The sequence below is a fragment of the Lonchura striata genome, chromosome 10 (assembly GCF_050655825.1).
Source record: "Lonchura striata isolate lonStrDom1 chromosome 10, ASM5065582v1, whole genome shotgun sequence".
NCBI classification, from domain to species: Eukaryota; Metazoa; Chordata; class Aves; order Passeriformes; family Estrildidae; genus Lonchura; species Lonchura striata.
In genome coordinates, this window is record NC_140712.1 from 6,266,337 (window position 1) to 6,330,719 (window position 64,383).

At 54.1% G+C, this 64,383-nt stretch overlaps 4 protein-coding genes across 9 annotated transcripts; 2 read left to right on the forward strand and 2 right to left on the reverse strand.

Annotated features, from left to right (window-relative positions):
• Positions 1 to 769: 769 nt before the first annotated feature.
• Positions 770 to 5,647, reverse strand: LOC110479741 (cytochrome P450 1A5). Of its 2 annotated transcripts, XM_021547238.3 has the most exons (7): positions 5,285 to 5,645; positions 3,267 to 4,142; positions 2,553 to 2,679; positions 1,955 to 2,044; positions 1,755 to 1,878; positions 1,483 to 1,569; positions 770 to 1,268 (listed from the first exon to the last, which is right to left on the reverse strand). In XM_021547238.3, the coding sequence occupies exons 2-7, from the start codon at positions 4,119 to 4,121 to the stop codon at positions 962 to 964; spliced, it is 1,590 nt and encodes a 529-aa protein (XP_021402913.3). In that variant the 5' UTR covers positions 4,122 to 4,142; positions 5,285 to 5,645; the 3' UTR covers positions 770 to 961. The 2 variants fall into 2 exon arrangements, with proteins under 2 accessions (XP_021402913.3, XP_085444631.1); XM_085588505.1 differs by lacking the exon at positions 1,955 to 2,044 and having other exon boundaries at positions 5,285 to 5,647.
• Positions 5,648 to 11,081: 5,434 nt separating this feature from the next.
• On the forward strand, positions 11,082 to 16,845 carry LOC110479740 (cytochrome P450 1A4). The gene is made up of 6 exons (XM_021547237.3): positions 11,082 to 11,952; positions 13,047 to 13,173; positions 13,423 to 13,512; positions 13,589 to 13,712; positions 14,132 to 14,218; positions 15,714 to 16,845. Exons 1-6 carry the CDS (start codon positions 11,098 to 11,100, stop codon positions 16,018 to 16,020), a joined length of 1,590 nt encoding a protein of 529 aa, XP_021402912.2. The 5' UTR covers positions 11,082 to 11,097; the 3' UTR covers positions 16,021 to 16,845.
• Positions 16,846 to 20,313: 3,468 nt separating this feature from the next.
• Positions 20,314 to 48,182, forward strand: EDC3 (enhancer of mRNA decapping 3). 4 transcript variants are annotated; one of them, XM_085588513.1, is made up of 8 exons: positions 20,314 to 20,377; positions 22,603 to 22,698; positions 24,837 to 25,018; positions 27,830 to 28,143; positions 32,935 to 33,270; positions 41,274 to 41,427; positions 42,822 to 43,039; positions 45,055 to 48,182. In XM_085588513.1, exons 3-8 carry the CDS (start codon positions 24,855 to 24,857, stop codon positions 45,387 to 45,389), a joined length of 1,521 nt encoding a protein of 506 aa, XP_085444639.1. In that variant the 5' UTR covers positions 20,314 to 20,377; positions 22,603 to 22,698; positions 24,837 to 24,854; the 3' UTR covers positions 45,390 to 48,182. The 4 variants fall into 4 exon arrangements, with proteins under 4 accessions (XP_085444639.1, XP_085444641.1, XP_077641967.1 ...); XM_085588515.1 differs by lacking the exon at positions 22,603 to 22,698 and having other exon boundaries at positions 42,773 to 43,039; XM_077785841.2 differs by lacking the exon at positions 22,603 to 22,698.
• A 161-nt stretch (positions 48,183 to 48,343) lies between these two features.
• On the reverse strand, positions 48,344 to 60,496 carry CLK3 (CDC like kinase 3). 2 transcript variants are annotated; one of them, XM_085588511.1, is made up of 12 exons: positions 60,273 to 60,496; positions 56,768 to 57,107; positions 54,921 to 55,014; positions 54,648 to 54,714; positions 52,853 to 52,969; positions 51,847 to 52,013; positions 51,652 to 51,746; positions 50,799 to 50,928; positions 50,552 to 50,634; positions 50,140 to 50,219; positions 49,963 to 50,053; positions 48,344 to 49,003 (listed from the first exon to the last, which is right to left on the reverse strand). In XM_085588511.1, the coding sequence occupies exons 1-12, from the start codon at positions 60,419 to 60,421 to the stop codon at positions 48,818 to 48,820; spliced, it is 1,599 nt and encodes a 532-aa protein (XP_085444637.1). In that variant the 5' UTR covers positions 60,422 to 60,496; the 3' UTR covers positions 48,344 to 48,817. The 2 variants fall into 2 exon arrangements, with proteins under 2 accessions (XP_085444637.1, XP_085444638.1); XM_085588512.1 differs by having other exon boundaries at positions 56,837 to 57,107; positions 60,273 to 60,491.
• Between the last annotated feature and the right edge of the window lie 3,887 nt (positions 60,497 to 64,383).

Below are 64,383 nucleotides of genomic sequence, written 5' to 3' on the forward strand. Positions count from 1 at the left end.
GCTGACTGGCAGCCAATGTAAACTCTTGGGTTTGAGTTGGAGCAATTCTTGGGTTTCATTCTCTTCCTGCTGTGAAAACACCTTTGTTCCAGCCCGGAACAGCAGCAGTTTGGCTTTCTGAGCAGCCAGGGCTGAGGGTGTCCTGCCTTGTATCCTTCCTTTTGTCCTGCCTTGTGTCCTTCCTTGTGTCCTGCCTTGTGTCCTTCCTTGTATCCTTCCTTTTGTCCTTCCTTGTGTCCTTCCTTTTGTCCTTCCTTGTGTCCTTCCTTGTGTCCTGCCTTGTGTCCTTCCTTGTGTCCTTCCTTGTGTCCTTCCTTGTGTCCTGCCTTTTGTCCTTCCTTTTGTCCTGCCTTGTGTCCTTCCTTGTGTCCTTCCTTGTGTCCTGCCTTGTGTCCTTCCCTGTGTCCTTTTTTGTGTCCTGCCTCGTATCCTTCCCTGTGTCCTTCCTTGTGTCCTGCCTTGTGTCCTCCCTTGTGTCCTCCAGGGCCACCACCAGCCGTGGTGGAGGAGGCAGATGAAGGCTCAAGTTGCACCTGGGGAGGTTTAGATATTGGGAGAATTTCTTCACCATAAAGGTGGTCAGTGGTGGAGTCTGGGGGTCTTAAAACCTGTGGCATGTGGGGCACGGGTTAGTGGTGGCCTTGACCTAAACAATTCCATAATTCTGTGATTCTGAAACACCGATGGGGGCTGTGGGGTTATGATGTGGGTTGGCTGTCCTGCATCCATCAGAGAGCAACTCCCAAAGGATACAGTCCAAGACTGGGTGTGGTGGAATAGCCAACTTTTAATGGACAATCCAACACTAGAAACACCAGGAAACAAAACAGGCAACAATTGCTACAAAACGAAGCAGATAAAGCAGAAGTCCCGACGGTTTCAGTTTATCCCATCACCCCACAAAGTCATTCCAGACCCAGCTCTGCTGCAAGGACACCCTGGAGATGTCTGCCCCCGCCGCTCAGCTCCTGCCCCTCACGGGGAAGCGCTGCCTGACCTGGAAGTGCTCACACCTCTTGTGCTTCAGGGACAGTCCGTAGAGCGGGGTCATGTCCACCCTGCCGCCCTCGCAGACGCTGAACTCCAGCTGCTGGAGCAGCGTGACCAGGAAGAGGAACACCTGGCCCCTGGCAATGTTCTCCCCGATGCACCTCCTCCTCCCCAGGCCGAACACCAGCACCTTCTCCCCGTCCTCTTTGTTCACTCTGGTCCCGTCAGCGCTGAGGAAACGCTCGGGGTTGAAGGATTCGGGGTCCTTCCAAAGCTTCCTGGAAGGGAGAACATCAAGAGTTGAGATGCTTTCTCCTGGTCATGGGTGTCGGGGGGACACTGGAAGGTGAGAACCATTGGGAAGAACATCCCTGATGGTTTTTCCACCACAGGAGGGGTCCTGTTTGTCACTGCAGGAGGGGACGTGTTTGCCAGCACAGGAAAGGACCTGCTTGTCACCACAGGAGGCTTTGTGCCTCACAAGGTACTCACTCGTCGTGGTTCACCTGCCACTGGTTGACGAACACACAGCGATCCTTTGGGATGAAGTAGCCGTTCAACGTCGTGTCCTTCGTGGTGCTGGGGAGAGAAAAGATGGAGAGCTGGGCAAGGCCAAAGGTTCTTCTGCGTCCCCGGGGGACTGTCAGGCTGCCCCTGAAGGGTGCGACCAACAGGGCGGTTTTGTGGGGACAGCTGTGTCCTCCACAAGCCGTAACTCGGTGCCTCGAGGCCGCCTCGTGCCCCTCTGCCAGCCCAGCCCGTACCTGTGTGGGATGGTGAAGGGCAGGAAGGAGGAATGCCGGAACATCTCCAGGATAAAGGCTTCCGTGTAGGGCAGCGTGCCCCGGTCCGACAGCCGCGGCCGCCTCTCCCGCCCGATGGTCCGGTCTGGGGGAGGTGGATCAGGGTCAGCATCAGGGCCGAGCAGAGAGATTTTGGCCCCTCATGTGGTTCATGGACTCACCCAGCTCTTCATGGATCTTCTTCTGGACGTCGGGGTTTGTCACAAGGTACATGAGGCTCCAGGACAGGGCTGTGGTTATGGTGTCGAAGCCTGGGCAAAGGGGATGGGGTGTGGGTGAGTTCAGCACAGCACCCACCCTGCTCTGAGGGCTGACCATCACACGGGGCAGTCTGGGCTGCCTCAGGAGGCTGCAGGGACATCCTGGACACCCAGCAAGGCTTGGGGCTTTATTCTGCCGTAACAAACTTTGCTAAAATATCCTGCTCTCTCAACCTGTCCCGCTCCTGACTTGTGTCAGGTTTGTACAGCTTCTCCAGAATGGAGGGAATTTCCACAGAAAGATGAATCAGCCCACAGATATCTCCCTCAGCCAGGAAAAACCACTCTGGATTGTGAGGTTTCAGCTGAGCTGTTTAGCACATGCCCTTCACTTTTCCAGAGCTGAGGACCCAGACTGGTCTCTAGAGGTGTTCCTGGCAGGTCCAGTGAGCAGGAGAGCGAGTGCTTAGACCCAAACCACCTGCCTGCTGGTGGACAAGGAAAAAATCTGAGAAAATCTGAGAGCATCTTCCACAGCTGAGGAAAGGTGGGAGGATACCTGCTCCAAAGAGGTCATTCACGAGGTTGACGATCTTCTCCTTGGGGATCTGCACGGCCGTGTTTGTTCCCAGTTTTTTGTCCAGGCACTGCTCAATGAGGGAGTCCGTGATGTCCCGGATGTAGTTCTGAGAGGAAGAGGAGACAAGGCCATGGAGCAGGACTGCAGCGGGGTGGGTGCTCCTGGGCAGCCCCAGCCGGTGCTGGGGGAGCCCAGGGTGCATCATCCCTCAGCTCCTGTGTCCCTGTGGAAACAAGGAGAGGGTTCTCTGAGGAACACGAGCACAGAGCAGGTGTTCAAGCACCAGACTGGCCACACCACACAGGGAATGGAGGAGACGCTGAGAGGCTCATGAAGCTGAGGCTGGGGAGGTTCAGGTGGGACAACAGGAAAAGGTTTCTCCCCCAGAGGGTGGTGGGGCTCTGCCCAGGCTCCCCAGAGAACCAGCACGGCCCCAAGGCTGCCAGAGCTCCAGGAGAGTTTGGACAATGCTCTCAGGGATGCACAGGGTGGGATTGTTGGGGTGTGTGTGCAGGACCAGGAGCTGGATCGGATGATCCACATGTGAGCCAACTCAGGACATTCCATGATTCCACTGATTCTGTGAGAAGGAGGACTGGGGAGAGACAATGGCCATTGCTGCTGTGGCCAGAACACAAACAACCCGCTGGTAGAGAGGGAAGGAGAGCGGGTGAGGATCCTGTGAGCTCCTACCTCGTCGTAGGTCTCGTAGTGCTCCTTGACCCTCCTCTGCAGGAAGCTGAGGAAGTACCTGTTGAAATCGATGAACAGCTTCATGCTGCGGCTGGGGAGGTAGCGCAGCAGGGGGATGAAGTCGGCGGGGTTGCCAGCAGCAGCCACGTCAGTGAACTCCTCCGTTGAGTTCACCAGCCTGAGCAGCTCCTGGTCCTCGTGCTCGTAGCGCTTGCCAAAGCACATGGCACAGATGACGTTGGCCACCGACACCACCAGGTACCGGTAGGGCTCGAAACTCTTTCCCTCCTCCATCAGCCGCAGGAACTTGGTGACCAGGTACTCGGCCTCCTTGGAGACGTGCTCCTCCAGCAGGCAGCTGCAGGACGAGGTGGGGCTGGGGGCGATGGAGAAGCTCTTCAGGGCGCTCTGGGCCAGCTTCCTGCGCGCTTTCCACACCTCGCCGGAGTCGGGGCTGAACGCCAGGCTCTGCCCGTCCGCGACGAAGCGGAAGCTGTAGAGGTCGGGGCGCCCCATGAAGTCGTCTCCTTGCCTGACCAGCGCCTGGCGGATGGTGTCCAGCCCGCTGAGCACCAGCACGGGCCGGCTGCCGATGCGCACCTCCATCACGTCCCCGTAGCGCCGGCCGAGCCGCGTCAGCGCCAGGTGCGTGTCCCCGCGCAGCTCCAGCGCGTTCCCCAGCACGGGGAAGCCCCGCGGGCCCGGCGGCCGCCGCAGCCCCTCGGGCACGGCCCCGGGCGGCCGCAGCCGCCGCAGCGCCAGCAGCAGCAGGCAGAAGGCGGCGGCCGCCAGCAGCGCCTCGCCGGCCGACACCGCGCCGGGGCTCCCCGCCGGCCACGCGGCAGCGCTCGGCATCGCCGCCGGCACCGGGCAGCCCTGAAGGAGGGGAGAGCAGTGACGGCGAGAGCCGGGAGCGGCCGGCGGCTGAGCGCTGCCCCTGCTCCTCACGGCGACGGCAGCGGCAGCCCGTGAGCAGCGCGGGGATGCAGCTGCCCCTGCAGCGCCGGGGGTTCCAGCGGCTCGGCTGGAGACCTGTCAATGTCCCAACACACCCACCCATCCTCAACTGTCCATGGTCCAAACGCACCCACCCATACTTTAAGGGGGACCTCAACCCCTCAGAGACGTTGTGGCAGCCCTTTTCCCACAGCAGATCCTTAGACTGGCATGCAGGACCCTCAGGAATGAACGAAAAATGCATTAGGAGCTGGGGCTGGTCTCTATTCTGTGACACCTGGAGGTGTTCCTGACAGAGACAGGAGCGACAGCCCTTCAGCAGCTCGGGGGATGGAGCTGCCCCTGCAGCGCTGGGGTTTCCAGCGGCTCAGGCTGGAGACCTGTCAATGTCCAAACGCACCCACCCATACTTTAAGGGGGACCTCAACCCCTCAGAGACTTTGTGGCACCCCTTTTCCCACAGCAGATCTTAGACTGGCATGCAGGACCCTCAGGAATTAAACAAAGATGGGTTAGGAGCTGGGGCTGTCTCTAGGCTGAGACACCTGGAGATGTTCCTGACAGAGACAGGACAGGAGCAGCAGCCCTTGAGCAGCTCGGGGGATGGAGCTGCCCCTGCAGCGCTGGGGGTTTCCAGCGGCTCAGGCTGGAGAGCTTTGAAGGCTCCAAACACACCCAACCCATCCTCAACTGCCTGAGCCTTCAGTGACACCCCGTCCCCACACAAAACCCAACCCCCACTGGCACAGCCGTGGCTCCCGCCCAGGGAAGACAGTGTTGTAAAACAAGGCATGGAAAACTGCAGCTCAGCAAATCCCAGGGAAGCAGGAGGAGAGGAACAGCAGCTCCTCTGTGAACGTGGTTCCAGGACCTCCAAACCCAGCAGGAATTACAGCCAGGAGGATGGACCCGCTGGCCACAATACTGGGGGACTTGGGGATGCCACAGGGCTGCTCTGTGAGAACACACAGCTCACTGAGTGAGCAGGGGCACTCAAATATGACCTTCCCGATCTTACATCCATGTTCACCCTCCCCTCAAACACTCAGGCTCTCTCCTACCTGGTTGGTTTTATTGCCCAAGGCTCCCAGCAGGGATTGGCACCAGGAGCAGGGGACAATCCTCCTCTGTCTCAACCTTCTTCTCCTGTCACCTCGTTCTCCTCTGCCTGGTCCTTCTTCTGCCACCTGCAAGTCTAAGCTCTCCCTTCACTGCACCGATGGGTTTTTATCTGCAAAAGCCCTTGGGAATAGCTACCTATTAACAAACGGGGCCGACCCTGGCTGGAGCCTGCCCAAGGAGGCAGGGAAGAGCCTTTCTCCCCTCCAACAGGCTCTGAGAGCATGAATGGTGACTTCTCCTCCTAGGCCAGGGCCCTGGAGCCTGCTGTGGGGAGCAGAAGGGGGTCCCCAGGACAGGGAAGCAGAAGGGGGTCCCCAGGACAGGGAGGATCAAGGGGGACCCAAACCCTGCCTTGGGGAGGATGTAGGACACGTTGTCAGCATCGCTTGCTTATGGAATGTAGGTGCCAGCATTTCCCCAAAAAAGCTTTTCTGGGCTGGCCAGGCTGCTCCCAGCAGCCAGAGAGGGCTGTCACCGCCGTGGAGGCGCTGGGAGCTGCAGGCTGCGAGCGAGGGGACGCCTTTGTGGCCAGGCATGCCCAGCCCTCCCCATGCATCCCCGGGGAATCAGCGGCAGGTCCCCTGTCCCGGAGCCGTGGCGGCGGGATCACCCGGGCCCGGGGCAGAGCCGGGCTCAGGTTAACGATTGGCCAGGTTTGCGTGAGAAGGCGGCTGGCTCGCTTCCCCCGGCTCCTCCGGGGCAAACAGGCAGCGAGGAGGAGGAGGAGTGGCGGGCAGAGGGGAGGAGGTGAGCCCGGCAGATAGGAGAGGTGAAGGGGCAGCACGGGGCAAGGCTGGGGCAGTCCATCCCTCCAAAACATTGGCTGACACCAGACAGGGAAGTGCTCGAGCCAACGGGGCTGCTCCTCCGGGCAGGGCAAAATTCAGAGGAGTTTGGGAAGTGCAGCTGGGATAAGCCAGAGCTTGGGGGTTTGCCCCGAAGTTTCCTTCAATCTTCGAAAATTCCAAGGGGAATTTGGCCCAGGTAAAAGCTGAGCTAATATTTAATAAAGGCTTTCAACAGCTGGTCTAATCGGGCTCGTTAATAGCAATGACGCCGTTCATTAAAGTTTGGCAAGAATAGTTAAAAAGCTCTGGCTGCTAATATTCCTGCTGATAATTCCCGGGAATGCCGCAGCCCTCCCGGTCCCGGCCAGACCCGTGGGAACGCTTTTGGGAAGGCAGACTGCAGGAGCAGGGCTTGTCGGCCGGGCTGGATCCCACCACCACCTCCTGTTGGAACTCAAAATGTCCCTCAGACATTTTCGGAGGTTCCAGGCCCTGGTCAGAAGCATTTGAGACCCTGGCAGGCAGCTGGAAACAGCTGTGATTTTGGGTTTGAGCCATGGAATGATTTACCAACTTTGCAGGAAAAACAAGAAGTCACAAAAGTTTAGATATTAGAGTAGAAATAGTCACAAAGTAGAGAGAAGAATTTTTTAGTGTTGTACAGGGGGGTTTTAACACCTGTACAGGGAGGTTTTTACTTTGTACATGGGGGTCAAAAGTTTTAAAATAGAAGAATATAAGCCAGTCCTGTTCCTCCTCTTTCTTCTTCCTTACCTCCATATTCTTAATAATGTTAGCACTCATAGATTGGTTTAAAGTAAAAAGGCATCATTTAATATAAGTAACAGGTATAATGTACCTTATAAAAGATATGGCCAGGGGCGAGAGGAGAGAAGAAAAAGTCAGGGGACAGCGAGGATGTCAGGGTGTGTGTGTGCCTCTGCCTGAGCTGTGAGCAAACCACAGCAGCCCGAGAAGAAAATCTTTTAGATAGCTTACAGTAAACTGAGTGACCCCCCCTCACCCTCCCAGCAGCATTTCAGACCTCGTGCTGATGCTGAACCCACCCACTCCTCACCCGTCACATCCCAAAGCTCTGGAGAAGCTGGGGAGGGTCCCGGAGAGGTTCCCCAGGATCCTCTTCCAGCCCTTCCCAGCCCGCCCCGGTGGCTGCCAAGCCCTGCCAGGGCAGGGTGCCTCCCGATGAGAGCAGCGTTAAGAGCTGCTGCCTTGCGTGCCAGGCAGCCTCACACCCCAAAAACACCCCAAAAACACCCCAAAAACACCCTCAGCTGAGCCAGCGGATCCCCGGAGCTGCCCGGGGCAGCGGCGGGGACGCTGCCAGCCCGCTGTCCCTGCCGGGTGTCGCTGTCCCCTCCGTGGGTCACCACCCCGCGGGATCGGTCACACCGGGCTGTGCGTGCAGGGACCGGCGGGAGCGGCAGGGTGACGGTGCCCGCAGGCACGAGTGGCACGGCATGTGTGGCATGGGGACGTGCCCACGCACGAGGGACACGGAGCGTGGTCGCACCCCCGAGCCTGTCCCCGCACACGGACGCGGCTCCGTGGGCGCGGCGTGTCCGTGCGGGGACACACCTGCGCAGGTGTGCGGGGACACGGCGTGGGCGCTCGCCCACGCGCGGGAGGGACGCGGGGACACTGGGACGGGCGCACCGAGCGCTGTGCCCGCTGTTGTACGAGGTGCCAGAGCCATCCCCGGCCGGGCTTTAGGACAGCCTGACGAGCGTCCCCAGCCTGGGGCACATTTGTGACGTTCGTGGCATGGGTGGCCAGCAGCCCCGCAGCGCGGGGCACAGCTCGGTGTCGCTAAGAGGGGACATTTCAGGTGGCACTCCCCTCTCTCCCTCTCCTCGTGGCTGGAAGGGGCTGCGATCACCGTGTCCTGTCGAGGGGACACAAATGACGGGGCACTGCCGTCCCCTCGCAGGTGATGCAGCACCCTGTGGCCGAGGGCACTGCTGTTGACACCCACGATCGTCCCCAGTGCTGGGGACCCCGCACAAGCTCCCCAGCCCGCAGCCAGCCGTGCGGGGAGCTGATCCTGAGCTGCTCCGGCGCCGCCTTGACCCCGGGCCAGGCTCCTGGCCGGGAGGGCACCGCCCTGGTCCTTTAAAAACCATTTCCCCCCCCACCCACCCATAGCGTGACTGCGAGTGACCAGGACGGCCCTCCCGGGTCTGGCCGGAGCCCCTTCGCACGCGATGTCCCTAATGCCACCTCTGGGACCCCCCGGCGGGGCGGCACCCCCTGGCCTATCTCCCACCTCGTAGCGGCTGGGCTGGGAACAAGGATGAGGGCGGAGGCGACAGATTTTGGGAGCGGGCTGGTCCCCCTTGTCCTCCCTGCAGGGCAGGACCCGGCCTGTCACCCCGCGGGGAGCGGGGCTGGGGGCTGCAAACTCTGCCCGAGCCCCCCTTCGGACGCCGGACATCGTCCCCGGCGTGCCCGCCTCCCTCCGGTGCACCCTGCACCCCATCCCAGCCCCGCTTCGCCCCTCGGGTCGCCCTGTCCCCAGGGGACAGAGGTGACAGAGGGCACGGCGGCTTCTCACGCGAACCTGGACAATCTTTAACCGGGCCGGGGCAGCCGGGGCCGTGACCCCCGGGGCTGCCCCGCCGCCCACGTCCCCGCGGGGTCCCTGCGGAGCGAGGTGGGGGGGACACGCACGGGGCCGGCGGCCGCCGCTCCGCTCTACCGGGCACAGCGGCGGCGGGACCGGCGCAGCCCCCGCGGAGGTGCGCGATGGCCGGAGCCCCGCTGCGGGCGATCTGCGCTCGTCCCCACGTGCTCGCGGAGCCCCGAGGGGACTGAATCCCCCCCGCGCCCCTCTCCCGGCCCGCACCGCTCTGCCCGGGGCGCTTTTCCCACGCTCCCGCCGTCCCCGCGGCTCCGGACCCCGCGGATGTCCCGGGGCTGCGGGCGCCGCTGCGGGGGCCGCGGGAGGGGCTCTGTGGAACCCTCGGGGTCTAGGGGCGAGTAGGGCAGCCGGGGCGGCCCCCGGGGGGGTCCTGGGGAGCAGCGGGGCGCGGGACCGGCGCCTTTAAGATCCTGCCGGTAGCGTGACTGGAGTGACCGGGGCGGTGCGGGTTTGCCCAAACATCCCGCCCTCTTCGCACGCGATGCCCGCCCCGGGCTGGAACCCACGGGCGGCACCCACACCCCCACCCCAACCCCACCCCCGCACCCCACGCCACGACCTATCGGGACGCCCCCTCCCTTCCCTAACCCTCCCCCGCCCGCCTGGCAGCGTCTCCGCGGGGATGAGCGGGGGTCCCGCACCCACGCGTGGGGGGAGCCCCGGGGAAAGGGGGGGGGGGGGTCTGAGGAGTTCTTGGGGAGTTGGGGGTCACGTGACGGGAGGCGGCCTGGCCAATCAGCGCGCGGGGCGATGCATATAAAGCAGGAGCGGCGGGCAGCGGGCACCTGCCGCGGGACCGGGCCCTCCCGCCGCTCCGCACCGCTCCCGCCGAGGTGAGTACCGGGGAGCCCGCACCGCCGTGCACGGGGGCTGGGGGGCTCCTACAACACCCCCAAGGCACCCCCGCGTGATGGACAGCCCCGCCGTGGGTTGTCCTGCCCTTCTGACTCCAGCAGCATCCTCGCCCCACCTGCGGGATGGGGGTTTTGGGGGTCCTGGGGGTAGTGCTCCCCCTCACGGCTCTGCCGAGGGCTGGGAAGGGGTCCCAGCAGGGCTGCACCCGCTGCCGTGCAAGGTCCCCATAGCCCCCCGGAATCTCCCTGCAGGTGTCCCGTGGGTGGCTGTGACACCCTGCCAAACCCCAGGGAACGGGGGGCTTTGACAGCCGACTGCCTCCCAGCCCTGCTCGGGGTTTTCGGATGAATTTCGTCCTGCTAAGGGCTGGGAGCTGGACTCGGTGATCTTTAGGAGGCCCTTCCAAGTTAAGGGACTCTGTGATTCCATGGTTTCTGACAGCTGGGAGCAGGGTGCACTCATCCTGCTGGCAGGATTATTTTTCATACCACGGGTCTTTGGGATGATCCATAGCACTGCTGTGTTTCATGTGGTGGTGAGCTGTGGCTCGGTGACTCAAACCAGGATCAGCTCTCCTCTAGCCAAGAGCTCTGGAAAAAACTTTGAGGAGGGAAGGTCCGGTGATTAAAAGAGCACCTTTGCTTCCTGGCACATAGACAAAAAAAACTGGGGCGCCCATTCCTTCCACTCCTGGCTGGCAAAAACCTTTTTAGTGCAAGGAGTTTCCTAAAGTGCAGCAACTGCGGATCACAAGTGAAGCCAGGCTCTGGTCCTGCTCCTGTCCTGTGCCGTCTCAGCCTGGAGACAGCCCCAGCTCCTAACCCATCTTTGGTTCATTCCTGAGGGTTCCACACACCAGTCTAAGGGTCTGCTGAGGGAAAAGGGCTGCCACAACGTCTCTGACGGGTTGAGGTCCCCCTTAAAGTATGGGTGGACCATTGACAGGTCTCCAGCCTGAGCCGCTGGAACCCCCAGCGCTGGAGGGGCAGCTCCATCCCCCGAGCTGCTGAAGGGCTGTCACTCCTGTCTCTGTCCCTGACCCTGTCCTGTCTCTGTCAGGAACACCTCCAGGTGTCACAGAATAGAGACCAGCCCCAGCTCCTAACCCATCTTTGGTTCATTCCTGAGGGTTATGCACACCAGTTTAAGGGTCAGCTGAGGGAAAAGGGCTGCCACAAAGTCTCTGACGGGTTGAGGTCCCCCTTAAAGTATGGGTGGGTGCGTTTGGACCATGGACAGTTGAGGATGGGTGGGTGTGTTGGGACATTGACAGGTCTCCAGCCGAGCCGCTGGAACCCCCGGCGCTGCAGGGGCAGCTGCATCCCCGCGCTGCTCACGGGCTGCCGCTGCCGTCGCCGTGAGGAGCAGGGGCAGCGCTCAGCCGCCGGCCGCTCCCGGCTCTCGCCGTCACTGCTCTCCCCTCCTTCAGGGCTGCCCGGTGCCGGCGGCGATGCCGAGCGCTGCCGCGTGGCCGGCGGGGAGCCCCGGCGCGGTGTCGGCCGGCGAGGCGCTGCTGGCGGCCGCCGCCTTCTGCCTGCTGCTGCTGGCGCTGCGGCGGCTGCGGCCGCCCGGGGCCGTGCCCGAGGGGCTGCGGCGGCCGCCGGGCCCGCGGGGCTTCCCCGTGCTGGGGAACGCGCTGGAGCTGCGCGGGGACACGCACCTGGCGCTGACGCGGCTCGGCCGGCGCTACGGGGACGTGATGGAGGTGCGCATCGGCAGCCGGCCCGTGCTGGTGCTCAGCGGGCTGGACACCATCCGCCAGGCGCTGGTCAGGCAAGGAGACGACTTCATGGGGCGCCCCGACCTCTACAGCTTCCGCTTCGTCGCGGACGGGCAGAGCCTGGCGTTCAGCCCCGACTCCGGCGAGGTGTGGAAAGCGCGCAGGAAGCTGGCCCAGAGCGCCCTGAAGAGCTTCTCCATCGCCCCCAGCCCCACCTCGTCCTGCAGCTGCCTGCTGGAGGAGCACGTCTCCAAGGAGGCCGAGTACCTGGTCACCAAGTTCCTGCGGCTGATGGAGGACGGGAGGAGGTTTGACCTTAACCAGTACCTGGTGGTGTCGGTGGCCAACGTCATCTGTGCCATGTGCTTTGGCAAGCGCTACGAGCACGAGGACCAGGAGCTGCTCAGCCTGGTGAACCTGGGCAACGAATTTGGGGAGGTGGCCGGGAGCGGCCACCCCGCTGACTTCATCCCCCTGCTGCGCTACCTCCCGAGCCGCACCATGCAGCTCTTCAAGGATGTCAACCGGCGCTTCAACGCCTTCGTGCAGAAAATTGTTCAGGAGCATTACAGCAGCTTTGATAAGGTAAGGGCTTGGCTGCTCTTGGATGTGCTTGGAGATGCCTTCAAGTGTGCCCTGCTGCTGGTTTTTGGCTTCCTTTTTGTTCCTCTGTCGAAGCTGGGATTGAAGGCACTTGAGGTGATAGTTCATGTTCAGGCTCAGGTTTTTATTATTCCTTATCATTGTTACGTGTGAGTTCTGCAGCCTTTCATTAACAAGGCACAAAATTAGCAACCATCTCTTGGTACAAGGTCTTTTAAGGCTAAACTCTCCAATTAAGAAATGACACCTAATTACAAACTTACTAAAACCACCCAAACCCGTGAAGACAAAGGTAGAAGAAGGTAAAGAAGAACAACCAGCCTCCGCCCTCAAACCTCCAACTTTCTCTATATATGTCACTATATTCTAAAACCCCAAACTCTAAGTTTTCCACCCTGTGACAATACACACTTCTAATCGACTACACACCCACAATCCCAGTGCCATCAATCAATGTTGGAAGCCTTCCCCATGGTCTCAGGTCAAATGCAGAGCTCTCCTGGGAGTCAGAGTCTGTCAGCACAGAAAGTCTAAAATTCTCAGCATCCAGAGCTCCAAGCCTGTGCCTTGCCCAGTAAAGGTCTCTGGGCTGCAGTGATTTCCCCCCACCCCGAGCCTGTTTGAGGCAGATTTCCCCATCCCTGTGTGTCCATGGTGTCCCTCCTGAAAGGTGGCTGTGCTCTGGTGGGGCTGGGCTCTGTCTCCAGGAACTGAGAGAACCAGAGGACACAGCCTCAAGCTGCACCAAGGGAAATACAGGTTGGATTTTAGGAAAAAGTTATTTACAGAAAGGATGATAAAGTTCTGGAATGGAGTCCCCATCCCTGGATCCCTGATAAAGTTCTGGAATATTCTGCCCGGGGAGGTGGTGTGTCCCCATCCCTGGATCCCTGATAAAGTTCTGGAATGTTCTGCCCGGGGAGGTGGTGGGTCCCCATCCCTGGGTGTGTTTAACAAAGCCTGGATGTGGCTCTGGGTGCCAGGGCTCAGCTGAGGTGCTGGGGATGGGTTGGACTCGATGATCTCCAAGGTCTCCTCCATCCTGGTCACTGTGAATTGTGTGAATTCTTCCCCAGGAGCACATCCGGGACATCACGGACTCGCTGATCGGGCACTGCCAGGAGAAGAGCATTGGGGAGGACACCCATGTCCAGCTCTCCAACGAGAAGATCATTCACATCGTCAATGACCTCTTTGGGGCAGGTGGGAACGTTTCTGAGGGCACCATTCGATCTTTGGGACAAATCCCAAAGCTGGATGCTGGGTGGGGACATGGAGCTGCTGGGTGGACACCTTGGCCACCTCTGGGTGTGTGGAGCTGCTGCCGGGCGCCCTCCTGAGCAATTTTTGGTGGCAGCTGATGGGGGAACAAACATCCAGAGGGGTGGAATCTGAAACACCCGCTCACCTGTCCCCTTGTGGTCACTAAATGCCTCCTCCACACCCATCCAGGCTTTGACACTGTGGCCACTGCCCTGTCCTGGAGCCTCATGTACGCTGCCTTGTACCCTGACATCCAGAAGAAGATCCATGAAGAGCTGGGTGAGTCCATGCACCACATGAGGGGCCAAAATCTCTCTGCTCGGCCCTGATGCTGACCTTGATCCACCTCCCCCAGACCGGACCATCGGGCGGGAGAGGCGGCCGCGGCTGTCGGACCGGGGCACGCTGCCCTACACGGAAGCCTTTATCCTGGAGATGTTCCGGCATTCCTCCTTCCTGCCCTTCACCATCCCACACAGGTACGGGCTGGAGCGGCCGACACCTGATTCAGGTTTTTGGAAGGGATTTGATCCCTGTAAGGGGGAAATATTCCAGCTTGTTGCCATTCTGGGGTTGAATCTTTTGTTTTGAGGGTGGTTTCATCCCACAAACCTTTGCTGGCAGAACACCCCTGGGTTTATATTTCTTCTTGCCTTGGGAGGAACCACATCACAACCTGTCTGGAATGAGCTGTGAAGTGAAACTGGAATTTTTCTGCTGGAGGAAAGTGAAACCAAGACCATTAAACCTCCCAAATACAATTTGGGGTATTTCCTAGCCAGTCCTAAGAGCATAAATTGGGCTTTGAAGATTAAACCCCTGCAGGACTCGCCTGGCTTTGACTTGTCAGGAGCTGTGGGTCTCCTCTAACTTCTCTTTCCACCCGTGTTCCCTTCAGCACAACAAAAGCCACGGTGCTGAACGGCTTCTACATCCCCAAGGACACCTGCGTGTTCATCAACCAGTGGCAAGTGAACCACGACGAGTGAGTATCCCAAACCCTCCCTGCCCATCCAGGCTGCCCTGGCCGCTCTTGGCGTTCAGATCACGCCAGCCCTCGTGCCAAAAAACGACTGGATTGTGTACAAAAGGGCAGATTGGAACAAAAATGGTGTGGGTGTGATGCTGAGCCCATCCTTGGCTCTGCTGGGCATGGAGCTGCTCCAGCTTGACTTGGCCCCCAGTTCAGCAGCTCCCCAGCACCAGCGATTACCTGGTTTATGTGGAGGCTCAGGCTGCTGGATAGTCAGGAATCGGAAAATCCTGCTGCCAAGCAGATCCTGTGACCCGAGCTGATGGCTCTGGATGTGCTCGATGGGAATTTTTCAGTCCCCTTTTTAAGGGAGAAAAATGTGATGACGTGACCCCGTTCAACTCGATGGGCCCGTGCTGGGGTTGCTGATGGGGGAATCACAACTACAGCTTTGGGAGTGATGGGGGACTGGGAAGCAGAGCCCCATCCTGCCCCTCCACTGCTTCCCTGAAGAGACATTCCAGCAGGGAGGCAGCTAAGGCTTGCTCCAGGAGCGGGTTCCTAGACGGGTGTTTTGGGTCAAAGCTCAAGTTATTCGTCTCCAAACAGCCCAAGAGGCCAGAAACGTTCTGATATCCCTCCTGCTCCTGCGTGAGCATGGGGTGGGAATGCTGTGCTTGGGGCAGAGAGGATTCCGCATATCCCAGCAGAAATTCCCAGCTGAGAGTCTGTAAAATCCCACCTGGCACCCTCCCAGCAGCTGCACTGGGACAGACTGGGAAGTTCTGCTGAGAGAGTAGACAAAGGGAAAACTCCATTGTCCCCGTTTCTCCTGTTTGAAGGGTTGCCGGCTGATCCCAGTGCTGAAGCTGCAGGTTCTCTGGCTGCTGGGATTAAACGGATGGAATGAAATCCATCCCCAGTGTCTGCCTGGGCAAACAACCCGAGCCTGGAGCAGAGGTTTCAAAGGGTGGAGCTGATGGAGTCTGACACGGTCACGGTGTTGTAGATCGGGGCCAGAGCTTGCCAAGGGCAGCTTTGGGTGGTGGCGTGAGACAGCGCTGCGAAGCTCCTCTCTGCAAGGAGGGCTTTTGGTCACTGACCCCATTGCAGGGGTCAAAACTTGGGGTTCCCAAGGGCTGGAGCCCTCTGCTCTGGGGCTGGGATCTGAGACACCTCAGAGCCCCTGCCAGGGCCTGAAGGGGCTCCAGGAGAGCTGGAGAGGGACTGGGGACAAGGGATGGAGGGACAAGACACAGGGAATGGCTTCCACTGCCAGAGGGTAGGGATGGATTGGATATTGAGAAGGAATTTCTGGCTGGGAGGGTGGCAGGCCCTGGCACAGTGCCCAGAGCAGCTGGGGCTGTGCCAGGATCCTCGGCAAGACTGGACAGAGCTTGGAGCACCCTGGGATGGTGGAAGGCGTCCCTGTCACGGCAGGGGTGGCACTGGCCGAGCTGTTACGTCCCCAAACCGCCCCCTCAGGAGTGTCCCCTCTGTGTCCCAGGAGCCTTTGGGAGGAGCCCTCAGCCTTCAGGCCCGAGCGGTTCCTGAGCGCGGCGGGGACGGAGCTGAGCCGGCCGGAGAGCGAGAAGGTGCTGGCCTTCGGGCTGGGCAAGCGGCGCTGCATCGGGGAGACCATCGGCCGCTGGGAGATCTTCCTCTTCCTCACCACGCTGCTGCAGCAGCTGCACTTCAGCCTGCGGCCCGGGGAGCGCGTGGACATCACCCCCCAGTACGGACTGACCATGAAGTACAAGAAGTGTGAGGCCTTCCAGATCCGGCCGCGTTTTCCCGTCGGGAGCGCTCCGTGAGCCGCTCGGGGCGGCGCACGCTCTGCCCCTCCGGAGGATGGCTCCTCTCCTGGCGCTGGCAGCTGGGCTTTGTGGGGCTCTTGTGGGGCTCCATCAGCCCTTCCCACGCGGATGCTCCCCAGAGACCTCTTGGAGAAGTCCAGCTGGTGGTGGGGAGGGTGTGGTGGGATGTTCTCCACCCGTCACAAACAGCTCCTTCCATCCAAACAGAAATGAAACCTGCAGGTTCCTCTCGGAGCATCCTGCCCAGCCTTATCCCACGGGGTGAACTCCTCTTTTCCAGCTCCTTGTGCCGCTGGGATTGGGTTCTTCAGGAAGGTTCTGGAGCCTTCAGCAGGACTCGCCTCGAGGGGACCCACCCTGGGTGCACCCACACAGCCAAATTCCTTGAATGTGAACTCATGGAGTGAATTCCTGAGTGTTCCTACTGATTGAAAAAACAAAAATCCACCAGCGGAGCCACTCACAAATTGAGATTTTAAATCAATCCTAACATGGAGCCTCCTGGAAAATCTCAAAGGACCGGGAAAGGGACAAAAAGGAACTGTAGGACACTGCTGGCTTTCAGACTAACCCTGCATTTGCTGCCTTTTTTAATATCAGGGTTTTTTTCTTTATCAAGCAATAGATTTCTGTATGCAGGCTAAGGAGCAAGGCTTTCAGGAGTGCAGGAGGTGCCTTTGCCACGCTCAGCTTTAGCCAGCAGGAAGGTGAAGCCTCATGGCAAACGCAGCAGCAATTCCTGCCTGTTTGTGCCCGCTTGGAATGCAGCTGGGATGGAAACCACACCACGTTTCTAACCCAATAAATACTCACATGAACATCTCTTGAGTCGCTTTCTGAATTTTATTCCACTGGGAAATAAATTTTTTTTTGGGGGGGGGGAACACCCTATGCTGCTCTGTCATCCTTAAAAATCTGAGTTGGTGTATTGTAAAAGCAGGCAAGCCCAATGGGGAGAAATGAGGATGACTGACTCAATTCAGAAGGCTGAATTATTTCTTTATTATAACTATGCTAAAATACATTAATATACTCTATTAAAGGAGGATACTAAAACTGCAAACTACTTTCTCTGACTCTCACTCAACTTGTGACCCACTCTGAGAGTCCAGCTCCAGGTGGGTTGGATTGAGTTGGATTGGGTTGGGTTGGGTTGGATTGGATTGGGTTGGATTGGATTGAGTTGGATTGGATTGGATTGGATTGGCCATCAGGCTCAAACAATCCTCACCAGAATCCAACCAAGCATCACCCCAGGTAAACAATTCTCCAAGCACATTCCACATGGGAAAAACAAGGAGCAGAAACAGAAATTGTTTTCTCTTTCATTTCTCTCTGTGCTCCTCTATGAAAATCCAGAGAGGGAGAGAAACGTGCTGCCACAGGGGTGTGGGCTGTGACTCCAGGGGCACTGGGCAGTATTTTCATCCCAAAGGGAGCTGATTCTGGTCTTTCTCCCATGAAAAGGCAGGAAGGTGATGCCCTGGATCAGTTCAGGGCTTCACTAAAAATTGGGAATAGCTTTCTGTCCCTGAAAACCTGGAATCAGTAGGTCAGAGCCAGCCACGGGGGATGTTTCGTTCCCATTGCCGGGCATCATGAAATCCCAAGTTTTCCACGATTTCCCGTAAAAAAAAAAACAACAAAAAAAAGCAAAAAAGGTGAATTTCCCTCGGGAAAGTTGGGGTCTGTTGATCCCCCAGGGATCAGCCCCAGCGCAGCTCGGAGCTGCTGGTGGTTTGGGTGTGGAACAGAGCAGCCTTGGCAGGGAGGGAGGGGATGGAAGGGATGAAAAGGGGACAGAGGTGGTGGAGGTATGAGGAGATGGGATGGATGGAGATGACTGAGGGATGGTGTGATGGACATGATGGAAGGGCTGGTGTGATGGAAATATGGAGGGGATGGAGATGATGGAAGGGCTGGAAAGGATAAAAGGGATGGTGTGAAGGAGGGATGGAGATGATGGAGGGATGGTGTGATGGACATATGGAGGGGATGCAGATGATGGAAAGTATGGGGATGATGATGATAGAGGGGATGGCGTGATGGAGATGATGGAGGGATGGAGATGATAGAGGGGATGGTATGATGGAGGGATGGAGATGATAGAAGGGATGGTGTGATGGAGATGATGGAAGGGCAGGAAATGGAGGGATGGTGTGATGGAGATTATGGAGGCATAGAGATGATGGAAGAGATGCTGTGATGGAGACGATGGAAGGGATGGAGATGATGAAGATGATGAAGATGATGGGGGGATGGTGATATGGAGATGATGGAACAGCTGGAAATGATGGAAGGAGGGATGGAGATGATGGAAAGGATAGAGATGATGAAGGGATGGTGTGATGGGGATGATGGAGGGATGGTGTGATGGAGGGATGGAGATGATGGAAGGTATGGAGATGATGTAGATGATGGGGTGATGGTGTGATGGAGATGCTAGAAGGGCTGGAAATGGAGGGATGGAGATGATGGAAGAGATGCTGTGATAGAGGGGTGGAGATGATGGAAGAGATGGTGGGATGGAGGGATGGAGATAATGAAGAAGATGGAAGGGCCAGAAATGGAGGAATGGTGTAATGGAGGGATGGAGGTGATGGAAGGGATGGCGACTATGGAAGGGATGGAGATGACGAAGATCATGGGCGGATGGTGATATGGAGATGATGGAACGGTGGGAGATGATGGGGGGATGAAGATGATGAAGATGATAAAGGGATGGAGATGATGAAGATGATGGAAGGATGGAGATGATGGAGGGATGGAGATGATGAAGATGATGAAGGGATGGAGATGATGAAGACGATGGAGGGATGAAGATGATGGAGACGATGGAGGGATGGATATGATGGAGACGATGGAGGGATGGAGATGATAAAGATGATGGAGGGATGGAGATGATGCAGATGATGGGGGGGTGGAGATGATGAAGATGATGGAGGGATGGAGATGATAAAGATGATGGGGGGATGGAGATGATGAAGATGATGGGGGGATGGTGTGATGGAGATGATGGAGGGATGGAGATGATGGAAGGGATGGAGATTAAGATGATGGGGGGATGGAGATGATGAAGATGGAGGGATGAAGATGATGAAGATGGAGGGATGGACATGATGAAGATGATGAAGGGATGGAGATGATGAAGATGGAGGGATGGAGATGATGAAGATGATGAAGGGATGGAGATGATGATGATGAAGGGATGGAGATGATGAAGATGATGGGGGGATGAAGATGATGAAGATGGAGGGATGAAGATGATGAAGATGGAGGGATGGAGATGATGAAGATGATGGGGGGATGGAGATGATGAAGATGATGGGGGGATGGTGTGATGGAGATGATGGAGGGATGGAGATGATGGAAGGGATGGAGATGATGAAGATGATGGGGGGATGGAGATGATGAAGATGATGGGGGGATGGAGATGATGAAGATGGAGGGATGAAGATGATGAAGATGGAGGGATGGAGATGATGAAGATGATGGGGGGATGATGCGATGGAGATGTTGGAAAGGCTGGAAATGCTGGAAGGGATGGTGGGAAGGAGGGGATTGAGGGACACAGGTGACAGGTGTGTCACACGGGAGTGACACGGGGGAGTGACACAGGTATGACACAGGTGTGTGACACGTGTGTGACACGTGTGTGACCCACGAGTGTGACAAAGGTGCCTGACACAGCTGTGACACCGGGAGGTGACCCAGGGGTGACACCGGTGTCTGATAGGTGTGACAGCAGGGTGTGACACAGGGGTGTGACACACTGGTGACAGAGGAGTGTGACACGGAGGTGACACACCTGAGACACAGGTGTCACATGGGTGTCACACGAGTGTCACACACAGGTGTCACACAGAGATGTCACTCGGGTGTCACACTCAGGTGTCACACACAGGTGTCACTCAGGTGTCACACACGTATCACACAGGTGTCACTCAGGTATCACACAGGTGTCACACAGGTGTCACACAGGCGTCACACACAGGTGTCACACACAGGTGTCACACAGGTGTCACACACAGGTTTCACTCAGGTGTCACACACAGGTGTCACACACAGGTGTCACACAGGTGTCACTCAGGTGTCACACACAGGTGTCACACACAGGTTTCACTCAGGTGTCACACAGGTGTCACACGTTGTCACACAGGTGTCACGCAGGTGTCACACACGTGTCGCAGCCCCTGCGCGGTCTCTCACTGCGCATGCGCACACCTCGCAGTCTCTATGGTGTTTCCGGTGCCGGAGCGCCGCGCGCGGGGCGTGGCCGGAAGTGACGTCAGGCGCAGCCGCTGAGGGGAGCGGCCGGGGCAGCGGCAGCAGCGGCGGCTGCGGGGCCGTGCGGGTGAGTTTGGGCCCGGCTCCGGGATTGCGGCTTCCCGCGTGCTCCCCGCGGTACCCGCCCGCCGCGGGGCCTGCCCGGCGTCGCGGCTCTCCTCCGCACGCCCTGCCTGCCCTTCGCCCGCGGTGGGCCCGGGGCAGGCCCGGCCGGGAGCTGTGCTCGGCTTTGGTCCCGCAGGGGTTAATCACGGCTGAAGCGCCGCGCTCCGCTGTGGGGTGCTGTGGGTGTTTTTGGGGGGACCTGGTCAGCTCGGGGGGACTCTGTGTGTGCCCATGGAGGTGCCCTGTGTTTGTCTCTGGGGAGGTCTGTTTGCTTTTGGGGGGTCTTCTGTTTTGGGGTGTGCTGGGGGTACATGGCGGGCCCTGTGTTCATTCCGTGGGGGTTCTCTGTGTTTATTTTTGGGAGTCCTGGTGTTTATCTATGGGGGTTCCTTGTGTTTATCCGTTGGGCGTTCCCTTTCTTTATTTTGGGGGTTCCCTATGTTTATCCATTGGGGGTCCCTGTGTTTATCCATTGGAGGTTCCCTGTGTTTATCCATTGGGGGTTCTCTGTATTTATCCATTGGGGGTTCCCTGGGTTTATCCATTGGGGGTCCCTGTGTTTATTTTGGGGGTTCCCTGTGTTTATTTGTGGGGTTCCCTGTGTTTATCCATGGGAGGGTTCCCTGTGTTTATCCATTGGGTGTCCCTGTGTTTATCCATTGGGGGTTCCCTGTGTTTATCCATTGGGGGTCCCTTTGTTTATTTTTGGGGGTTCCTTTGTTTATCCTTGGGGGGTTTCCCTGTATTTATTTTTGGGGGTTCTCTGTTTATCCATCACAGGCTTCCCTGTGTTTATTTTTGGGAGGGGGGGGTCCATGTGTTTATCCTTGGTGGGGGGGTGTCTGTTTCTTTTTGGCAGTTCCCTTTGTTTATTTTTGGGGCATTCCCTATGTTTATCCATGGGAGGGGTCTCTGTTTATTTTTGTGGGTTCCCTGTGATTATCCATGGAAAGTGTCTGTGGTTATTTTTGGGGTTCCCTTTGTTTATCCATGGGGGGATTCCTTTGTTTCTCCCTGGGGAGGTTCCCTGTGTTTATTTTTTTTTTTTGGGGGGGGGGTCCCCTGTGTTTATTTTTGTGGTTCCCTGTGTTTGTCCATGGGAGCGGGGTCTGTGTTTATCCATTGGGGGGAAGTCTGTGTTTATTTTTTGGGGGTTTAATGTGTTTATCCATGGCAAGGGGTCTGTGTTTATTTTTGGGGGTTCCCTGTAACTATCCATGGATAGCGTCTGTGTTTATTTTTGGGAGAGTTCCCTGTGGTTATTTTTGGGGTTCCCTGTGTTTATCCATGGGGGGATTCCTTTCGTGGTTATTTTTGGGGTTCCCTGTGTTTATCCATGGGGGGATTCCTTTCTTTATCCCTGGGGGGGTTCCCTGTGTTTATTTTTGGGGGTTCCCTGTGTTTATCCACGCAGGGGATTCCCTGTGTTTATGCATGCTGGGGGTCCCTGTATTTATTTTTGGGGTTCTCTATGTTTATTTTTGGGGTTTCTCTGTGTTTATCCATGGCATATCCCCATTTTCATTTTGGGGGTTCCCCTTTTTACCTTATGGGGCTGCTATTTTTGCCTATGGGGCTGGCTGAATTTACCTGTGGTAGCTCCACATGTTTTTAAATATTTACAATATTTATGTTATTTACAATATTTGGGATCCCTGTGTTTACCCATGGGGTTCCCTATATTTTCCTACAGCGACACAGCCACCCCTCTATTCCAACTCCAGAGTAGTTAAACTTATATTTGCACTCAAACATAGATTTACTTTTGGGTTTTCTGTGCTAAAAGGAGGCTCCTGTTTTTCAGAAGTGTCTGTGTAAGGTGCTGCTGTGTGCTGAGCTCCTTCCTGTGTTTCCTAAGGGAGATGAGAAGAAAGCAGGAAATGGAAGGAAGCTTTGGTTTCCCTGTGGTCCCCAGGGCTGTGTTATCTGTGTTTTGGGAGTGTTTTTATCAGCCACCTCCTTGGAATGCAGACATTGTCACCGTGGGTTAACATAAACACACAGCCACAGGAAGGACAGGAGCTGCTCCTCAGGAATTGATGGCTTTGTCACCAAATTTCACATTTTCTTCCCTTTGAAGCATCCCCTCTTTTCAGCCTCTGAAAGTTGGGGGAAGTGAGATTTTTTTTTTTCCCTCCTAATCCAAGTTGTTTTTTTTTTCCTTGTTTTCCTTTCCATGAGGCTCAGCTTGCAGAGAATCCAGCTGCCTCTTCCAGAAATGTGATTTATACATGGAAGTTGCTCTCCCTGGGCTGTCTGCCGTGTTTCTTTGTGCTGCTCACAGTAAATATCAAACATTCTCCCTCTTTGATTGCAGCATGAAAGGCAAATCTCCACATTTAGGAGCTTGTCATGTCTCCTGTTCTCTGTGATGCTCGTGAGCCTGTCACTGGGAAATCTGGGATCAAAGGAGCTCTTTAGCTGCTTCCAGCACTGTTGGAAACATCTGTCTAAACAAATTGGAGTTTTTCTCCCCTGGTTTTGACAGAACTTCAGTGCTGGCAAGGAGAAAAACTATTTTTAAAGTCATTTATCTAATCGTGGCACTGATGCTGCCTTTGCTGCTTTTATCCTGCGTTCCAGTTTTTGGGGATTTTTTTCACCCTTTTGTGTTTCTCTGTTGGTTGGGGTTCCCCTCCTGCCCTGTATCTCTGTTCCCCTAAAGATTTTGGTTTTCCTTTGCACGTGCAGAGATCAATCCAGAATATTCACAGGAGCTGTTCTGCTCCAGTGTCCACCTGCCAGAACTTCAGTGAGGGAAGTGAAGAGAAATTCCCAGTTTGAAATCACAGGGAGTGATGCCTTTTCCCAGCCTGGAAATGAAATGAGGGAAGTGAAGAGAAATTCCCAGTTTGGAATCACAGGGGGTGATGCCTTTTCCCAGCCTGGAAATGAAACTCGAGATAATTTTAGTAACGAGGTGATGTAAGAGCAGATTTTTATTTGAAACCTTTCAGGGGCTTTTGGGAACATCTTCTTCCATCACCTCTTAATAAAATGATCTTGAGTTTCATTTCCAGGTTGGAAAGAGAATATCCACAGGCAGGACAGAACAGTATCCACAAGAGGATATCCACAGGCAGGATAAAACACTAAATCTTTTTTTTGGGTTTTGAATTCAGCCAATCAAACAGAGATCTGCAGATCTTTATTTGAAGGCATTCAGGGACTTTCGTGAACATCTTATTTCACCTTACTAAAATGATCTTGAGTTTCATTTCCAGGTTGGGGAAAAGGCAAGAGGAGAATATCCACAGGCAGGATGAAACATTGAATATTCCTTTTGGATTTTGAATTCAGCCAGCCAAGCAGAGATCTGCAGATCTTTATTTGAAGGCCTTCAGGGGTTTTTGTGGTCATCTTTATTATATCACCTCTTAATAAATGATCTTGAGTTTCATTTGCAGGTTGGGAAAAAGGCAACAGGAAAATATCTACAGGCAGGACAAAACACTAAATCTTTTTTTATTATTATTTTGAATTCAGGTAGTCAAACAGAGATCTACAGATCTTTATTTGAAGACCTTCAGGAACTCTTGTGAACATCTTATATCACCTCCTTACTAAAATTATCTTGAGTTTCATTTCCAGCTTGGGAAAAAGGTAGTAAGAAAATATCCACAGGCAGGACAAAACATGGAATATTCCTTTTGGATTTTGTATTCAGCCTTGAATTCAACTAGTCAAACAAAGATCTGCAGATCTTTATTTGAAGGCCTTCAGGGGTTTTTGTGGACATCTTTTTTATATCACCTCCTTACTAAAATTACCTCTAGTTTCATTTCCAGCTTGGGAAAAAGGTAGTAAGAAAATATCCACAGGCAGGACAAAACACTGAATTCCTTTTGGGTTTTGAGCTCAGCCTTGAATTTGTTCGGTCAGACAAAGATCTGCCGTACAATGGGGAAGACAAAGCCCCACAATATACGTTTATAATTGTAAATGATTTTTATTACCCAGGGATTTCACTCTCCTGGGATGGCTGGGATGTCCTTTCCTCCCCAGCACACACAGAGGAGGCAGCAGAGCCTGGGAGGGCTGTGGCTGCTTGACGTTCCCCACCTCACACAGCCCCCTAAATATCAGCTAGCCCAGAGGTCTGAGGCTGTGAGGGGAGGAATATCAGGAGATGGCAAAGATTTCCCAAAGAGGCTCTTATCCCAAAATACGTTGGTTCAGCTCTCTTTATTCTGTGGTGTCCATGTGGAGAGTGAGGCAAAAGAGCACGAACAGGAAATGTCAGGGGTCTGTACAGACTTTGGGCAGGGTGGGCTTCCCTGGCTCTCCACGAGCCCGTTGGGGCAGGAAGGAGGGTCCAGGGTTATCTGATCAGAGTCACCGGGTCCCGGGGAAGGGGGCACAGAGTGCCCATGAGCTCACTGTAACACCTGCTGACTGAGGCTTTGTGCATCTCGTTGCAGCAGCTCTGTGCCAGAGCCATGGCCACGGACTGGCTGGGCAGCATCGTGTCCATTAACTGTGGAGAGAGCCTGGGGGTGTACCAGGGCAGAGTGTCAGCTGTGGATCAGGTCAGCCAGACCATCTCCCTCACACGGCCCTTCCACAACGGCGTCAAGTGCCTCGTGCCAGAGGTCACCTTCAGGTTAGTGCCTGCCTCGCCCCACTGCCTCTGCCTGGCGAGAAGATCTGCTGAGGAGGCCAGGAGCCTCCCCTGAAATGGGAAATGTCAACCCTCTCCCTCTGAGTTGTTGTTATTTCGGAATTACGGGGCTCTCAGGCAAAGATAAGATGTAAGCCATCTGTCCAACCTTAAAAACTGTCTACGAATCCATTTGTAGAGACTTATATATATCTTATATATATATATATCTTATATATAAATACATACTATATAAACTTGGTATAGAAATACTATATAAACCTTCTATCCAACCTTAAAAATTCTCTACAAATCCATTTGTAGAGAGTTATATACAAATACATACTATATAAAATTGGTATAGAAATACATACTATATAAAATCGGTATAGAAATACATACTATATAAAACTGATATATAAATACATACTATATAAAATCGATATATAAATACATACTATATAAAATCGATATATAAATACATACCTTATAAAATTGGTATATAAATACATACCTTATAAAATTGGTATATAAATACATACCTTATAAAATTGTTATATAAATACATACTATATAAAATTGATATATAAATACATACTATATAAAATTGATATAGAAATACATACCATATAAAATTGGTATAGAAATACGTACTATATAAAACAATATTAATATATAAATACATACTGTATAAAATTGGTATATAAATACATACTATATAAATTTTATATCTAAATACATATTGTATAAAATATGAATATATAAATACATACTATATAAAATTGGTATAGAAATACATACTATATAAAATTGGTATAGAAATACATACTATATAAATTTTATATCTAAATACATATTGTATAAAATATGAATATATAAATACATACTATATAAAATTGGTGTATAAATACATCCTATATAAATTTGATATATAAATACACACTATATAAAACAATGTTGATATCTAAATAGATACTATATAAAATAATACCGGTATATCAATACATACTATATAAAATTGGTATATATATATACACACTATCTAAAATTGGTATATAAATATATACTATGTAAAATTGGTATGGAAACACATCCTGTTTAAAATTGGTATATAAACACATGCTATGTAAAATGGATATATGAATACACACTATATAAAATTGGTGAATGCATCCAGTGCAACCCTTGTGTCAGCCTCACACACTCTGCATTGCATAGATTTTTACATTTGATTGAAAATTTTCATTTATAAAAGTGAAAGAATAATATTATTTATGTAGAATTTTAGTTATACTCTTTATCTATATATTATATAAAATATAAATTAAAAATATTAAGTTATGTAATATGTTAATCTATATGTGTAAATGTATAATGTATATAAAGATAGAATTTTATATAAGGTATAGAATGTATATCTATAATATATATTAAATGTTTTAATTATCTGTAATATATAAAATATATCTATTATATATTAGATAGATATATGTATTATATATATTATATTTTCTATTATATATTATATATGAATTTCCAATTTTTACTTATATATTTTACATATAGAAAATTGAATTTTAAAATAATTAGTATATGTAATCTATATTGTGTATAAATACATAATATATAATATATAATATATAATTTTAATTTCTAATTTTTACTTACATATTTTACATATAGAAAACAGAATTTTAAACTAACAATAGTGTAACATATTAATCTATAATATATAAAAATTAATAATATAGAAATATATAATACATTAATATCTATAATTTTAATTTCTAATTTTGTTTTTATATTTTACCTATAGAAAATATCTTTAAATAATATAATTAATATATAAATCTAGATTATGTACAAATATATAAGAAATATCAATATATATACTATCTATTTTTAATATAAAATATATAACACACGTATATTGCTTTTATTTAGAAGTTTTATTGATCTATTTTAATATTTTCAGGGTTTTTATTTGAATCCTGTTCAGTTGTAGCAGAGAGAGCTGAGGTGCTTTAGAAGCTTTGCCCACAGCAGTTCTTTCCCCCCAGTTCTTAACAAATACAAACAGGAGTCACTCCTCACTGCACATTTTCTGTCCCTGAAATGTTGCAGTGAAGGCTCTGATCTCTCATTTTTCATAACAGCGACTCCACCATGTCAATACTCTTCATTTTTTATTTTCCCTTGGATTTTGAGGAGAGAGGCTGGGGGAAGGGAGCAGGGGATGTGTGCAAGTCTCTGCTTTCCGCGTGGACAAACGCTGAGTTAAAGCTGGAAGAGCCCAATTCCTGACTTATGGCCTGCACTCAGTGCAAATGCAGAGCTTTATAATCACTCCTTTGTTGTCTTCTGGCTCGTGCCCAGTGCTGGATTAGGTTTTTTTAGACATTTTTTCTTTGGAAATGGGAAGTGTCCTCCTTGTCTGAGCAGGAACTGCACTGATCCGAAGGTGGCTTTCTGCAGAAATGGATTAAAAGTAATAGTAGCCTCCAGGCTGAGAGCAATTAATTAGCTAGGAACTGTTAAATTAATGCAAATTTCCGCAAAGGTCTGGGCCAGTTGCTTCCATTTCTTGCTTGACTGATTCCTCTTTAACTGCAGACGCTTTCAAACAAAATCCAGGTGCAATGCATCCTGAAGTGGCTGTTTTGTAGATTTGCCATTTAATGTGAACATTTTGATGTCTGTGTATGTCTGAGCATTAAAATCCGTTTATTCCCTTGTTTTAATCGATGATGGCATCGGGATGTTTTTCCTCAGGAGGTTTTTTCTCAATTCCTGATTTTCTGGTGCTGTTTTTAGGGCAGGTGACATCACCGAGCTGAAGATCCTGGAGATCCCGGGGCCGGGGGACAGCAGGCAATGCGGGGACTCGCAGCAGATGGACACGGCCGTGCCAGGGGTGGGCTGCCAGGTGGGACCCAGCCAGAACGGCACTGGCAAGGTGCTGAAGAAGCCCATGTCCAGCAGTGCCCCCCAGAACATCCCCAGGAGGACAGACATGAAGAGCCAGGACATTGTCATCTCCCCACAGCAGCAGTGCTCCAAGAGCTACATGGACCGACACATGGAGACGCTGAGCCAGTCCAAAGGCTTCCGTCGGAGGCACAATTCCTGTGAGTGTGGGGCTGGCCTGGAGCCTTCCTGCTCCTCCAGCATCTTCCCTTCTCCACCAAACTTTGCTGGGAACTTCCCCGGCCCACCTGGGGGTTGTTTTGAAATAGAGTATATTTCTGAGCCCACCTGAAAGGTGGGTTGTAGTCAGGTGGGGGTCAGTCTTTTGTTCCTGACAGAACTGGAGGGCACAGTCTTAAATTTGGATGTTTGGGAAAAGCTTTTTACGGAAAGAGGGGTAAAGTACTGAATTTGTCTGCCTGGGGAGGTGGTGGAGTCACCATCCCTGGATGTGTTTAAAACAAGACTGGATGTGGCACTCAGTGCTGTGGTCTAGTTGTGGTGGTGATAGGTCATGGCTTGGACTCGATGATCATAAAGGTCTCTTCCATCTTAGTGATTCTGTCTGTGTAGAAAATGTCTACTGCTGTCAGAATCTGAGCTATTGATGATCCTGAGATTGTAGAAAGTCTCTGTCCTTCTGCCCCACTGCCAAAGCAGAAGCCATAATTGGTCTGTGCTGGTTTCCAGGTTGTTTATTCTGTTTATCTCTCACATGTTCTGCTGCCCTGCCCAGCTCTGTCCTGCAGGGCAGCGTGTGGGGCTCTGCCCTCAGTGGGATGTGACAAACATTAAATACCAGAAACTCCCTGGGCTGCATTTACAAGAACGTGCCAATATCTGTCACCTACGTTGGACAGTGTGTCCCCAGCCTGAACCAACAGAAAAATGCCAACACCACAGTGGAACATGGAGGGCATGGAGAAGGAGAAAAAGGACAAGGCACACCCAATTTCCTCCATCTTGTCCCCTTTGGACCCCTCATCTAGAATCCTAAAATTTTACTTTTGCACCTGTGCCACACTTAATTATTACTGATATCAACCACTCAGAGCTGGTAATTCACCCTGTAAGATTGAAAACTCTTTTCCATGGAGAGAGATCACAGCCAGTGTCTCTGGGGGCTCTGTCCAGGGGGGTTCCTGACCCCTGCCAGGGTCCCAGGGCAGCCAGAGGAATGCTCTGGATTCCCACATAATGCCAGTTCTAAAGATTTCCTCCTTTTGCTATTTGAGGATTGCCCAGCTTCCAGCCTTTTCCTCTAAAAGGAGCTGCAAACAAACTGCAATATGATCCTCGGGTGGGAGGAGAACACAGTGGGTTGTAGCAGCTCAGTGTTGTGTTTGCAAGGATCCTCCAGGAAAACATGCAGTGAGACTTTCCCCCACTGCTTTGTCTTTCATGATTTTAAGACTTCCTGAGGCAGCAGTGAGAGTTCAGGCTTAATGGCTTTTTTTCCTGCTTTATTTAACCTCTTGCTTTTTAAATCTCCTCAGGCTTTTCTATTTAAGGCTTCTATACCCATAACCTATTACAACATCACTCTGTGCATAACTACAAATGGATTTTGGCTGTGTTGTTAAAAATACAAATCAATGAGGGTGATGTAAGATACAATCAGAGCATCCCAAAGTCACACATCTCTTATTTTTATTTCTCTTGATAAAATCTTCAAAATTAGGCCACAACTGGCTTTGTTCACTTTTTTCCTCAAAGCCTCCTGAGCTATCTTCCTTTCCAGACCCTCATAACTCCTGAAATTTTAGTGTACATCCAGCATATTTCCAGACTTAATTGTTGAAGCCTTGGTATGCATCCAGAATAATTCCATTATTTCATTTTTTCCCTCCCTTTGCAAAAGAAACAAACCAAGGTGGGCCAGGCCAGTGAAACAGCTGTAAGGCTGTGTTTTTGGAGAGAAATTCCTAAACCTCTGGAAATCTTTTTCCCCCACCACCAAGTGGGAGATTTTTAACCCTTCCAGGATGTCTGGTAAACTTGGGGTGAGCAGAGTTAGGTGTTGTCGACTTCACCCCACAAACAACTCATGTTAGGTTTACATGAGCACAACAGGTCACTTTTACAGGCTTTGAGGCAGGTTGAGCAAGGTCCTGGTGTAGATTGTTAGCTTGGGTTCATTTTGGAATACAGAAGGGATGTCTTACCCTGCAAAATGTGTGTATTTGGAGAGCTGGGTGAGTGATGTGTGAGTTTTGGGAGGGGGATGGAGTTGGGCCTGGCTTTGTGCAGGAGTGCAGGGAAGAATGGGCTGAGATGTCATCCAGAGCTTGTGTCCTACAGCTGAAAGTTGCCCTCTGGTTGGCCCCTAGCGTGCCAAGTGAGGGCCAGAATTCCCCTTTGGAGCCCTGGTGTGCCAGGAATCAATGAACAACAAACAGCAGTGCAGGTTTCCCAGCAATGGCTCTGCTGGCACCGGGCTCGTGGTGCCGGGGCTGGCAGCAGAGCCTCCCACAGGGATCTCTCAGGAAGGCAGCCAGCTCGCTGGAGACTTTGTTTGCTTGTGTGCTGTACATGAAAGGGTTGTTTTTCCTTAGAAACAAAAAAAAAAAAAGCCCGGGAAAGATTGTTTATCTTGTGAGGGAGGTGCTTTTCTGTGTGCCAGCTTGGAGCAGGGCAGAGCACTGGAAGCTGTGATCCAGAAGCAGCTGGAATAGGAGAGCTGCCTTTCTGCAGCCTGACTTTGCTTTTCTCCCCTTGCCCTTTTTTTGCCTCTTTTCCCTGAGCAGAACCAGCTGCTGCTTTTTCCTGTCTAGAAGGAGATGCTTGGAGAAGAACAGCTCCTAACTTTTCTCCCAGCTCGTTAAGAGGCCTGTGCCACGTTCTGTGTGACTCTTTTGGGGGCTGTGGCGTAGCCAGGGCAGAGCTGTGTGGGTCAGCAGCATTGCAGAGCTCAGGATGGGTCAGGGAGCTGCCCCAGCACGTTTTGATGAGTTGGACTCCTGGCTCCCATTCTTTGTGGCTGCAGGGAGCTTTGCAGCCATTGTTCTCCAGCTCTTCTGGTGCAGCTCTTTATTCCATCAGCATTCCATGCTCACATCAGCTGCCCCTGTCCCACTGGACAGCCACTCTGAGGTTTGGGGCAGCTGAGGGGAGTGTGGAGCTGTTTGCAGAGGGGTCTGGCAAGGAGTGGGACAGGAACAGCCTGAGCTGGCCAAACTCTTGATGCTGACACGAGCAGCAGGCTGGCGTTGCCTCTGTGGCAGGGTGGGCTCCAGCTTGTCCACCTGAACCCTGAGAGTCCCTTGGCTTCTGCTTGAGCTGCAGTTCCTGAATCCTGGGAGAGCTTGGGCCCCTTGTGTTTGCATTCCTCATCTTCTTCCTTCAGAGCACTAGCTGTGGCTGTGATTCCAGCAGTGGCAGCTTAGTTCCAAACCAAATCCTGTCCAGCTTTGTGTCACCTTTGGTTTGGGAGCCCTTTATCTGGGACAGAGTGGAAGCTGGTACCAAAAGCTTTCAAAACCATGCACATAAATGAGTGGTTGCAGTGTGCTTACTGCAACTCTCCTTCCTGGGAAGCCTTACCCTTTCCCCTCTCCTAAATCCTGTTTTGTCCCCACAGTGCTGCAATTCTGCTGTCTGTCCTTCCAAGACAAAAGGTGCATTATTATTTGAGAAGGATGTTTGGGGTTTTTGTTCTTAATAGGGAGTGGTTATTCTGCAAGGCCTGGCAGATTTAGGATCTTGCTGTGGGGACTGGGAAAGCGTTCAGGTTAGTTCTTAACCAGTTCTTGAGAAAAACCAAGCCCCACACTGTCTGAAATAAATCCTTGCTGGGGCAATGAGTCTCTGCCTGGAAATAAACCGGGTACACCTCCTCAGCAAATCACATTTCAGCATGACTGCAGTTAGACATGCTGAAACTGGACTTGTAAGGCGACAGGAAGGGTGCTGGTGCAGTTTGTGCCTGTTGCAAATCTTCTGGGATGTTTGAAAATCTCCTTGGATGGCTTGAAATTTTGTTTCTGTCTTATCCAACTGATTCTCTCCAACTCATTTGTATAAATCCCTCAAAAAGGGGATTGTCTTAAACAACAGAGTATGGTTTAGTAGAGCAAGAGCTCTGGCTTGATAACTTACTCCATCTGTTGGACACTGTAGGTGATTCCTGTAACTGCAGGAATTGGCCTGAAATGTTTTCTAGTAATTGCAAATGTGACACTGGCAAGGACAAACAGAATGATACTGTCTGGACCTGAAGGACAAAGGAAGAAATAAGCAAGTAAAGGATATGTTGACCTCACAATTGTGTATTTGCATCAGTTCTCCATCTCCAGCCCTAAGGAGGAGGCTTTCATCAGTTTCACACCAGAGAATTTGAGCTTTCCCAATGACTTGTGATTGGAAAGAAGTGTATCCCAAAACACAAGGTAATGAGTAAGGAGAGTGAAACAGGAATGAGGCAGTGGACTGTGTGTCACATCACAGAAATTACATCAAGGTTGAAAAAAAAAGAGATCCTTTCTATTCAGGTTTGAAGTTCTTCTTAAAGATCATTAATAGGGAAGAAAACACCTACAGTAGTTTCCGAAATTTAGGGGAGTTCCAAAAAAGGGCCTGGGTCACACACCTGCTTGAACATGGGAAAACTCCAGGGTCAGAGCTGATTACCTTGCCACTGATGTGGCAGTGGGATTAAATAAACCCTGAAGAAACACCTTTTTTGCTACTGTGGGCGAACCTGTTTTTCTAACCTGGCAGGTGGGAAGCCCCTGAAAGTCTCTTTGCTGATGCTCTATTTCCTATTGCTGTTCTGTTTTCTATTTGACCTTCTATTTTCTGCTGGCTTAGCTGAGCATGAGCGATGTGAGCTCCATGGCGAGTACCCCTTGAGTGAGTGGATAAGCAGGAGCTCCATTTCCCACAAAATGTGCTGAGAAAATGCCTTTTTCCCTTTTAGGGCACTCTCCCAACTTGCTTTTCTTTTGGCTTAGGGTCGTCCAGCAGCCGCCACCCCAACCAGGTGACGCCGAAGAAGAGCGGCCTGAAGAACGGGCAGATGAAGAGCAAGGACGACGAGTGCTTTGGGGACGACATCGATGAAATCCCAGACACTGATTTCGATTTTGAGGGCAACCTGGCCCTTTTTGACAAGGCAGCTGTGTTTGAGGAGATCGAGACTTACGAGAGGAGGAGCGGCACCCGCTCCCGAGGGACCCCCAACGAGAAACCCGCCCGCTACCGGCACGACGAGAACATCCTGGAGTCGGAGCCCATCGTCTACAGGAGGATTGTGGTACCCCAGAACCCCAACAAGGAATTCTGCACGGGTATGTTCCTCACCAGGACCCAAACTGCTGCCTTTGGGGGCCCACACGGTGGAGTTTTGCTGTGAGGCGTCAGCTTAATGTGGGCAAGCGAGGTTCACGTGAGGTTGGGTTTGTGTGTCCACACACAGCCTTTCTTTGCAGTGTTTCTGAGATAAATACCCCGAGAGGGCAGCAAAGTTGCTCCAGCAGGCAGCAAAGCTCATGGCTGGGAACTGAGTCAAGAGGTGTTTGAGTTCTGCTTTGATTTCAGTAGCATGGGGAACCCACGTGGACTCAGAAGAGGGACAGAGGGATGGGTTCAGGATTTGTGCTTTCATGGTTTCAGGAGATTTCCTGTGCTTCTGGCACTCCTTGGGTTGTAGCTCTCCATTTCTGCATGGGTTTAAATATACTTCATGTAAAAAGGACTTAGAGCACATTTAGTCCAAATTCCAGGTAACTTTAGTCTCCTTGGGATATCTTGCTTTTGATTTTAAGCACTTGTAAAATGTGGGAGTGAAGGAAATTGGCATTCCAGGAACATTTCCGCATCAGAATAAAATCAGATATCAGCTCTTCTTGCAGGGACTCAAACCAACTGATATTCTGGTAGCCTGAGCAGAAGTGTGAGCAGCTCCTTGGGCTGTCATTCGTCCTCTGCCTGGAAATTCCATCTGGGGTGTGAAACGCTTCAGGGTAGGAAGCTGATGGATTTGTAGTGATTTGCTGCTTCTCAGTTTTGAAAAGTCTTTTTTTTTTTAATGATTCTGGTGTATAACAATGTCCTAGTTCTCCATTTCTGTCATTCCTCTTCCTGGTGTCCCGTTCTGCTCTCGGGTGGGAGGAGAACACAGTGGGTTGTAGCAGCTCCGTGTTGTGTTTGCAAAGATCCTGGAGGAAAAGTGAAAGAAACATGCAGTGAGACTTTCCCCCACTGCTTTGTCTTTCATGATTTTAAGACTTCCTGAGGCAGCAGTGAGAGTTCAGGCTTAATGGATTTTTTTTCCTGCTTAATTTAACCTCTTGCTTTTTAAATCTCCCCAAGCTTTTAGCATCTCTCTGTGGAAGAAGCCACACTTGATTACCCCTGTGCTGTGTGAATAAGCACCTCTTCATTTTCTGTGTGATTTCCTGTCTATCTTGTGGGTTTTTCCAAATTTTATACTTGTCAATCCATCTTCCAGCTGGCTTGTTTGAGAGGAGACAGGGCCTCTGTGGATGTCTAGTCTGGAACAAAAGCTAAACCACTTTTGGCAGCCAATCTGAGCAGGATGGCTGATAGGGGATTCTAGCAGCAGAATTCCTGGGGGGAAAACCACCATGCACTGAGCAGTGAGTAAATTCAGGGGTGGAAACCCAATCCTGTTTGCTGCACTCCCAGTGCTTTGTTTAGCAGCTGGAAGGAGGATGCTGAGCTGTAGGCAGCCTGCCTCTCAGTGGCTCAAAGAGCAGCTGGAGTGATTCAATGAGTGCCAAGAGCTCCAAAAGCCTTTTTGGTTTTGGATGTGTCTGTGGCAGGATTCTCCCTGCAGAGTTGTTTCTGGTTTCCTGAGGGAAGCTCTCCTTGCAAAAAGCACTTCCTAGTTCTGACAAAGCACTTCTTTCTCTTGTTTTGTTGTTTTTTTTTTTTTCACCCTGGGCCAGTCTGAGAGATGATTGTGTTAACAGAGACAGTGAGACAGTGATTCTCTCTCTGCTGCAACAGCACAAAACTGATGCTGGGGATTGGCAGGGAGTTCATATCCAGCTCTTGGCACTGTGGGATCCCTGTCTCTGGATCCCTGCCTGCTTTTTATGCCATGGAGGTAGGGGGGTAACCAGGATGGTTTTACAGAGGTAAAACCACACTGATGGCAGTTTTGAGTCAAAGACTCACCTGCAGGACTTCCAGCCTGGGATTTTACTGCTGGCTGAAGGAACTTGGTGTGAGTAGGATAAACACTTCAGTCCACTGGGATGCTTTTCTGAGAGCTGGTTTTGTGGAGCTAGGCTGACAAGTAAAACACTTGTAAAACAACCCTGTGTGTTAGAAGTGAGCAGGGAATGAAGAAGGTGGGAATCTGTTCCAAGCAAAAGTGAAAACCTGGAGCTAATAGATTTACCAGGTGATTGTGGCTGAGCTAAGTCCATCCCTGGGACTCCACATGTGAATCCCTCCTAAATACATCGCCAGTCTCACAGGTTTGGGCTGGCTGCTGTTGAACTGTCTCTTTATTTACTGGGAAATGTAACAGCTTGGCAAAAACTGCCTCCCTGGAAAGGCTGATCCTTGCATGAGTGTGAGCTGCCTTTTTCTACTTCCAGAGAATTTCAATGTGTGTTGTCTCTGATTCTCCTGTTGGCACTAAAACTCCTGTGTTTGAACATCTCTGTGTTTTGGGAGCAGGTCCTTCAGCAGAGTGCAGGAGTGTTGGAGCTCAGAGGGGTTTGCAGGAGGGTCTCCTCTTCAAACAACCCTTCCTTCACAGTGAGGCAGAGCTTTGTGCCAGGATCAGAGGCTGGGTGTGCTCTGAGGGTGATGCCCACAGTGTGGCTTTCCCTTTCTCTGACTTTTCTCTTATTTTATCTCCTTCATGATATGAATATTGAATGTCTGAAGTGTTCTGGGCTGCTTTGAGAAGAGTGAAAACGTCCACTCTCCTCAAGTTTGCTTCAGGAGCAAACAGAGTGGGCCTGGGGCCGAGTCCCTTTGTCCCTCTGGCAGTTTTTTTTTGCTCAGCTGGAGGGAATTGTGCACTAATGCTGGGAGAGGCTCACACTGGAAGGTCAGCCAGAACTGTGGTGGGATTTGCTGTAATTAAAAACAGTGATGATGATGAACAAAAGCAGCTTTAAGGTTGTGTTGTGTTTGTGAGGGGCAGCAAACGTGTTTGGCTGAGTCTGCAGGCAGGTGGTTCCAGCTCTAGCAGCAGCAGAAGGCAGCAAGGAATGTCTCCTGTGCCTGGTGTGGCCAGGAGCTCCAGACACTGGGAGGCTCTGGAGCTGGAGCTGGGATTCCTCATTGCCAAAGGAAAGAGCTGATGATGTCAGGACAGCTTGCAGGAACTGCTGAGTCCAGTTCTACCTGAGCCAGTGCCTGGATTTATTTTAGCAGAGAACTAGAGAGCTGCTGAAATGGCCACGGGAAAGGATGGGATCCAACACCTGAGTTCCTCTAGTGTCAACCCTCTCCTTTTTCTCTGCCACTGCAGGCTTGGTAAGCATTTGGGCATCCCAGCAACATTACAGGGCTTGTTTGGGGAAAAAAAATCCCTAATTTTTAGCTTCTGGAAGGTTAACTCACTCTTCTGCTGGCTTGGGATTTTTTTATCCACCCAGTGTCACTCTGCATGTCACAAAACTGTTCAGTCTATATCTGCCTTGTGGGTTGGTTTTGGTTGGGTTTTTTTGTTTGTTTTTTTTTTGTTTTTTTTTAGTTTTTTTTCGAGGCAGCTGTAAAATACAGCTTAATTTATTTAATATTAAAAGGCCTGGGCTAATTTATTTTATTGCCTTCATTAACAAACAATAAAGATGCCCTGTCCAACCCAAACATAATTATAAGTTGGCAGAGCTTCAGTTTTCAGTTTTGTGGCAGCGGTGTTATTGTTTGTGGCTTGACACGTCGCCTCCTTGATTGCTCTGTGCCAGAGTTTGTTTAACTCCCTGGGCCTGCTTTGGATGAGCCAGTCTGACTGGTTGGACCTTGCGTGAGGGCAGAGAAGGGAAATTCTCCTGGCACCTCAGCCTGCTCCTGAGAGGGAGCAATTAGCACAGGCTGGCGTGCTAAATGCCACTTCAGCAGTGCCTCACATTAACCCTGGTGGCAGCCAGCCCATGCTAAACGCTGTTCCAAGCACAAGTGAAAACCTGGAGCTGACAGAACTTTCCAGGTGATTGTGGCTCAGCTAAATCCATCCCCGGGACTCCACATGTGAATCCCTCCTAAATACATCGCCAGTCTCACAGGTTTGGGCTGGCTGCTGTTGAACTGTCTCTTTATTTACTGGGAAATGCAACAGCTTGGCAAAAAGTGCCTCCCTGGAAAGGCTGATCCTTGCATGAGTGTGAGCTGCTGGCTGAGGGGAGGATGTGCAGGGACACAAGGTCTGGGCAGAGTTCAGGTTGGCACGCAGAGTTCAGGTTGGCACGCAGAGTTCAGGTTGGCACGCAGAGTTCAGATTGTCTGCTCTGCCCTTCTGCTTCAGGGACTTGGCACTGTTGGGGTTACTTGGTGAGTCTTTAACGTGTGAAAGTCTCTTTTTCCCTAGCCTGGCTGCTGAAGAAAAGGTTGAAGCTGAGTTTTTAAGGTTGTTTATTTTTTCTTATCTATTATAGTTTCTTTTTGACCTGCCCAGGTCTAGCTGGTACAGAAGCCATGCCAGTCTCCCTCTGGCTCTGGGTGTCTCTCACATTATATACCCAAAATTATGTGTACCATGTTTACAGTTCCATACCAATGCCTAAAATCCACGTTGGACAGTGTGTCCCTATCCTAAATCAATAGAAAAGTGTCACCATCACAGCGAGGCATGGAGGACAAAAGGAACAGGAAGAAGGTTAGGACACTCCCGAATCCCTCTGTTTTATCTCCTGAATTACATTCTAAAAAAATCTCAAAGTTCTACTTTTCTGCCCCGTGTCAATTTTTCTGTTAACATTACTGAAACCCTTTTGGCTTGTAATTCCTCATGTAAGGTTGGCAGCCTCTGCCATGGGCTAAAATGGAATCCACAGGTGTTTGTGACTTGCTGCCAAGGTCCCTGGGCTCTTTGCCAGGGGCTCGGGGCATGGGGGGCAGCCAGAGGGGTGCTCTGGACTCCCACAGGTCCAACCTTTAAGCAGATGGAGCAAAAGTAGAGTTTGGGATCTGCCTTTTTTGGGGTCAGCAGGACCAAGTTTGGATCACTCATTCCAAATCTTCCCCACACTCCCCCAGATCTTGGAAACCAAGGAGCAGTGGCAGAGCAGGGCCTGGCAGCGTGGCACAGCAGGGCTTGGGTGGCACAGGGCAGTGGGCAGGTGACATTGGCATGGGCATGGTGAAAAATCAAACCCCACAATTCCAATAAGGATTTGTAGGGAATAGGTTTGTTTATTCACAGGTGTCGGGACTCATTGCCCTTTCATGTACATGAGTACCTCTGAGAACTCCCGATCCTTTTTTATTACCTTTACTAATTTCCATATGCATCGAATTTCACAATCGGCTGATGTATATTCATTCTGCTGATTTCACATTGTATTACAGCTGTTGGAATCTGTGGTATTGATGACTCCGAGATTGAAGAAAGTCTCTGTCCTTCTGCCCTATTGTTAAAGAAGTCATAATTTGTTTGTGTTGGTTTTTAAGGTTGTTTATTTTTGCTTATTTATAACATGTTCTGCTGCCCTGCCCAGCTCTGTCCTGCAGGGCAGCGTGTGGGGCTCTGCCCTCAGTGGGATGTGACAAACATTAAATACCAGAAACTCCCTGGGCTGCATTTACAATAACGTGCCAATATCTGTCACCTACGTTGGACAGTGTGTCCCCAGCCTGAACCAACAGAAAAATGCCAACACCACAGTGAGACATGGAGGGCATGGAGAAGGAGAAAAAGGACAAGGCACACCCAATTTCCTGCATCTTGTCCCCTTTGGACCCCTCATCTAGAATCCTAAAATTTTACTTTTGCACCTGTGCCACACTTAATTATTACTGATATCAAACACTGAGAGCTGGTAATTAATCCTGTAAGATTGCAAACTCTTTTCCATGGACAGAGATCACAGCCAGTGTCTCTGGGGGCTCTGTCCAGGGGGGTTCCTGAGCCCTGCCAGGGTCCCAGACCTGCCAGGGATGTTTGTTTTTAGGGATGTTTATCATGGTTTTTTAGTTCGGTTGATTGGTGATTTTTGGGGTTTATTCTGAGGGGGTTTTAGGTATTTTGGGGGTTTCTGGTTTTTTGTTTTGGTTTCTCTTTTGTTTTTTGGGTTTTCTTACGGGTTTTGTATGTTTTTGGGGTGTTTTGTTTTTGGTTGTTTTGTTTTGGATTAAATGTATAGAGATGGTGTTTTGTCTCTGAACTTGTTTATTGTTTTTATCTATATTACAGTCTTAAAAGCTGTGAGTTCTACAGCATTTCATTAACAAGTTATAAAATGGCTCAGAATCTATCTCTACAAGGTCTTTTAAGGAAAAACTAATTAAGAAAATGACACTTAAATTATTTTTACTTTTAACTTGATAACTAATTACTTGTGTCTTGTAATGTGGACTTCTCTGTTCAGTTATATAATACTACTTAAATTCATGAAGAAGGACTAGGCACTGCCTTTAAACTTCTGTCTTAGCTTTATATTACTGTATTTTAAAATATATTACTATATATTAAAACTAATATATCACTGTATTTTAAAACTTTAACTTTTCTACTATGTGATATTACACATTTCTATTTAAACTACACACTTATAACCTCAGTGTTATCAATTCATTTTGGAAACCTTCTCTCAGCTTGAGGTCAAATGCAGTGTTCTCTTGAGTGTGTGTGTCTTTCAGCGCAGAAAATCTGAATTTCTCAGCATGCAGGGATCCAACACCCCCCAGGATGTGCAAAACCTCCCATTTCTGCTGGAGCTTGCCTGGCTGGCTGGTGCCTTGGTTTGAACACAGGAGTCTGCTGAGGAGGGCAGGAGCTCCCCTGAAATGAAAATGTCAACCCCCTCCCTCTGAATTGTTGTTATTTTGGAATTAAGGGGCTCTCAGCAAAGATATGGGAATAGGAATAACAGCTCTTTACTGGGAAAATTAAAAATACAAATGCAATAGTACAAAAAAAAAGAAAACAAAGCAGTACAGAGTCAGCAATGCACTGCCTGTGCCCCCTGGCACTGCCTGTGCCCCCTGGCACTGCCTGTGCCCCCTGGCACTGCCTGTGCCCCCTGGCACTGCCTGTGCCCCCCTGGCACTGCCTGTGCCCTGGAACATTTCCCCATCCCTCTCACATTCCCACAGCTCTTTCCCAGCAGCACAGGCAGCCCCAGCCCAGCTGGGCTACCAGGAGCACCCAGGGGGCCACTGTCCCCCCCAGACAAAGGCCGAGGTGCCAAGGGCAGTGTGAGGGTGACCCAGGGCTGCTGAGCACGGGGGACGCTGGAGGAGAGATGCCGATGGGGGCACTGAGCTCCCCCTTTTTTCCTGATGTTTCCTGATGCAGGCATTGCTTTTAGTCCTCGGCCTCTTTGCTCCGTGCTGCTCCTCCTCTGCCTGAGTGGGAGCTGGGAATTCCTGGGAAGAGAAGGAGCTGAGAGCTGCTCCAGCTCTGAGGCCATCCCCTAAGGGGGTGGCACAGCTTGTCCAGAGAAGCTGTGGCTGCCCCTGGCATCCCTGGAAGTGTCCCAGGCCAGCCTGGACAGTTCTCAGCACTTTACAAAACCTCTCATGTTGCTTTTCTCTTGATCCAAACGCTGGAGCATTTCCCAGCTCGCTAGCCCGGGCTCTGCAGAGCACCTGGCAGGTGTTTTTCTGCCGAGTTTATCCTTTGAACATTTATTTCCCTGCTGCCTCTGTGTGCTGTGATCCAGCTGTTGGGTCTGGAGCAGCCCTTCTGGCATGGGAACACCCTCCAGCAAATGTGGGATGGCTTGTTTTGCTGTGATCTTGGGATTTTGGGGACCAGTGTCAGGAGGCAAAAACTATCCAGGCTTTTTTTGGCACTTCACAGCTGCTCTTCTGACTTTCACAGCGCTCAGGAGCACTTTATGATGGGTTAAAACACTGTTGGCCTGGAGACCATTAAGAAAAACCTTAATATTCCATCTGTAAGTCCCAAAGGCTTTCTCAACCCTTGTGTTACTAAAATTTCCCGTGGAGCTTTTGCAGAAGTGTTATTTTAAGCCAGCACTTGTGTTAAGCTGTCTCTGCCTCGCTGAGAGTAATTTGGATTCGTTTGTCGGCCTGGGAAGGAGCGTGGGTGAGCAGTTAAGGAGCCTTTTCCCTGCCACTCTGCTGAGGTGTCTGACTGTCCCCGTTTGTGCCTCCCTCCCCTGTTTCTGCCCCCCAGACTCGGGGCTGGTGGTGCCCAGCGTGTCCTACGAGCTGCACAAGAAGCTGCTGGCGGTGGCCGAGAAGCACGGGCTGACCCTGGAGAGGAGGTTGGAGATGACAGGGGTGTGTGCCAGCCAGATGGCCCTGAGCCTCCTGGGGGGGCCCAACAGGTACAGCTGGGGCCTCTGTGGGGAGGGAAGGGGCTGGCAGAGCCCTCTCAGCTCGCTGCTGCCACTTTTGGCCCTTGGCTCACAGACAGAGCACAGCTGAGATTTTCCTTCCCCCTCGCTGGGGGTTGTCTGGGGAGCTGAGCTTTGCACAGGTGCTGCCTGAGGTGCATGGAGCCACTGCAGAATGTGTGATGAGCTCCCTTCTGCACAGAAAGGAGCCTTCCCTTTGCTGGTTTGGCACGTTGCAATGTCAGTGTGTCAATAAAATTTCAATGTGTCATAATTTCACTGTCAGTGGAAGCAGCCTGTGAGAACAATGCTGTGCTAACTCAGCTTTTCAGGCATGTGCAGCTCACCTGAGCACATCCTGCTCTTTGCAGCAGCTTTGGAGTGCACTCAGTGCCTTTTGCTGGCTCCTCAAGAGCTCTGCTTCCGTGGCTGTTGCTGTGGGCAGGAACTGCACCTGTGTTTTTGTGCTCTTGATAGCTGCTCCAGATTATTTGCTTTCAAAAAGAAAGGTAACCCTTCAGTCTCCATCTGCTTATGCAGGAGTGCTTTACCAGGACCTGATTTCTTACTCAGGAGCTCTTTACCAGGATCTGATTTGTTATTCAGGAGCTCTTTACCAGGACCTGATTTCTTACTCAGGAGCTTTTTGCCAGGACCTGATTTGTTATTCAGAAGTTCTTTACCAGGACCTGATTTGTTATTCAGGAGCTCTTTACCAGGACCTGCTCACTTGATGGAGAGCACTGACTGATGGCACACTGGCAGCTGAAATTCCTGCTGCCAGCCCTGATGCCTTCCAGGCCAAATTCACTTTATTGTGCAGTTGATGAAGCTTAGGGAGTAGAAATAATTTTTCTTTTTTAATTGTGACTCCTCTGATGGGGAAGCTCACCTCAAATTTTTAGCTTTCTCCTACAATCCTTGGGATCTTGTGCTCTCAGCTGTGGGTGCAGGAAAGGGCAAGAGAAGGCTGGAACAACCTTCAAGTATCTGAAGGGGCCTATAAGGAAGCCAGAGAGGGTTCATCAGGAACTTAAAGAGAGGAGATTTATGTTAAATATGTGGAAGAAATTCTTCCCTGTGGCTGCTCCATCCCTGGGAGTGTCCACGGCCAGGTTGGAGCAGCCTGGGGTAGTGGAAGGTGTCCCTGCCCACGTGGGTGACCTTTTTAGGTCCCTTCCACCCAAACAAGTCTGAGCTTCTCTAAGCATGCAGGCAGAGCAGCGGCAGCACCACAAGAGGATGTGGGTTGTTTGGAGAGCGGTGGCAGATTTGCAGAGCACCTGGCAATTTGCATTTATGGTTTTTTTTAAGTTTTTTTTTTTTTCTCGTGCAGGAAGAAGTTGGGGTTTGCTCACAGTCCCTGTTTTTTGGCTGTGTTTCAGACTGAACCCCAAGAACGTGCACCAGCGGCCCACGGTGGCGCTGCTCTGCGGGCCCCACGTGAAGGGCGCCCAGGGCATCAGCTGCGGCCGCCACCTCTCCAACCACGACGTGCACGTCATCCTCTTCCTCCCCAACTTCGTCAAGATGCTGGAGTCCATCACCAACGAGCTCAACCTCTTCAGCAAGACACAGGGCCAGCAGGTGTCCAGCGTCAAAGGTGAGTGGCCAAGCAGGGCTGGCTTTCTCTAGGGGAGCAGGGCTGGCTTCTCCTGGGGGAGCAGGGCTGGCTTTCTCTGGGGGAGCAGGGCTGGCTTCTCTAGGGCTGGCTTTCTCTGGGGGAGCAGGGCTGGCTTCTCCTGGGGGAGCAGGGCTGGCTTCTCTAGGGCTGGCTTTCTCTGGGGGAGCAAGGCTGGCTTCTCTAGGGCTGGCTTCCTCTGGGGGAGCAGGACTGGCTTTTCCTTGGAGAGCAGGGCTGGCTTCTCTAGGGCTGCCTTCTCCTGGGGGAGCAGGGCAGCTTCTCTAGGGCTGGCTTCTTCTGGGGGAGCAAGGGTGGCTTCTCTAGGGCTGGCTTCTCCAGGGAGAGCAGGGCTGGCTTCCTGTGGAGGAGCAGAGCAGCTTCTCTAGGGCTAGCTGCTCTAGGGCTGGATTCTCCAGAAGGAAGGGTGACTTCTCTAGGGCTGCCTTCTCCTGGCTTCTCCAGGGCTGGCTTCTCTTAGGGGAGCAGGGCAGCTTCTCTAGGGCTGGCTTCTCCTGAAGGGACAGGGCTGGCTTCTTCTGGGGGATCAAGGGTGACTTCTCTAGGGATGACTTCTCATGGAGGAACAGGGCTGGCTTCTCTGGGGGGAGCAGGGCAGCTTCTCTAGGGCTAGCTTCTTCCAGGGAGAGCAGGGCTGACTTCTCATGGAGGAGCAGGGCTGGTTTCTCCTGGGGGAGCAGGGCTGGCTTCTTCTGGGGGAGCAGGGCTGGTTTCTCCTGGGGGAGCAGGGCTGGCCTCTGCCCGCTGCCCTGGCACCATCTAGTGGCACTGGCACGCCTGGGTGGCTGCCCAGAGGCTGCGGGGACAGCTGGCACTCGGAGCCTCACAGAGCAGTGCTTGTGCTGCCAGGGATGTTTCCGGTGGAACAGGTCAGGAAGAGCTGCTGCATGGAGCTGTGGTGGTGGGATAAGGGGCTGCCTTGTTCAGCCTGCTGGAGCTGGGAGGGAAGGAGTGTCCAGCTGCTGCTGCAAAGCAGGAGCCAGCTCTGCTGAGCCACTTGCAGCAGCTGTCAGGATTCCCAGTTCAGTATTCCCTGCAATAAGCAGCTCCTGGGAAAGTGCTGGCTTCTGCTTAGCACTTCACCAGTTGTTTTCCAAGCTGCTTCAGTTGAACTTCTGGGGAGAAACAAAGCTGGGAGTTAGGGCTGTGCTGTGCTGACAGAGCTACTTGCCTATTATAAAATATTGTAAAAGGTTGGAACAGGTTTTGCAGAGCAGCTGTGGCTGCCCTGGATCCCTGGAAGTGTCCAGGGCCAGGCTGGACGGGGCTCGAAGCACTCTGAGATGTGGAAGGTGTCCCTGCCTATGGCAGGGGGTGGGATGAGATGAACTCTAAGGTCCTTCCAACCCAAACCATTCCATGGTTTTGCACAAAGGACTTTGTGATCCATCAGGTGAAGGAATGCAGCAGGTGAGAGTGACAGCGCTCTGTGGGGCAGGCAGCAGTGTAGCACAGTTGGTGTATTCCAAAAGCCAGCCTTATTTTCACCTTGTGGAATAGAAAATGGTCCTTTCTGGTGGACAGAGAGCCCCACTGCTCCCTGGGCTGCCTGCACTGGTGAGTCAGTGGCACTGCTCACTGGCTGAGGTCCCTGCCAGGCTGGGGATGTCCCTAGAGAGCTGTTCAGGATGGGTCTGTGTGGGGGAAGGATGGCAGCAACAGCAGGTGAGGCCAGGCTGTGCAGAGAGAGTGGAAGCCAAACCCCAGATCTGCTGGTAGATTTGTACATCTAGATTTGTGTATATTTGTATATATCTGTACTTTTCTATCCGGATCTCCTGAAGGACATGTTTGGCTTCTGTGCAGCCTGAGCCTTCCCACCTCGCTCCACTTTGCACTGCAACACGGTTTTGCTTGTCTTTGTACTCATTTGGCCCTTCTGAAGGTCCTGGTTTGCCTCCTGTGCTCCTTGTTGTGTATCCTGATAGAGCAGCAGTTGTAGTGAATTTGGTGCCCTGTGTGTGCGTTTCTTCCAGACCTCCCAGACACCCCGGTTGACTTAGTGATCAACTGCCTGGATTGTCACGAGAATGCCTTCCTGAGGGACCAGCCTTGGTACAAAGCCGTGGTGGACTGGGCCAACCAGAACCGAGCCCCCGTGCTGAGCATAGACCCCCCCATCAGCGAGATGGAGCTGGGCATCGACGCCAAGTGGTCGCTGGCCCTGGGGCTGCCGCTGCCGCTGGGCGAGCGCGCCGGCCGCGTCTACCTCTGTGACATTGGCATCCCCCAGAAGGTCTTCCAGGAGGTGGGCATCAACTACCACTCGCCCTTCGGCTGCAAGTTTGTCATCCCCCTGCACTCCACTTAGAGCCCGTGCAGCCCCTGGCTCCCAAGGGAGAGAGGAGGAGCTCTGTGAAAGCCAAGCTGTGTGCTGGATCCCGGCCGGTCGACTCTGGTGACGCCTTAAACGAGGGGAAAAGAAAAAAAAAAAAAAAGGATGTGAAGTTCTGGAGGGTTTCGCCTTCTGGAAGAAACGCTGTGTACTTAAAAAGAAGAAAATGGGATAATCGTAAAATGGAACAAAAAAAAAACAACAAACAAAAAAAAAAGGAGGAGGAAGAGGAAGCGAATTGTTCCTGCAAAGCTGTTTTCATTCTCTCCTGCTGTGGGATGAAGGAGCGTGCAGGACCGTGGTGTCTGTCCCCTGCTGCTGCCCAGCCCTGGCTGGCACATGGTACAAATAAGGGTGCTTTGGAGCTTCGAGATGTTTCATGTCCTTCTGGTTGGCTATTCCCAGCAAGGACGTCCTGGTGGGAACAGCACCCCTTGATTGTGTAGAAATCCCTTGCTTGAATGGAGGGAAAATCTCATTTGGTTCCCATGTTGGTTTTGACTGCCCCATGCCTGTTTTGTGTTCCAGAAGGCAGCTGTAGCTCCCTCTCCTTCCCAGCCGGTCCTGCCCCTCACGGAGAGGGTTCCCTGTTTGGAGAGCTTGTGCCAGGAGCCAGGGGCTCCCACATGCTCTGGGAGCACTGATGTCCTTCCTCAGCTAGGCCTTATTGTTTCTGTACCGTTGGCTTTTCTTTGTTCGCTTCGTGGCCGAAGCCCAGCTCTGTGGGGTAGAGGCCTGCTATGGAAAAGAACTTTTCCAGCGTCCTCCTGGGGTTTGGGGTTGTTTCCTTTTGTTCTTTCTCCGTGCTGACCCAGCCCCAGGGCTGGGGGAGTGGAGTAGGGCAGGGCAGGGCTGCTCTGGGGTTCTTGGGTGCTGTGTGCTGCAGGTGATGTTTGGGGTGAGCTCCCCTGTCCTTTCAGCATCCCTGCTACATTTGCTATGGTTTGGGAAGCAGCTCACGGATCTCTTCATTCCCATCCGAGTCAAAGCCTGTGTGTGGGGCGGGCTTGGCCTGAGGAGGGGTTTGGCTCCTGTCTGCTGGCAGCAGAGAGGGTGTGGTGGGAGCTGCTGTGCTCCTGGAGGGCCGTGCCAGAGATCCTGGGCGGGATTTCCATCAGAAATCTGCTCCGCTGTGCCGTGCCTGGCCAGAAACGTGGAGTTATCCTTTCCTGTGTTCCTTTTGCTGGCCTGGGTGCAGTGCCCGGGGCAGGGACGAGCTGAGGAGCCACCAGCTCGCTGGCTTTGGCAATCGGCTTGGGCACCCGGAGCTGCTCCTCGGGAGGAGCTGGGCATGTGGGCAGTGCTGGAGCTCTGCTGGGAGCTCTGCTGGGAGCTGGGGCTGCGGGCAGTGCTGGAGCTCTGCTGCTCCTCTCACCTTCTCCCAGCCCATCCCAGGGCTCCTGCAGGCTGCTCCACCTCACCCAGCCCTGCCCTGGCACCCGGGAGAGCTCCGGGCGCTGCCTCTGTGCCCGGATCCCTTGGGAGGCTGAAGCACAGGGACCAGTCCAGGTGGGACCCACGGCTTGTGCCCCGAGCTGGGGCTTTAGTCGGGCACTCCTCTTTCCTTTCCTGTGTTGGGACAAAGGCAGGGCTGCCAGAGGAGCAGGGCAGAGCGTGCCCTGCTCGGAAGGAAGCGATTTCTGGCTCTGGCCTGGCAGAGTGGAGGGCCCAGGAGGCTGCTGAGCCCCGGGCTCACCCCGAGGTCTGCCCCCCCTGCACGTTGCCATATCTACCTCAGCAGGACCAGGGGCTGTGCCCTGGCTGGCTGCAGCCCTGGCTCCCCCCTGCTGCTCTCGGGGGGCTCTGCCCTCCATCCTGTGCCCCACGGTTCAGCCCCAGCTGCGGGGGCTCCGACTGGGACAGCACAGCAGCGTGGTGGTCGCTCACAACACAAACACAAGGTTTCCCTCTGCCTTTCTTGGTTTTTTGGCTGTTTCCTTGGATCTTCACCCGGGAGCAGCAGCGGGTTAAAAAGGTTCTTGCTGTAGTCAGTGTTAGCTTTAGTCCCCTTACTTTCACTCTCTTTGCTCAAGACACTCAGTAGGAGACTTGCTGTTTCAATTTCTGCTTTCTGCAGGCTTTTCCTGCCCTTTCTGGGCTTGGCTGTTGAGCTGTAGCTTGTACACACGGAGCAGGGCAGGGATAGTCCAGGCTGCAGCTGCCCTGCCTGGAAGGCACTGGGGCAGGTGATGGTGTTTTTGCAAGGATGGAGCTCTGGGAAGCACCAAGGCCCTGGTCGTTGCCAGCCTTGAAATGCTTCCCCAGGTCGAACTAAAAAAATAAAGTGAACAGTGTTGCACGACAGGAAGACTCAGTCCTGGTGTAGGGAACGGGATTCCCAGTCCCAAATCCGTGCAGGGCACAGCAGGCAGCGTGGGGCTGTGCTCGCTGCCTGCTGGATTTGGGTGTTTGGCTGTTCTTCCTCTCACTGCAGATGTTTCTTGGCTTCACACACCTGGAATGTGAGGTACCAGCTCTTCTGGGAGACCCAGAACGGGCTCCTCACCGTCACCACGGTGCCGGAGTCGATTCCAAGAACGGAGCACTGCTGTAGCTGTGTTTGGGATAGTTCCCACCCCACCTGCCCCAGCACACAGCAGCTGCCCCTGGGGGCTGCTCTGGGCCCGCTGTGGTGACGAGGTGACAATCACCGCGCCTGGCACTGCTTGGTGACCCCACTGGTGACCTGATGTTTGTACTGACCAATTCCTGCCACTGCCCACTGCGGGGGGGACCACGCCCTGAAATAAAGTGCAACTCTTCATGTGTGCTGCTGTGTGCAGATGTTTATTTGTCTGCTCTCCTTCTAGAACCTTCTGCAGCCAGGGCAGCCACCGGGCCACTCCCTGCACCGATTCCAGGTGACTTCACCATCCCCCTCTTCCTCTGCAGCAGAGGCAACGCAACCCTACACCCACCTACGAGGGAAGTATCAAACAATAAGAAACACTTTATTTTAACTTTACAACATATAAATAGACAAATCTGTGCTTTCCAACGGAGCTTTCCTTTCCCCTCTCCTCCCAGGGTCCTTGTGGCAGTGCCCCAGCCTCTGTGGACTCGGGGAGGGGAGTGGGGCTGAGCTGCAGAGGCCGGCAAGATCCATCCTGAGAGCTCCATCCTGAAGGATCCATCTTGAGGGGTCCATCCTGAGGGATCCATCCTGAGGGATCCATCCTGAAGGATCCATCTTGAGGGGTCCATCCTGAGGGCCCCATCCTGAGGGATCCATTTTGAGGGATCCATCCCGAGGGGTCCATCCTGAGGGCTGCATCCCAAGAGATCCATCCTGAGGGATCCATCTTGAGGGCTCCATCCTGAGGGATCCATCTTGAGGAGTCCATCCTGAGGGATCCATCCCGAGGGATCCATCCTGAGGGATGCATCCCAAGGGATCCCGGCCGTCATCTGCTGAGGTCCCGGCTGGCGCCGCGCCCGCACAGCATCCGCTCCTCTGCCGAGAGCCCGGCAAAGAAGGGGTGCAGGAGGGCCTCGGAGAACGTGATGCGCTGCGAGGGGTCGAATTCCAGCATCCTCCTCATCAGGTCAAAGAGCTGCGCGTGCTCCAGCGAGTCGTGCAGCATGTACGTCTGGAAGGGAAGGGGCAGGGACACGGGCTCAGCCCTGCCTGGCTGCGGCTGCTTCCCCCTGAACACGGCATCCCCCAGGGCTCCTTCCACCCCAAACACGGCATCCCACCCCAAACACGGCATCCCCCAGGGCTCCTTCCACCCCAAACACGGCATCCCCCAGGGCTCCTTCCCACCCCAAACACGGCATCCCCCAGGGCTGCCTCCCACCCCAAACACGGCATCCCCCCAGGGCTCCTTCCACCCCAAACACGGCATCCCCCAGGGCTCCTTCCACCCCAAACACGGCATCCCCCAGGGCTCCTTCCACCCCAAACACGGCATCCCCCAGGGCTCCTTCCCACCCCAAACACGGCATCCCCCAGGGCTCCTTCCCACCCCAGACACGGCATCCCCCAGGGCTCCTTCCACCCCAAACACGGCATCCCCCAGGGCTCCTTCCACCCCAAACACGGCATCCCACCCCAAACACGGCATCCCCCAGGGCAGTTTCCCACCCCAAACACGGCATCCCCCAGGGCTCCTTCCACCCCAAACACGGCATCCCCCAGGGCTCCTTCCCACCCCAAACATGGCATCCCCCAGGGCTCCTTCCCACCCCAAACACGGCATCCCCCAGGGCTCCTTCCCACCCCAAACACGGCATCCCCCAGGGCTCCTTCCCACCCCAAACACAGCATCCCCCAGGGCTGCCTCCCACCCCAAACACGGCATCCCCCAGGGCTCCTTCTCACCCCAAACACGGCATCCCACCCCAAACACAGCATCCCCCTGAACTGCTTTCCATCCAAAATACGGCATCCCCCAGGGCAGCCTCCCACCCCAAACACAGCATCCCCTCCTTTCCCTAGTCCCCATCCTGCCCTAGGCAGAGCAGGATGGCTGCAGCTGGGAGCTGGGGCTCCCTGCCAAGCAGTTCCAGTGGGAATTCCACCCTGAGCCAGGCTCCCAGCACCTACCCGCAGGGGCTTGCAGTTCTCCTGGACGTATCTGCCGTCCGACGTGTTCTCGTCCCACACCAGGCTGCCATTGTGGAAGTATTTTTGCTTCCTGCAGGGGGAAGGAGGGGATCAGGCAGGACCTCTCCCTCCCACGCTGCTGATGGTGCCTGGGCTGGCTCAGCACCAGGCTCTTACCGAGTTTTGTGGACCATGTGAGACGGGAGCGGCCCCAGGATTTTTTCCATCATGACAAGGTGCTCACGGTTCTCATGGGTCTGCAAAGGAGCAGAGCGGTGGTGGCTTAGTCACAGCCTGGGAGCTGATGGCAAAAGCTCTGTCAGCTCTGCAGGGACAGCAGAGAAAGGATTCCACCAGGTCCTGTCCAACTCATGTTTTGCTTTTGCCTTTCTTCAGAGAATAGAAATAACCTAAACCCAGAAATGATCACTCTGTCCTTCCAGCAAGGCGCTCCTCAAACCAGCCCTTCTCCAGGGCTCATTTTCACACTCAGCTGCTCATTTTCAGTGCCTGATGTTTGTTTCCCTCCCCTTCACCTAAGTCTGAGCCCTTTTGGACACAAAGGGTTCTCAGGAAACAAGAATCCTACCTGGAAGAGCGTGAAGCCACGGTAATACTCGAACAGAATGCAGCCAGTGCTCCAGACATCACACGGCTGTGCCCAGCCCAGCTCTGCAAAGAAAACCAAATTACAAAACCCCACCACATCCCTCCTCAGTGAAACCACAGGGACTCCACTCCGAGCCAGAAATCATCTGCCCAAGAGCTGCAGCGCTCCCAGGCTGGTTCTCCACCCTGGGGCCCACCCAGGACTCCCCAAAAGCTGCAGTTCTCACCCAGAATCACTTCTGGGGGCCGGTAGTGCCGGGTGGCCACGATGGTGGTGTGGTGCTCGTGGTCGAAGGTGGCGCTGCCGAAATCGGCCACGCGGATGCTCGTGTTCCGGATGGATTTCTGCTCGCAGCTCTGCGGGGAAGCATGGGGTGAGAGGAGCCCCAGGGTGCTGCTCTGAGCCCCAGGGTGCTGCTCTGAGTCCCAGAGAGCTGCTCTGAGCCCCAGGGTGCTGCTCTGAGCCCCAGGGTGCTGCTCTGAACCCCCAAAGTGCTGCTCTGGGCCCCAGGGTGCTGCTCTGAGCCCCATGGAGCTGCTCTGAACCCCAAAGTGCTGCTCTGGGCCTCAGGGTGCTGCTCTGAACCCCAGGGTTCTGCTCTGAGCCCCAGGGTGATGCTCTGCACCTCCTCCCAGGGATGGAGCTCTGAGGAGCTCCAGGATTGCTGCTCTGAGCCTCCTCCCAGGGATGGAGCTCTGAGGAGCTCCAGGATTGCTCCTCTGCACCTCCTCCCAGGGATGGAGCTCTGAGGAGCTCCAGGATTGCTCCTCTGCACCTCCTCCCAGGGATGGAGCTCTGAGGAGCTCCAGGATTGCTCCTCTGCACCTCCTCCCAGGGATGGAGCTGTGGAGCTCCAAGCTCTGGACATCCCAGCGCAGTGTTACAGAAAATCCCTGCACGCTCTGGGCAGCCTCAAGGCTTTTGCAAGGCACAGCAGGAAGAAGATCCCTGCCTTCCAGTTTGTTCCCACTTCCCAGGCTCTGAAGGCCTGGACGGAGCAGGGAAGATCCAATTTCTGCCCAGAGGGATAAAGGCAGCCTGTTCCTGCTGCAGCCAGGGCTGCCTGCGACACAACCCACCTTGTTCTCGTTGTACAGAGTGTCAAAATCCGAGTTGACGAACAGGATGTTTTCCGGCTTGAGGTCAGTGTGGGTCAGCTGGTTGTCGTGCAGAACTGCCGAGGCAGGAGGGAAAAGCCTCTCTAAGAACCCGAGAGAAGCACGGGCACGGCCCCGTGGCAGCAGAGCCGCCCCCAGCCCCGCTGGGTCACTCACATCTCAGGGCGTGGCACAGCTGGTAGGCCATGTGCCGGATCTGCGGCAGGGGGTAGGGCTGGAAGTTGTTCTCCTTCAGGAACTCGAAGGTGTTCTTGCCCAGGAGCTCAAAGGCAATGCACATGTGGCCGTGGAAGTTGAACCAGTCCGACATGAGGACGCACAGGCTGCGCAGGGAGAGAGGCAGGGCTCAGCCAGCTTTAGGGATGCTCAGGAGAGCTGCTGTGTTCCTGGCCACTTGAGGAGTGGCTGGGGAGCAGAGCTCCGTGCCAGCAAGCCAGGGAGATGCTCCCTGCTTTGCTCAGCCACCTTTGGAGAGAGCTGCCCAGTTCCTGGGGGACAAGGCAGCAGAGTGTCCTAAATTATAATATTGGCGTTTATTCCATTACCACCTCCAGCTGCAATTCCTTTTTTTTTTTGTCCCTTATCTCGTGACTCAGAGATAAGTCCCTCCAGCATGACTGATAAGATCACAGCATTCTATTTTGAGATGTTCCACCCAGAGGGAGGAGCCAAATGATGTCCCTCCAGGAAGACCCATTCTTTTGGCCACATGACTGATAAGATCACAGCATTCTATTGTGAGATGCTCCGCCCAGAGGGAGGAGCCAAACGATGTCATCAAGGATATAAGCGGGGTTGTGCAGACAGCAAGGAGATCCCGTCTTCCAAGAGGAACAGCTGAGACCTTCTCTACACTGGACCTCCAGAGGGAAACTACATCAGTCTACAGGACCACTGCTTGGACAGAACCATATCTGCCACCACTGCCCTTGCCAGCAAGTGTCAGGTTGTATCTCAAACTCTGTCAGTTGTTCTTCTTTTGTGCTATTGCATGTATTTAGTTCTTCATTCCCTTTTTCCTAGTAAATTGTATATCTGACTTAGAGCCTCTCACTGGTTTTGCTCTTCAAACCAGGACACAGAGGAATGGGGCCACTTTCCCCTCACCCCATCCTCAGCCCTGCTTTGCTCTGTGTGCCAGGACGTGGCACTGGGAACTCACAACTTGTTGTCCTTGTCCTTCTCTTTGATTTTCTTCAGGACGTTGATCTCCAGCCTGGCAGCCTCTCGGTACTTCCCGACGTTCTTGATGATTTTCAGAGCCACCTGGGATTTGCCTCTGGAAGGGAGGAGGCAGCAGGATGGAGTCCGAGGGGGAGCCTGGGTGCTCAGCCCACGGGGAGAGGCACACCCTGCTCCTGCAGCCATCATCTGTGCTGACGGAGCTCTGCCAGCCCTCCGTGCTGCTCGGGCAGGGGCAGACTGGCACTGCCACTCCGGGAAAGGTCCCTGCTGGCTGTCCCTCCCGAGGGACCCTCCTGTCACAGCAGGGCCCCCTCCCCTCTCCAGCCATGCCCTGGGAGCAGGAGAGCTGCAGCAGACTGACCCAGGGCTCGGGGCCACACAGGTCAGAGGGGCACGGGGGTCAAGTGGAAGCACGGGGGAGGTTGAGGCAGAATGGAGAGGAGGTGCCCTGGCAGGTCAGGAGGTCACAGGGGCCACCCCCAGCAGGAACACAACCTCCATGGCTTGGGCTGGGGCTGGGAGGGTCAGGATGGGAATCAGGGAAAAGCTGGGGAGAAGGGAAAAGCTGGGGATCAGGGAAAAGCAGAGATCAGGGAAAAACAGAGATCAGGGAAAAGCTGGGGAGAAGGGAAAAGCTGGAGATCAGGGAAAAGCTGGGGATCAGGGAAAAGCAGAGATCAGGGAAAAGCTGGGGAGAAGGGAAAAGCTGGGGATCAGGGAAAAGCAGAGATCAGGGAAAAGCTGGGGATCAGGGAAAAGCAGAGATCAGGGAAAAGCTGGGGATCAGGGAAAAGCTGGAGATCAGGGAAAAGCTGGAGATCAGGGAAAAGCTGGGGATCAGGGAAAAGCTGGGGATCAGGGAAAAGCAGAGATCAGGGAAAAGCTGGGGATCAGGGAAAAGAAGAGATCAGGGAAAAGCTGGGGATCAGGGAAAAGCTGGGGATCAGGGAAAAGAAGAGATCAGGGAAAAGCTGGGGATCAGGGAAAAGCAGAGATCAAGGAAAAGCTGGGGATCAGGGAAAAGCAGAGATCAGGGAAAAGCTGGGGATCAGGGAAAAGCAGAGATCAGGGAAAAGCTGGGGATCAGGGAAAAGCAGAGATCAGGGAAAAGCAGAGATCAGGGAAAAGCTGGGGATCAGGGAAAAGCAGAGATCAGGGAAAAGCTGGGGAGCAGGGAAAAGCAGAGATCAGGGAAAACTGGAGATGGGGGAAAAGCTCTTCCCCAGAGGGTTCTGGGGCACTGCCCAGGCTCCTCAGGGAATGGGCACAGCCCCGAGGCTGCCAGAGCTCCAGGACAACGTTTTCAGGGGTGCACAGCTGGGATTGCTGGGGTGCCGTGCCAGGAGCTGCACCTGCATGACTGGTGTGAGTCCCAGCTCAGGATATTCCTCTATTCTATTCTAAGAATGGAATATTCTAGAATATTAGAACATTCGACTATTCTTAGAATAGTCTAATATTCTAAAACAGAATAGCATATTAGATTATTAAAATATTCTATTCTATACTAGAATATTAAAATATTCTAATGAGGAGAGAGAGGAGAGGAGAGGAGAGGAGAGGAGAGGAGAGGAGAGGAGAGGAGAGGAGAGGAGAGGAGAGGAGAGGAGAGGAGAGGAGAGGAGAGGAGAGGAGAGGAGAGGAGAGGAGAGGAGAGGAGAGGAGAGGAGAGGAGAGGAGAGGAGAGAGATGCTTCTCTTAACACACCAGGCTGTAAATTCTGGAGGGGGCTGAGGTTTGCTCCAGGGACAGATGCAGGGAGAGGCGCCCACCTGGCGTGGTCCACGCACTCCACCACTTTTCCAAAAGTGCCCTCGCCGAGGCTGCCCACGATCTCATCTAGGAGGGAAAACAGGAGCGGGGTGAGCCGGGGGGCTCGGGCAGAGCCAGGCTCCTGCCACCTCACACCACCAAAACCTCAGAGCCAACAAAACAACCTGTGGCTGCTACACCCTTTACAACTCAGCTCTGCCTCGGGCAAGTTACTGCTCGCTAAACAAAACCCGGGGCGGGGGAAAGGAAAGTTTTACGAAAGGTGGCTGTACATCGCTCCTGAAGCCAATCGCCGATCCTGCACACCAGGTGACCTTCCTTGTCATCCTCCACGCTCCTGCTGCGCTTACTGCTCTGGTGGCTCCTCTGCACTCCCCGCCCCGGGACGGCCACAGGACGGTCAGGATGGCCACAGAGAGGTCGGGACAGCCATAGAGAGGTCAGGACGGCCACAGGGAGGTCGTTCAGAGGTTCAGAGGAGACGACAGGGCCGCCGGTGGGTGGGCGGGTGCATTGTCCAGATGCCGGCATTTCATAAGGCACGCAGCATATATAACGACAGGGACATTGCAAGGGACACGTCAAGACACAGAACGAACTTCAAAACAGAAAAGTCATCAACAGCTACAGGTACGGCAAGGAAACTGCGCTCACTCGTTAGCTACAGCCTCGGGGGCAGGGAAATGCCTCTTCCAGGGTGGGAAGCTGCAGGAGGAACCCTCTGTTCCCCATGGAGGGAGGGGAGAAGGCCCTGGCCAGCAGAACGTCCCCTTTGGACAGGCTGCCCAGTAGGAGCCACAGTCACAGGTTTTTTTCCCTCTGCCCAGAGCTGTGTCCTGCCCTGGCTGGGAAGCAGCCCTTCCCCTCCTGAAGGGAAGCTTTCTGCCAGGCCCATCCTAAATCCGTGTGCCCGCTGGGGCACGTCGGCCTTTTTGAAAGTGGGAGAGCTTTAGGAACAGGACAGGGAAAGTGATTGCCAGGGAACACTTCAGGCAAGGGCTGAGGTGACACTCACACCCTGCTGCTGGCAAGCTTCTACTGGAAAACCAGCCCAAGGTTCCTGCAGGGACCTGGGGTCCGCAAAGCGAGCTGTCCTCATTCCTCACCTTGTGCTAGTCTGCTGTCAAAATAGTTACAATCCCTGCAGCCAAAGGAATTCACGGAAACTTTGACATTTCCATGCCTAAGCTTCCCTTCTGTGCCACTCGCCCCCCACCCCAGCAGGTCCAAAATAATGAGCTAAGATCAAAACTCCCTAAAAAATCAGAGGAGAAGGTGGGAGGAGAGCTGGGACAGCTGGGAGCTGTCTGGTGGAGGACGGAGCTCCTGCCAGCCCAGAGCTGCACGGTGTCACCACCGCACATCCCCTGTGCTTCCAGCACCGCCCCGGCTCCCTCAGCACCCACATTCCAAAAGTGGCTGGAGAGGAATCAGAAGGGGGAGCTCAGAAGTTCCCAGCCCTGCAGGTTATCCAGCTGCCGGGATCAGAGCCCGTCTCTCAGCTGGGGTGACACTTCGGGCGGGAGGGGAGCGCTCCTTACAGGAGGGAGGAGCTGAAGCGCTGGGTCTGACACTCTCACCTCTTCCAGGGCATGCCTGGGACCAGCCCCCCACCCAGCTCCAGCCATTCCCAGTTAATCCATGGAAGGAATGCTGCACTTCAGGCCAAAGCGTGCGGGAAGCTGAAATCCAAGCTCACACGTGTCCCCTCGGAAGGCAGGGCTCTCTCCGAGAACTGACAGGGCACAAAAACAGCTCCGGAGAGCCGGGCTGAGCCATCCCACCCGGAAGGGGATCCAGGCACGAAGCCAACCGAGGAATGCTGAGCACCAAACCCCCCTGAAAGCAGCAGCTGCCGCAGGCAGAAGCGAATCCCTGGGCAGGGATAAAGCGGAGCAGGGCTGGCCCCGGGCCCAGGTTCTCCCTCGTCAGCATCACATGAGTGCCACTGGAAGCTCTCCCTGATCCCTTCCCAGCCCTAAGGAACACGGCTCCCTCAGGGATTAACCTACAGGGGCCGGCCCGGCAAACGCCAAGAGCGCCCAGCTCTCCCCGCTGAGCACCACACAGATCGGGGGGACCCCGCAACAAAGCCAGCAGCGGGGTTGGCGGTACTCACCCGGGGCGCCCGGAGCTGGAGGGAGGCAAGAACAGTTACCGGCCGAGCTCGCAGGGGGATGCTACTCACCGAGGAGGCGCTGCTCCACGACCTGCTGCGGCGCCTGCGGCAGCGCTGCTGCTCCCGGCGGGGCCGCCGCTGCCGCTGCTGCTGCTGCTGCTGCTGCTGCTGCTGCTGCTGCCGCTGCTGCTGCTGCTGCTGCTGCTGCCGGCCGCGGCAGCGCCGCCAGCCCCGCGGCCGCGCCGGGCACCACTCCGCGGCCAGCGACGGGCTGCGCTCCTCCGGCCGGCCGGCACCGCTGTCCCGCCGGCACCGCCGCGGGTACGGCATCCGCTCCGGGCTACAACAGAATACAGCGGCACACACAGCGCCCCGCGGGTCAGGGCTGGGCGTGCTGCAGCCCGACCCTCGGAACGGCAGCAGCGCCACCGCGGAGCCCCGAGGGACGCCCCGGCCATCCCACCCTGTGCCCGGCGCAGCCGGTGTGCTTTCCTGCACGGAATCGCTGAACCGCTCCGACACTACTGGAGTATTGATGGTGATAAGCTTTGCTCAGCCTACACTGGAACTTGTGGGTTTCAGATTCAAAGAAAGAAACTGAGAGTTACTAGCCAGGCAAAAGCCTGGGAAAGAATGTAAATAATTCTTTATCTCTTGTTTTTCACCTTGTTCATAGTTAATTTCTATCGCTGTGCGTCAAGCACTCTGCACCAATGGTATAGGTTGTTTTCACTTCAGAACCAATGGATTTGATCCCTGCAAAGCTCTGTATAAAAGAGCAGTGTATTTTAAATAAATCGGAGTTTTACTCTCAGCAGCCTTCTGAGTCATTCCCGTCCTGCCTCAACAGCGACAGGGACTAACAGATTGTTTTGTATCCAATTCAGGGAAAGAATCGGGTCATTCTCTGGAGAAAAGCCCCTTTTCCTAATGCCCACCCTGACACAGCTCCCTGCTGTCCCCCTGGGTCCCATCAGCAGTCACCACGGAGAAATCCTCCTGCTCCCACTCCCTGTGCCAGGAGCTTCAAATCTTTCTGCACCTCAAACTCTGGCCAGCGAGGAGAAGCTCTGGAGGGAAAACAGCGAGGCATTCCCACATTTTAAGGTGTGGGGGGAAAACCACCCTCAGAGAGCTCCAGCTGGGCTGCCTGCCTTGCTGTGGATCCCACCTCTGGAGTGTCCAAGCTGGGTTGGACAGAGCTTGGAGCAGCCTGGGACAGTGGAAGGTGTCCCTGCCCATGGCAGGGGGTGGCACTGGGTGAGCTTAAGGTCCCTTCCAGCCCCTCAACACTCCATGATTCCACCTGTGCCACGGCACACTGGTGTTTGTCACCATTCCTCCTCCCTCGGGGAGGTGTCTCATTAGTTCTTAACCAAACGAGGAGCAGCAGCAGGGCTCTGGTTGTCACCCCAGGGGCACAGGAGGTCCCAGGGCACCAAAGCCTCGGTGTGCACGCACAGAGCAGCCCCACGGATCATCAGCAAGAGGCAGAAGGGAAATCTGTCCCCAAGCTCCTGCCCCTCGAGCAACAACCTCCCAGGACACACGGCCAAACTGTGCATCAGGAGGGGCCAGGACCAAGCTCAGCGGTGCAGGCACCGACACACGGGTGACACGCGCGAGGTTTTGGGCACCTCAGGGATGAGAGCAGCTCTCCCTGCTTCTGCCTCCAAAATACAAGTGCCTTCCCCACCAGACTGCACTGGAGGCTTGCTTCACACCCCCTTGAGAAAGGAGCTGTGTTTCAGGTAGAAGATGTTGCAATCTGAAATAAAAGCAGCGCTCTGGCTCCCCAGAGATAACCCTGGGCCAGGCTGGTGCCATCACCCAGCAACAGCTTTGCCAGCCGAGCCTTTCAGCCTGGGAATGGGAATTTCTGCTGTCTGCACCTCCCTGCCCCGTCAGCAACCAGGACACTGCTGGCAGCTCCATGGGGCATTTGTGGGGGCATCCCAGAGTGGGTCCCAACTCCAGACTGTGCCAGGGCAGCCGTGGCTCTCGCTGACTGCTGAAGTACCCAGAACACAACCCCACAGCTCTGCCCAGCACCGGCCCAGACACTCCCTGGGGTGCAAACAGAAATAATGACCCGGAGCACTCAGGTCTCCTCAAAGAGGCTGAGACAGAAGAGACAAGGCTGTTTTCATCCAACCCTACTTTCATCCAAATCTGTTCCAAATGACCCATCAGATGGAAATAAAAAAGGAAAAGCTCGCTGCGCGCACCAGCTCTATTTCACAATTCACCTCCTTCACGTAAACAAAAGCCAGGCTGGGGAGAGAAATTAATCTGGGGAGCATTTGAGGAATTTAAAGATGAGCTCAGCTCCTGCCTGGCTGCACCTGCCCAGTCCAACCAGTGGAACCACAGCAGCCCCAGCAGCAGCAGCGCAGTGCAGCCGCTCCAGCCTCTGCTCCAGAACCTCCCTGAGGCCTCGTCCTGCTCCCAGCTCCCAGCCGTCCCCGTGGGAGCGCTGGAAAAGCGAGGAGCAAAGGTAAAACCCCACAGCAAGGCAGAGAGATCGGCCAGCGGCGGGATCCCTCAGCTGGGATCCTGTCTGAGGCGAGGGAGGAGCGCGGTGGCTTTAAATGTGATTTTAATCCTGGCAGGGATCCTGGCAGGACAGCCTGTAATGCAGCATGGAAACGTGATTCCAGCGCAGGCTGCTCCCTCCTTGACGCCGCGGCTTTGGGAGAACTTCAGCGCCGCAGGGAGAGCGCACACACAGACAGACAGACAGACAGACACAGACAGACAGACAGACACACATACACACAGAGACAGACAGACAGACAGAGACAGACACACACAGAGACAGGCACACACACAGAGACACACACAGACAGACACACACACACACACAGAGACACACACACAGACACACAGACACACAGACACACACACACACACAGACAGACACACAGACACACACACACAGACAGACAGACAGGCACACACACAGACACGCACAGACAGACACGCACAAACACACACACACATGCAGACATAGACAGACAGACACAGACACACACACACAGAGATAGACACACACACAGACAGACACACAGACACACAGGCACACACACAGACACGCACAGACAGACAGACACACACACACAGGCACACACACACACAAGTAAACCCTTCCCTTCCATGCCCGGGATTTAAAGCTGGTCCACAGCCAGGAGCCGAGCTCAGCACGGCAGTTTTGGGGGCAGCTCTGCACGGCAGTTTTAGGGTAAGCTCAGCACGGTGCTTTTAGGGGCAGCGCTCTCGGGGTCGGGGGCAGCCCAGGTCGGCAGTTTTGGGGGGCAGCCCAGCACAGGGGTCAGGGGCAGCGCTCTCGGGGTTCAGGGGCAGCGCTCTCGGGGTCTGGGGCAGCGCTCTCGGGGTCAGGGGCAGCGCTCTCGGGGTTCAGGGGCAGCGCTCTCGGGGTCAGGGGCAGCCCAGGTCGGCAGTTTTGGGGGCAGCCCAGCACAGGGGTCAGGGGCAGCGCTCTCACCTCCTGGAGCGCGACCTGCGGGCCGGGTCCCGGCGGGGCGGGTACCGCAGCCTGGCCTCGTCCTCCCGGCTCCGCGAGCGCCGCCGCTTCCAGCGGTGCCCCGGCTCGCCGTCCTGCTCGGGGCACCGCAGCCTCCTGCAGTGATGCATCTGCGGGAACGGCGCGGCGCTCAGCCCCGGCCCGGCCCGGCCCGGCCCGGCCCGGCCGTTACCGGCCCCGCGCCCGCCGCCCCCGGCCTCACCGCCGCCACCGCGGCCGCGGCCCGGCCCGCGGCCCCGAGCGCCGCTTCCGCTTCCCGGCCGGGTCAGACCCGCCCCGCCCCGCCGCGCCGGGCCGGGCCGGGCCGTGCCGGGCCGGGCGGGGCGGGCAGCCGCGGGGCGCCGAGCCCGCGCTCCGGCCGGGCCTGCATCGCCGCCGCGCTCAGCCCCGGCACGGGACCGCTCACCGCGGCCAGCCCGCCCCGGCGCGGCTCGCTCAGCACGGCTTCCTCAGCATGGTCATCCTCACCATGGTCATCCTCAGCACAGCCATCCTCACCTCAGCACGGCTTCCTCAGCATGGTCATGCTCAGCACGGCCAGCCTCACCTCAGCACGGCTTCCTCACCATGCTCATCCTCACCGCGGCCAGCCTCACCTCAGCGCAGCTTCCTCACCATGGCCAGCCCCACCTCAGCACGGCTTCCTCAGCATGGACATCTTCACCATCGTCATCCTCACCATGGTCATCCTCAGCATGGCCAGCCCCACCTCAGCACGGCTTCCTCACCATGGTCATCCTCACCATGGTCATCCTCACCTCAGCACGGCCAGCCTCACCATGGTCATCCTCAGCATGGTCATCCTCACCATGGTCATCCTCACTTCAGCACAGCTTCCTCACCATGGTCATCCTCACCATGGCCATCCTCACCTCAGCACAGCTTCCTCACCATGGCCAGCCCCACCTCAGCATGGCTTCCTCACCATGGTCATCCTCACCATGGCCAGCCCCGCCTCAGCGCGGCTTCCTCACCATGGTCATCCTCACCATGGCCAGCCCCGCCTCAGCACAGCTTCCTCAGCATGGTCATCCTCACCTCAGCACGGCTTCCTCACCATGGTCATCCTCACCATGGCCATCCTCACCTCAGCACGGCTTCCTCACCATGGTCATCCTCATCATGGTCATCCTCACCTCAGCACGGCTTCCTCACCATGGCCGTCCTCACCATGCTCATCCTCACCGCGGCCAGCCTCACCTCAGCGCAGCTTCCTTACCATGGCCAGCCTCACCATGGTCATCCTCACCATGGCCAGCCCCACCTCAGCACGGCTTCCTCACCATGGTCATCCTCACCTCATCACGGCTTCCTCACCATGGCCGTCCTCACCATGGTCATCCTTACCACGGCCATCCTCACTATGGCCATTGCCTCAGCATGGCTTCCTGACCACGGCCAGCCTCACCATGGTCATCTTCACCTTGATCATCCTCACCATGGTCATCCATCATCACCACCATCCTCACCTTCAGCACAGCTTCCTTCCCGTGGGACTGCTCACCAAGGCCAGCCTCAGCATGGCCATCCATCACCACCACTATCCTCACCCTCAGCACGGCTTTCTCACCATGGCCATCCTCACCATGGCCATCCTCACCATGGTCATCCTCACCATGGTCATCCTCACCATGGCCATCCTCACCATGGCCATCCTCACCATGGCCAGCCTCACCCTCAGCACAGCTTCCTCACCATGGTCATCCTCGCCATGGCCATCCTCACCATGGTCATCCTCACCATGGTCATCCTCACCATGGCCATCCTCACTATGGCCATCCTCACCCTCAGCACCATGCCTTCCTCCCCATGCTCTGACTCACTGTGGTGGTCAGGGCCATCCTCACCACAGCCTTCCTCTCCATGGCCATCCTCACCTTCCACACAGCCTTCCTCGCCAGGGTCTTCCTCCTCACAGTCTGCCTCACCATGACCTTCGTCTCCAGAGTCTGCCTTCACCATGGCCAGCCTCTCCCTCAGCATGGTCTTCCCTTCTTCATCTGCCTCACCGTGGTCTTCCTCATCACATCTTCCTCACCACAGGGCCTTCCTCGCCGTGGTCATCCTCACCGTGATGACCCCCACAGTGACAGCCTTGGCCACGGCCTTCCTCCCTGTGGTGACCCTCCCGTGGTCTTCTCTGTGGTGGCCCATGGACAGGAGAGAGAGCTCCACACACATGGTCATTCCCAACCCCTTCATTAATTTATCAAGCACTCATTAGGGCCAGCAATCAATTAAAAATGCCGATTGACTCCTTTATCACCAGGTGGGCTGGAAGGGGCAGGAGATGCCACCACCGTGGTGGCCACCTCGTCACCTCCTCAGCCTGGTCACCTCCTCAGCCTGGTCACCTCCTGAGCTGGTCACCTCCTCAGCCTGGTCACCTCCTGAGGTGGGTCACCTCCTGAGGTGGGTCACCTCCTGAGCCTGGTCACCTCCTCAGCCTGGTCACCTCCTGAGCCAGGTCACCTCCTGAGCTGGTCACCTCCTGAGCCTGGTCACCTCCTGAGCCAGGTCACCTCCTCAGCCTGGTCACCTCCTGAGCCATGGTCACCTCCTCAGCCTGGTCACGTCCTGAGCTGGGTCACCTCCTGAGCTGGTCACCTCCTGAGCTGGTCACCTCCTCAGCCTTGTCACCTCCTGAGCCTGGTCACCTCCTGAGCCTGGTCACCTCCTGAGTCAGGTCACCTCACCGGCCAGCGAGGGAGGCTGGCAACTCTTACGTGGGGCCTGGGGGGCTGCAGGACCCCTTGGAGCCCTGTGGAGCTGTGGGGAGAGCACAGAGCTCCTGAGGTTTCATCTGGCCCTCCCTTCTGGAGAGCAGGGACCTCCAAAGTCCTCAGCTCACATCCCAGAGAGCAAGGAGAGCCAGAGGTGACAACCGCCAGCAGGACAGAAAGCCACATGCTAATTTTGGACCATAAATAAATATATTTCAAGCTCTTTGGGGCCATCTTGGAGATCCCTAGATCTCTGTTATGCTCCCAGTGCTCGTTTCCATCCAGTGGTAGAATCACGGAGTGGTTTGGGTTGGAAGGAGCCCCAAAGATCATCTCATTCCAACCCTCCCCCGTGCTTGGAAGAGAGAGGTTTGAGAGGGAATAAGAGAATCTGCCAAGCAAAAGGAGGGGAAGCCGTTCCCGGTGCCCACCCGGGCACGTTCCGGTCCCCGTGCCCTACCTGGGGTGCCCGGCACGCGGGAGAGGCAGCCCAGGGCCTCTGCCCTGTGCAGCAGCACCTGGATGTGCCCGGCCGGAGCCTGGCGCTGCAGCAGGAGCTGGGCCAGGGGCCTGGGGGCCAGGAGAACACGCTGCAGCCCAGGCTGGGAGCACTGCAGTGCTGGGAGGCGAGGAGAGGGCAGGGGACACTGTGAGACCTCCTCCAGCCTCATCGTGGCCTTCCAGCTCCGAAATCATCGTGTCCTTCCAGCTCCAACCTCATCGTGCCCTTCCAGCTCCGAAATCATCGTGTCCTTCCAGCTCCGACCTCATTGTGTCCTTCCAGCTCCGACCTCATTGTGTCCTTCCAGCTCCAACCTCATTGTGTCCTTCCAGCTCCGACCTCATTGTGTCCTTCCAGCTCCGAAATCATTGTGTCCTTCCAGCTCCGACCTCATCCAACCCTTCCAGCTCCAACCTCATTGTGTCCTTCCAGCTCCGACCTCATCGTGTCCTTCCAGCTCCGAAATCATCGTGTCCTTCCAGCTCTGACCTCATTGTGTCCTTCCAGCTCCGAAATCATTGTGTCCTTCCAGCTCCACCCTCATTGTGTCCTTCCAGCTCCGACCTCATCCAGCCCTTCCAGCTCCAACCTCATTGTGTCCTTCTAGCTCCAACCTCATCCAACCCTTCCAGCTCCAACCTCATCCAACCCTTCCAGCTCCATCCCTTCCAGCCCAGCCATGTTCCTCTCCCAGCAGGGTCCGGGCTGGGCAGGAAGGAGGCAGCCCGGTGGGTTTGGTGCCCAGCAGCGCTGCAGGGGTGCTGCCAGCTCTGTTTGCCCCTTCCACCCGCTGAGGATGAGGTGCCAAGCCCCGGCTGAGGGAGGCTCTGCCAGGGACCCACCCGGG

What these genes read in the sequence shown, in the direction of transcription:
- LOC110479740 (XM_021547237.3), top strand. Translation starts at nt 11,098, where the DNA reads ATGCCGAGCGCTGCCGCGTGGCCGGCGGGGAGCCCCGGCGCGGTGTCG. An exon ending in GAAGATCCATGAAGAGCTGG is followed by an intron (nt 13,513 to 13,588) that starts GTGAGTCCATGC and finishes CACCTCCCCCAG; the next exon opens with ACCGGACCATCGGGCGGGAG. An exon ending in CCCTTCACCATCCCACACAG is followed by an intron (nt 13,713 to 14,131) that starts GTACGGGCTGGA and finishes TGTTCCCTTCAG; the next exon opens with CACAACAAAAGCCACGGTGC.
- LOC110479741 (XM_021547238.3), bottom strand. Translation starts at nt 4,121, where the DNA reads ATGCCGAGCGCTGCCGCGTGGCCGGCGGGGAGCCCCGGCGCGGTGTCG. An exon ending in GAATGACCTCTTTGGAGCAG is followed by an intron (nt 2,045 to 2,552) that starts GTATCCTCCCAC and finishes CCCTTTGCCCAG; the next exon opens with GCTTCGACACCATAACCACA. An exon ending in GAAGATCCATGAAGAGCTGG is followed by an intron (nt 1,879 to 1,954) that starts GTGAGTCCATGA and finishes CACCTCCCCCAG; the next exon opens with ACCGGACCATCGGGCGGGAG.
- CLK3 (XM_085588511.1), bottom strand. Translation starts at nt 60,421, where the DNA reads ATGCATCACTGCAGGAGGCTGCGGTGCCCCGAGCAGGACGGCGAGCCG. An exon ending in GTGGCTTCACGCTCTTCCAG is followed by an intron (nt 50,220 to 50,551) that starts GTAGGATTCTTG and finishes GCTCCTTTGCAG; the next exon opens with ACCCATGAGAACCGTGAGCA. An exon ending in CACATGGTCCACAAAACTCG is followed by an intron (nt 50,054 to 50,139) that starts GTAAGAGCCTGG and finishes TTCCCCCTGCAG; the next exon opens with GAAGCAAAAATACTTCCACA.
- EDC3 (XM_085588513.1), top strand. Translation starts at nt 24,855, where the DNA reads ATGGCCACGGACTGGCTGGGCAGCATCGTGTCCATTAACTGTGGAGAG. An exon ending in GTGCCAGAGGTCACCTTCAG is followed by an intron (nt 25,019 to 27,829) that starts GTTAGTGCCTGC and finishes TGCTGTTTTTAG; the next exon opens with GGCAGGTGACATCACCGAGC. An exon ending in CAACAAGGAATTCTGCACGG is followed by an intron (nt 33,271 to 41,273) that starts GTATGTTCCTCA and finishes TCTGCCCCCCAG; the next exon opens with ACTCGGGGCTGGTGGTGCCC.